This window comes from Hirundo rustica, chromosome 3, assembly GCF_015227805.2.
Source record: "Hirundo rustica isolate bHirRus1 chromosome 3, bHirRus1.pri.v3, whole genome shotgun sequence".
NCBI lineage: Eukaryota > Metazoa > Chordata > Aves > Passeriformes > Hirundinidae > Hirundo > Hirundo rustica.
Window position 1 is genome coordinate 82,445,819 of NC_053452.1, and position 72,089 is coordinate 82,517,907.

Genomic DNA, 72,089 nt, shown 5'->3' on the forward strand with positions numbered 1-72,089 from the left:
GGTCTGGGGGCACATATTGGAGAATGTGTACAGCTGGTACTTTTGTGCAGCCTCACTGAGGAAGAAGAGAAGGTCCACGAGTGTGCACTGCTCATTAAACTCTCTATCACATTCAGTGAAATATATTTTCGAATAGTTCAGCGTGCCCACCGTTTCTTTGGTAGATACCACATGCATTTCTGACCAAACATTTGTGCTGCTAATTAGCTGAAATTTGAATTAGTTAAATATACAAGGAGTTGATCCTGATGAACTAACTGTTCATGGGTTCAGATTGAGAAGATCACACACCTAGAGAGAAATACTTGTTCAAAGAAGCAACCATCAACACTTTCAAGGTAGAATAGATTTTAAACTTAGATTTCTCAGTAGTTTTCAGGTGTGTGTGCTTCTGATACCAGGAACGTTAAATTCAGCATACAGTCAGCTGCAGAATTTGGATAGGGATTCATAAAAATCCTCATTCACCTTTTTTGCCCCCTTCCTTCCTACTCATTCATTTTCTGCATATCCAAATATGAGAGATTGAATAAGGCATTACTTTACCGTGCTTTTTGACAATAGCCTGCAATATGGTAAAGGAAAAAATTTAGAACTCTCTGGCCATAATTTCAATATTCTCCCCAGTTGACTGAAACCTGAATCATAGTAATAAAGGCAGACTAATAAAACACTGTATGATTTATGTTACTTTTCTGCTGACAGCTCTTCTTCCTCTCACAGGCAAGGGTTGAAAGTGCTCATTTTAAGCTATCAAGTAGTTCAAATTTCTCCTGGGTGCTTTCATTAATATTGGTCGTCCTTTGAAATTTTTTTTCCTGAGTCCCTGCATGCTATAAGCCAAGTTTGATGCAAGAAGGAAGCAAGGAACTCAGAAGCAATAAAACTAAAAAACAATAAAAGAGGTAAAAAATTACAAAAGAAAGCTAAAGGAATTAAATACACAGTCATTTTTTGTGTCTGACTGCTTCAGCATTCCTAGCTGATGGCATTTACCTATTTTTGTGACTCTTGAACTGCAGTCTATTGACTCTTGCATGCATGAGTTCATCTAAGGGGTGAAACTATAGTGCTGGCCATCATCAGCAAAGGTAACTTTGTTTTTATGAAGAACTAGAGGTTTTATAAATTTTCTAATGTGTACTCAGTGTCACTCTAATTCTACAGAGTGGACACTGAACAGTCAAGAAGACATGGGGGAACCTGGTCTGCCTAGAAAAAAAAATCACAGAATCAGTGCACACCAATTAACTGTGCAGCCATGTTTAGCCTTCGAACCATTGGCAGTAAATGTGGGGAATGTATCATGTTTTTTCCTCATGTGTGAAGGCTTAGAATTAAGGACAGAGATGGATTTTCTCTCACATACCTTTCTGATTCTAGGGGAAAAAAAGACCAAAGTGACTCTGGTTTTCTCAGCAGGCTTGCACGGAAAAAAGGTTTTGATGTTGTTTGAAGGCAGGCCGTCTGCCCTGCTGATATACAGCCAGACACAGAGATTTTCTTAAACTGATGTCAGTTCAAGAAACACCTTATCGGTTTTGGTGAGCTGGGAAGTCATACCTTCCAGAAAAATAAAGTAAAGTTATCGATAATTAAAACAATAAAAAAAAGGTTTCACTACTAGAAATAGTTCATACCCATGCTTCAGATAAAGGGTCTATCTTTTCATATTTTCTTATATGCATTTTGCACTTCAGTGTGCATTGCACCTGAAACCAGTTTATATTACAAATTAAAGTTCTTTACAGTTGTTTATACTCAGAAACAATTGTAAGTTTATCACACATAGAGATGCAGTCATCACAATATGTCACTGATTAGGTTCAGCAATATTCTTCCTATAAGTTGCTGACCGAGTCCTCCCTATTCTCAGTTATTTTTCTTGATGTATGATCAGTCACCTGAATCATAGGGCATGGAATAATCAGCCCACTGATATGAGTGAAGTATATCTAGAAGTATTTTAGTAATGAAAGGCAAATATTTGGTGACAAGCAGAGATTTAGATTATCAGCTCTAGAAACCATTTGGGTAAGATGGCAGATAATATTCCAAGCTATGTCTAGTCCTATATGATCAAGCAGGACTAAAGTTTTCCTCCCTCCCAAGGAACAACAACAAAAGTCCCTAACAGGTACCTAACAGGTTTCCTATAGAGAACCATTTGCAGAAAGTTATAAAATATGAGTGCAAACTGCTTATGAGATTGTGATTTTTATTGGTATTTGAGGTTAAACATTCTCTGTGTTATGGCTTCCCAATGTTAAGAAAAAAATGATGCTGTAGGTGGCCTTCTGAGGGTTGATAGGAAAGACTGAGTACATTCAGGTGTCTCTTGAAAACTGTTTGGTATCTGCATTTTGCCATCAAAGGATATTTGTGCGTCATGCAGTAAAATTAATTTTGCTTGTCATTTTATTAGATTGACTGCAGTGGGAGTCTGAAGGGTCTAATTTCCATTTATCTGACTAATTTTTATGATTTTGTTACATTTTCATTATTCTTAGAAACAAGTACTAAGGCAAGTTAGAAGGGAAGGTCTTGATAGCATGAATTATTGTCAGGATTTGCACTGCAAAATGATTCTGCAGATGAGGTGGAAGCTGGGCTGTTTTCTGCCTGAAGAACATCTTTCTCAAATGGCAACATGCACTGTGATTTTTAACATCTATGGTATTTCAGCCTCATATTTCAAATTGCATTCAAAAGTACTTATTTGAAATGAAGTAATAACAATCATGGCTCTGAATAACATGATGTGTAATGAGAAAAAAAAACCCAAAAAACAACAAACAACCAAACTGTGGGGAGCAGATGAGTCAAGAACCTCCTTCAATTAAGATTGAATTATTTTGTGTGTACAGGGTTGGAGGAAATGCCACAAAAGTTTCACAGTCTCATTTGGTGTACATAAATTGTATTAGCATTTGAGGGTATTGAATTTAAAACTGAATTTAATTCTGTGGATCTATAGAGATCACGAGCAGTACTTTCATAGTGCTGCTAAATCAGCAGACTGAGCATTGTGTGTAGCAGTTGCATTTCAACAGAATGAACCAGGAAATACAGTCTTGTAACTTCTTTCTAATTGAAGAGATATCACTGCAATAGTTTCCAAGATTAATTGAATTTTTTCCAAACAAAATATTTGTACTAGAACATTGTGAAATATGAAGCTATAATTATATTGATAGACAAATGTTTCCTGTCTAATAAAATTGGCTTGTGAGGCATTGAATTCCTTCTATGAAATTTATATTGGTTTGCATTTGGTACAGGGCACGGTGAAGTCTGCAGTGAGAATCTGAAACAAAGCCTAAACTGAGACAAGGCAGCTAAAATGAAAAACAGTTCTTTTCAGCTCTAAGAGAAAAGAGAGGTCCTGAAAAATGATCTGTTGAAAAGTCTTCATGGGCCAGATGCTTCAGCATGAAGAGAGCAGGTTCACAGGAAATTTTCCATCCAACCATCTGAAAACTACAGCTTATTCTTGGGAGCAAATCCATCGGAAAAACTGGACTTGCAGAGAGTTAGGATGCCTGAGCTTTCCAGGAAAAATTCCTAAGACAATATGAGCAAATTCACGTGAACCAAGATACTCAAGGAAATTCTTCTAAGTGTGTTTTCTTGAGTGTAACCATTTATTCAGTTTCTCTCACCCAGGAATATTTTCAACATCACTGAGAATCTTCATATATTGCAGCCCCAAAGAGAAGTCCCAAGATGTAATGAAAGTTGAGGGTTTGGCTTTTGATAATCACCAGTACATCCATTGCAGCAAACGCTTTGCTCACAGAAACATTGCAGCAGTTGATTCAGAAATGTCTTGATGAGCTCAGTCAAAAAGAAGATGAGCTGTTTTTCAGAATGGCACAGTTGATGAGAAATGGCCTATAACCTGTACTGTGAATGAGTTCAGTTGCAGTGCTGTGCTTTTTTATCAAAATATGTCTTTCTTGCACTGTGAGGACACGTGTACAAAACATGTTTGAGCAGTGTATAATTTCACACATACATAAGAATTGATGATGTTTCACTTAGGTATGTTGTAGAAGTACAAAATGAAAATCTTAATTTGGAGCTTTTTAAAATCTATGTTTTTTGTTTGTTTGTTTGTTTGTTTGTTTGTTTGTTTGTTTGTTTTAATATAGTGCATTAGTGAGTGCTTTTCTACTGGGAGTGAATTTTTCCTCTATAGGTCCATGGGTTCCTGCATCGTCCTACACTTAAATGAGAGAGAGGAAAGATACAGTCCTCATCCACCAATATCAGAGACAGTTTCAGCACTGACTTTGAGAGGAAGCATGTTGAATTTGGAGGACAGAATGCAAAAGCCATGTATACTAGATGAATAAGCTGAGGTAAGGCCAGAGGGGACACTAAACATCTCACATACTATCTTATCCCTAGCTGAAAGTAGTTTCTATGCAAGGATATTTTGTTCTAATGGCAAATATGCTTCCTTTTTTTTCTTTTTCTTTTTCTTTTTCTTTTTCTTTTTCTTTTTCTTTTTCTTTTTCATTTTCTTTTTCTTTTTCTTTTTCTTTTTCTTTTTCTTTTTCTTTTTCTTTTTTTTCTTTTTTTCTTTTTCTTTTTTCTCTGAAGATTTTGAAATTTGAAAGATATGAAAAGATTTCTACTCTTTATTTTAGAGAGACCCAAGCAGCCAGTGGATGAGAAGGGTTTGTCAGCTGCCTCTCCACAGGGTGCTGCTCTGGGAAGCTGTGACCTGGGATCAGCCTCTTCCTTTCTAGCAGGACAGCCACATGATGACCTCAGAGGGACCATGGGGCTGACAGACCTCTGGAGTATGCTACATGCTGCCCAGGATCCTGAGCAGCTGCATGTGGCTTCTTATAATAGACAGTCATGTAAAACACTGTTACAAATAAACTCCTGTTAGTCTGACCTCTTTTACTGGCGGCAAAATTTTCTTTTATTCACTCTTCCATCAGGACCTGACTGAACACTGAAAGATGTGGATATACTTGAATTACGAAGACCATGTGTTTTCCATTTTAAGGAATGTCAGTCTAAGCATTTAATTAAGAAGTAGGTAGATCTGGTGCTTTAAGTAAATATAATGTAGTTGTTGTCAGCCTTTTCAAGCGAAAATTTTATTTTCTAAATAGCCACAAATTACAAGCAAAACCCATGCCCATAGTGTCTCATAGTTGTTTTAATTCTGAATCCAAACCCATAACCATTAGTTTGGGGTTTTTTTCTTCAGTCTATTTTTCCAAAAAGAAAGGAAGAAACAAGCAACAACACCAGAAGCATACTAAATTTTCTTGTGTTTTTCTTTCTGCAAGAAAGGATTTTGACTATTTGAGATCAAAAAAGCCCAGAGCACATCTGTAAATAATAGCTCAGCTGTCCTAAAGAAAATGTGTTCACTGGTCTTATTACCTCAACCCTGTGTACCTGCCTGTAGGCTAAATGACCAGATAGTTTGCCAAGGTAAAACATCAGCATCTGGAATGCACAGTTTTACTTGGGATGCTGTGGATTTTGCTCTCAAATTAAGATGGTCTGGTAACCAAGACTGATAGGGCATCTTCAAGGATAACCAGAATAAAAGTTAAACTGCATAGCCCCTGAAGCTAAACAGACAGACCAGGGGTTTGTCTCCTGACAATTGCTACTAAAAATAAAGTTAAAGTAAAATGAAAATAAAGATAAAATTAAAAAACTAACCAGTAATTTTTCATGGAACAGCTCTTTATGACAGTATTCTCCATCTCCTCCATTAAAATTAGAACAAAGTCTGTTAGCTAGAAGATATAATCTACTTCATTCCACCCAGAATCATCACAATTATTTTATATTAAATCCATAATATACATCTATTAACTGGAAGAGAATAGGTGAAAGAGTAACTCATGGCTTGGCTCAGAGTAGAAACTTTGACAAAGGTGCCTGACTCTCCACAACAGATAAACCAGTTCACAGTGTGGCAACTTCCCATCCTGTTTCGTAAAATATATATAGCATTTCATCTGAAATCTTGGTTAATAAAAAAATCACAAAATTTTACACAGATGATGGAGGTAATGTATAATTTGGAGAAAACAGGGTCCCTTTTATTTTTATAATGTGCAGATATATTTGGAAGAAAATGCAGCTTAGCTCAGCATATATCTTCTAATAATAGATAATCACCTGTAGCATTAAGATAAGGTGAAATGGAAAGCAAATACCCCTGAGACACACATTTAATTCCTGTGTCTCTGAAAAGAGTGTTCAGGAAGTTCCCTAGACAAGGGAAATCATTCTTCCTAAAACTGAAGTGACTATCTGACTTGAAACTATATACTCTATACGTTAATTCCTAAAATTAAACTAGCTACTGTTGTGTCCTGAGCTCTTGTACAGTTTTGTGCAGTTATCTTACATTACCAATCCATAGTTTTAAGATGCAAAAAAATCAAAAGAAGAGATGCCACCATAATCAAATGATAGTGAATAAAAATCCAGTCTGTAAAATGAAACAATCCTTAACAGCTTAACTGAAATGTGGCCAGTATGTTGGTTTAATGAACTCAGTAAACTCAGATAATGAAGTTATAATGGAGTTACTGCTATGAAAATTGCTGTGTCATGAATACCTCTCTGTCAATCCAGGCTGGCTTGATGAGACCTGCTTGGCAAGGTGGTAATTAAATCCTGACATGTAACAACTGACCAGGAATCACCTTGGGGCAGTGGGCTGGGTGAGGCCTCAGCAATCAGGGGGTTGCAGGACTGGAGGAGTGAGCTGAAGACTGACATGGAAGGTGAGTGTTAGGAGAAAAAGATCTAAACAGAGTGAAGACCCGCAGAGATGGTCAGCGAGGAATGCTAAGTGTCTTTATTGAAGGGGAAGAGCACAAGAGTCGAGTTTGGATTCAGGAGAAAGGTGCGTGGAGGGTGGTGTTTCAGGTGCATAAAGAAGCCACCTACTTAATCTATGAGAATCCCAGAAGGAAGCTGGTCTGATGGAGTGAGTCCCATGCTCTGGAAATGTTCTTTGCAATTCTAGGTACATTTTTCCCTCTGGAGAGAGAAAGTGTCACAAAGTGTGTCTGAGATACTGAATCCTGAGTGTCCTCATGTTGTGGATACACAGTCATGAGTCCATAACATGGACAATAAGTCTTCTCCAACCAATCTTCACACCTCAAAGACTGAAAAACTTGAGCTGTGAAGTGTGGGGTAAAGACGAAACATGACCAAATGCAAACATTGAGAATAGTCCATTGGCAAAAATCTGCTTAATCCTTCCAGAGCCCCAGAATGCTGTGAAGGAAGGTAAGGAGGGAGTCATTTAATGACAGAATCATAGAATGGTTTGGGTTGAAGGGGATTTTAAAAATCATCTTGTTCAAATCCTCTCCCATGAGCATGACACCTTCCACTAGTTCAGGTTGCTCAAAATGCCATCCAGCCTGGCCTTAAACACTTCCAGGGAAGGGGCATCCACAACTTCTCTGGACAACCTGTGCCAGTGTCCCACTACTCTCAGAGTAAAGAATTTTGTCCTAATTTTTAATCTAAACCTACTGTCAGTTTGAAGTTATTCCCCCTTGTCCTATCACTACATGCCATTGTAAAAAGTCCCTCTCTATCTTTCTTGTAGGCTCCCTCCAGGTACTGGAAGGCTTCTACTGGGTGTCACCACAGCCTTCACTTCTCTAGCCTGAACAACTGCAGCTCCTCATAGGAGAGCTGCTCCAGCCCTCTGATCATCTCTGTGGCTCTCCTCTGGGGATCTAGTGTGAAGTTCAGGCTACCCTGCCTGTGCTGCTGACCTATTTGGATTTGCTTTGTTTTTCTCGCCCACAGTACATAGCACAGCACTTACAGCTCTGTCAGCAGTCACTGGCCAGTCTTGCGTGCCAGCAGGAGAGACCCTCCCATGCATTTGTGACCTCTGGGTTTGATTATTATCTCTAGGAATGAGATGACTAAGCTAAAAATTTCTCAGCTGGTTCATAATTCAGCAGCTGAAGGAGACAGGCTGCTGAGAAGATGGGACCCATAACAGCCTGCTCTCTGGAGATGGGTCCCTATCGAAGACAGCTCTGGACCAAAACTCTCAGTACCATCAAAGCCCAAGTGACGCACACTTTTCTTCCACACTGGATAGTATTTCACCTGAAGAGTGTTAAGTCCTGCCATGATTTCCCTTGCTTTGTAGGGCAGGGATTCCTCCTCAGCTGGTCTGCATTTCTGGGTGTCCCTCTATAAACAGCCAAAGTTATTGTAGGCCTCATCGTTTTTATAGCAAAGCAGAGTATATACTCCTCTGTCGAGCTACTCTGATTGCAATATCAGACAAAATCTCAGAAGCATTTCAAAGCTGGAGAATGTGAAGAAAAAAAGAGTTTTTATTCTCTTAATGCTGCTCAAATGTGGTAAAAAATTTGGTCCTACTGAAGAGGAGGCTGAGTGCATGTGTACCCACATTAGCAATTAGCTATTTCCTGCTATGCGCTGGACTGAGCCAGCAATTTCCTTCTAAAAAGGAGACCTAGAAACAATCTGACATGATAATTTGTTCCAGGGTCTGTTCCTGGATTCAGCCCATGTCAGGATTGCCTCCTTCCATCTAGGACATTCCTCCCACATTATCCCTTGTGGTAATGCAGCACATATCCTTGGTGTCATGCTATGAAAAACACAGCTGTGCCAGACTGCACTCAGCACAACCCTCTCGTTATTCTAGGCATTGTGAACTGGAATATGATGATAAATAGTATATCCTTGACACAAAGGAATCCCCATAGGAGGGGATACTTTTACTTTATAGCTGGAGCCATTACATCCTGGGAAGAATGGTGAATTCAGTGCTGCTTCTCCTATGGTGTCAGTAAATGCCAGAATTTCTTAGCCATTAACATGGAAGATATGGTTGTGATATCACCTCATCAGGAGAGAAATATCTTCATCTCTTGGTAAGACCATTGGCTTGGTATAGAGAGAGAGAGGAGACCTATTCTCTTCAAGTTCACAGCTTGTGAAAAGTAACAAGAGAATAAAAAAGCATCAGTCAGAAATATCTAATGACACCTCTTTGTAGAAAAACCAGAGAAAAGTTGTTTCCCATAAAAGTTTCCCCATGGATTCTTTCACTAATTTGGTGGGAAAGAGGCATATGATAGTCTATTTTCAATAGCCCAGCTTCTTTTATAAATCAGCCTGAACATACTGCCTCCTCATCACTGTCCAGCTAAGAATAACAATTAACTGCTTTTAGGAAATGTAAAATAAGCCAAATGATCACTTTTTTTTTTTTTTTTTTTTTTTTTTTTTAACCCTGAAAACAATGTGCCACAGTTCCAAGGGGAGTTTTGGGAAAACTAGTTCGTGTTTATAGCAGTAAAATAACATCTTGCAATTAAATTTCAAAATCTCTTCCCCAAGAGATATAAACTCCCTATCTTTGTGTATATGTATGTATATATTTAGGGATTGCTTTACTCATCAGAGAAAGAGCCAGTGTTTGGAGGCTGGAAGATGGCAGCTGATGAGTAGCTGATGCTCTCACATTTAAAAAGAGGGCTGAAGAATAACACCTTCAAGAAGCATTAGAATTCTATGTCAGAAGAATTCTGTGTCAAGCATAGAAACTCACTTGCATCCTGTCACGGACTACTGGTGGCTCACCTGGCATACAGAATTGTAGCAAGCGGCTAAGAATTGATCATAGCAACATCATTTTCCATTTCTTTCTGTTGTGTTATCTCTCTTTCAAATATAGATGTGCCCTTTCTGGTTATGGGTGGGACAGCCAGTTTCACACACATTATTCTCTGAATTTCTGTGGATGTTCTTATAGTGGTTTTATATTAATTCCAATATAAAATATATTATTTGACCATAGAGTTTATTTTCTTGACAATATTCTTCCTGGTGATAAAATTTCATCCAGTACAGTTTACGGTGATTATTCTAATACTTTTCCAGCTGACATCAGCCAGGACTGTGCCTCTGCAACCACACTAAGGCTAGCCTATTTGTGTAATTATGCTCAGGGAATGCAAGTTCATCCACACTTCATTGAAAACATTGTAAATATTTTTTCCTTATTAAATGCCAGAGTTGTATGTTTTAGATTATATATTAAAACTTGCATAGTTACTAGACTCTTATGGCACAAAGTACAGGCCAGGCAGAGTTTGCAAATTTCATTAACGTGTTTTGTATTTAGTTTTTGGATGTTCTAGTGGTTTTTATTGTTTTAAAACATTGGCAAAAGTACAGAGAACAGTATCAAAGCCCTAAAGGTTAGAAAATGCAGCCAAATGCATAAAGGACTCTTACCCAACCAACAAGACACTTAGGGAATACATTGGCTTACAAAGAAGATGAGCAAAACTTTTTTATTTTCCCACAAGCTGAACTGATTTTCACTGCAGTCCTTGTGGTAATCACTTACTCTCAGACATAAAAACTGAGCTACACCGCTACATAAAGAAACATACACCGCTTTCAATAAAGAAATATTTTTAAATTAAAAGGTAAGGGCCAAACTTAAAAAAAAAAAAAAAAAAAAAAAAAAAAAGAGTAGAAGGGTGAGAAAAGAGGAGGGTTATAAAGGTACCAAATAACTACAAAGCAAGGTATATAAGCAACTTAATGCTAATGAATACAGTCTTAAAAAGTTGCATACTGTAATTTTTGTCTACAGCTCCAGTGAAATGAGAAGTAAGGAAACTTGGATATGCAGCTGCATTCGGGGCACTGAGGAAGGAAGCTGGGTAGATTTCTAGGAATGCTGGAACAGAGGACTTAACTAAATATGTTTCCTAAAGATAGACTTTATTTTGATTTTGGAAACTAAACCAAATTCCTCTTAAGCAGATTTTAAATTTTTTTGTTGTTGTTGTTTTTAAAGAGAAAGTTCTAATGTTAAGAACTTGAGGATAATATGAAAAATCATAATGTAGCAGGTGTATAATTTAATATATGGCTTATTAAATTTTCCTACATTTTATTTTCACATGGTGTGAGCACTGTGGTGTGTAGCCATTAGCTGAGTGTTCTCTTTGCTTCCTCTTCTTTTAGTATTCTGCAAGATTTATGACAAGTCACACTATGGGGATGACTGGCTAAGGCATCAAAAGCAATCTTGCCTGAAGCTCATTTCTATATTGCATAAGATTTGAATCATACCAAATGTTTACCCTTATAATGCAGCCCTTGTTCTTTTTAAACTGCCATTGAGTGGTGCTGTGAATGACCAATTTGGGACCATATTTGCCTTCACTTATGTCAAGAGCAAGCTTGGAATCAAAGAAAGCTGATTCAGATCCTCAGATAAAAGGTATTACGTTGCATATGCATGCATTGCCCTTGGTTTAAGGATAAACTTTATAAAAAGTGATTTTGGATGCAAAGGCTTTGGAAAGTAACATGAAAGTGAATAAAAATTTTTGGTTGCCACAGATCAGTGTAAAAGGGTGTTTCTGTGAAAAAAATCCTTATTACTATGATGCTGCTGGTACAAATGTGGCAGTTATACTGTCTGGGAGCTGTTTGAGGAAAAAGAAAAATGGTTTCATTTTTTACTTAAAAAGGACTTCAAAATGAGCAAGTAAAGGACTGGTTTGATTATCTTATTGCTGAAATTTTGCATCAGAGGACTTTGTATTAGTGGTTCTGTCAATAATGTCTTACTTTAAATGGCAAAATAAGGAATGTGTTTTTTTAAAAAGTTACCTTATGTTTAAATCCACTAGTTTTAGCCTTATAGATATTTTTTCTTGGCTTCAGGGGGAGAGGAGGTTATTAGCAAGTTAGTCACCTGATCTGGATACTTGCAGCACATTTGTTTCTTTCCTCATGATGAACTTTTGAGCTTTGTCTAGAAAAAGCATGGACTACAGCAAATATGCTTTATCAGAGGAGAGCTGTATTTATATGATACGAAGTCACAGGCTTTGATGCCTTTACTGCCTTTGAGTTGTGAAAAGTTTTCATGAAGAATATTTATTGCAAAGTTACGAGTTTCTGTGGTGGTGCTGTGAAAGGTAATTTCAAGTCTTTGTGAGATATTATCTCTGATTCTTTACATGCTGTTACAAGCGCTTTTTTTCTTTTACTCCTCTCTCTTTCTGAAAATTTGTGAATAAATATATTTTTCAAATTTATGGAACTGGTGAGTTTCTATAAATCTGCAGAACTCCCTTATATAAGTGAGAAGAGTAAAGGAAAAAAACAATGAAAATAGAGTCGGCAGAGCTATGTGGATGTTATGTAGTCTATATTCAGCTTCAAGAATTCAACTCTGCCTTTGCCACCTCGGCAAATGTTTGTCTAATTCCTCCTTAGAAGCCCACAGTGACAGAGATTTCACAATCACCCAAGGCAATCTGTTCCCACGCCTAGTGATTCTTGCAGATAAAGGGGTTTTTCTGATATCCAACCTGAATTTCTGTAGCTGTAATTCGAGTGTATTTCTTCTTGTCCTCTTTCCAAGGACATGAAGAAGAGATTTCTTTGCTCTTTGTGGCAGCTCTTTCTGTATTTATAGACTGTTATCAGGTCTTCTCTTCTGTAGACTAAACAAACCAAATTAGTTTTCAATTACAGTTTAATGTTACTTAGCTGTCTGTGAGACTTAATGTGGAAGAAAAATTTGCAAAATACAGTGTTAGGACAGTTAAAGTTTCAGAAAGCACACATGAAGTGTGCTTAGCTCTGTATTTCATGTGCCTCTGTCCAATTTATTTCTTAAATTTAAATTTAGAGCTTTGTCTCACACTTGTTTACAAGTCTTCAGACTCCACTCCAGAGCTGAGCTCAGGTTCCAACAACTCATATACCCAACAGAGTACTTTATTCAAGAGTTTTAACAGAGGTCAGCATTTTCCTGAGGTGAGTTAAAACTGACAATCAGAACTATCAGAAAGGAAAAGTGCCTTAACATTGGTCTATGGCCGTAAAGAACATTCCATAGTGCAACTTCATAGGAAATTGTTCTCAGAAAAAATAAGATAGCTCCTTCTATTGATACATTATTTATCAAGCTGGATTTTTTTTGTTTATTTGTTTGGGTTTCTTTGTGGGGTTTTTTTGTTTTTGTTTGTTTGTTGGTTTGGTTTTAGTTTCTTTTTTTGTTGGTTTTTTAAAATTTTTTTCTTGAAAGGAATGAGGGGGTTCATAATAAAACTGATAAATACATTCAATTTGAAAAGAATAAGTGAGTAATCTTGTTAACTATTTATAAATTTTTTCATATTTGTGAAGATCTCAGAATTTGTCATTTCTGACACTTCTCATAGAACCACAGAAACATGGAATATGCTGAGTTAAAAGAACCCGTCAGGATCATCAAGTCCACCTCCTGGGACTACACAGGGCACTTCAGGGATCACACTATGTGCCTGCGAGTGCTGTCCAAACTCTTGAACTCTGTCAGGCTTGGTGCCATGACCACTTCCCTGGGGAGTCCGTTCCAGTGTCCAACCACCTCCTGGGTGAAAAACCTTTTCCTAACCCTCCTCTGACTCAGTTTCAGGCCCTTCCCTTGGGTCCTGTCACCGGTCACCGCAGAGAAGAGATCAGTGCCTGCCCCTCCTCTTCCCCTCACAAGGAAGTTGTAACTGCAGTGATGTTTCCCCTCAGTCTCCTCTTCACCAGGCTGAACAGACCCAATGCCCTCAGTCCCTCCTTGCACAGCTTCCTCTCAAGGCCCTTCACCATCTTCACCGTCCCCTTTCAGGTATTCTCTGATAGCTCTCTATCTTTTTTACACTGTGGCACCCAAAACTGCCCCCAGCACTGGAGGTGAGGTTGCCCCAGTGCACAGCAGAGCAGGACAATCCCCTCCCTTGCCCAGCTGGTGATGATGTACCCAGGACACGGGTGGCCCTCCTGGCTGCCAGGGCACTGCTGGCTCACGGTCAACTTGCCATTGACTGGGACCCTCAGATCCCTTTCCAGAGTGCTTCTCTTAGCCTAAGGATTTAGTGATTCTTAGCATTTAAGGTTATCTGGGTTTTATATGAAAGAAAAGATTAGGTAATCCCTTCATCACTAATGTTCTTTCAACTGTTCTTTCAGTTGTTCTTTCAACTGTTTCTTGTTCTTTTTCAACAGCTACAATGAAGAGCTTATGCAGTTCTCTTTGTGAGAGGACAAAACATATTTATCATGATCTGTTCATTTTGTTATGGTTAGCATAAAAAGGACTGACAGGGATAAGTTTATATGGCTTCAGGTAAAATAATCTGGAAGATATATTAACCTTGACTTGCACAAAATATTATTTGAAAATGTTTTATCTTAGACCATGTTATCTAATCTATACAGACAAGTAAGGAACTGGTTTGACAGCCAGTAATAGATTCAGGGGTGAGGAAAGACAATTCATAAAGTGATATGACTTTTCCACCCTGATGGTACAAAAAACCAAACCAAACCAAAACAAACAAAAAAAACCACCCCAAAACAAACAACAACAACAAACAACAAAAAAACCAACAAAAAAACCCAAACAAAACAAAACCCACAAAAACCCACAAAACCCAAAAAAACACCTCCCCAGAAAAAGAGTGGAGTGTGGAGTGAGGAAATTCTCTTACTTTTGTGCTTTCCATCAGTGAGAAAGAGGCTGGAATTCTACCTTCAGATTTGGTAGTGGATTTGGAAGAAAAGTGTAAAAAATTGAAGCAAGACTGGAGAAAAATACAGCAGACAGTAAATTTTAGAGGTGACTTGACTGGTGAATTGGCATGTTCAGTGAGAATGCTTTCAAGTCAAAGGCAAATTCAAGGCAAATTCAATAGAAACAGGAGTCATGCGTCTTTTGAAATGTGGTAGAAATAACCGAGATCAGGTACAAGAGAAGTGATAGGCTTTCCAGCTCATCATGTCGAGAGATGAAGACAATCTGCTGTCCTGTGAGAGGCATTTCAGCAAAGCACCAGTAACTAGGCTTTGCGGGGAGACAGCAGGGGGACATGGATGCAGGCAGTGAGAGCAGATCACAGATCCCTGCGGCTTCTCTTTCTTAGTGGTAGCACTTGACACTGGGCTTTAAACTCTGAGTTATGAAGGATATGACTAGTAAGTTTTCTGTGCAAATACATCAGCTTCTAATTCTCTTCTGCAAAAGCAGCAAGTAGATCTTTATCTGTGTGCTGGTTGCTCAGTACCAATTGCTTGCCTTTCACCTTACTCACACAACCACAGTTTTGAATTCTTCCATTATTTTGTGAACAGCCTTGCTGAGTACTGGCAGAAAGATTTTGGACAGAGAAAATTCAGGGAGAGATGAGCTGTTTCTCCCATGTTCAGCTTCCAGGTTCACAGGAATTTGCTGGGCACTTGAAGCATGGTTGGTCACCCACCAAATTCCTCTTTGGACAGAGTTCCAGTGTAAGGAATAAAGAACCACTTCAAAGTAGCCACTGTTTTGTGTAAGGAGGTCTTTTTGCCACTGATGTGTCCAGTCCCCCAGGCCAAACTGTGTGCAGCTCCTCTTCTAGAAACAAAAGCTACTAGCCAAGTGACAGAGATCAAGAAAATTACTTCGTCATCACTCTGGGCAGATGCTTTAGAAAATTAACTTGGAATCCATCAAGGATGCAAATGTTTGTGACACTAAAACAGAAACTACAGGGAATACAAATCTGTCTTGCATTCTCTGTGTTATGTCCATTTGTATAATATCCTTTGCTAAGATTTTTCTTTTCTCTCCTAAGCTGTTTTTTATTTCTTAGTAAGATACCACAACTTGGGGCACTGCAGATGATTCTGTGTGCTGAACCCCCCTTATTTTAATCTCAGACTTTCCTTGATGCCTAAGACCTAAATGCCAGTTCACACCTCTGTTCCTGAGTAGCCTTGCTAGGGAAAGGAAACATAACACGATGCCCACTTCTCTTGCTGAAGTGGCTCTTCAGGACAGTATGCAGCAAAGGTTGGCTCATCTATGGTGATCACAGATATTTTTCCCGTGTGTTAGGTAAGTCTAGAAGATTTGTTTCAGAAAAGAAATAAGCACTTGCTGGAGTCTTCTTTTACCTTCACTGAAAGAACTGCTCTCTTCTGTCAGGTACCTCTGGCCAGGCAAAGGCACAAGTGTCCCTTGGGCTAACAAGGCGCCAATCCTCTAATGGGCTGCTCATTGTCAAGGCTGTGAGGATGCTTGTGATGTGTGTTCAGGCCACACAGATCACTGATGAGCTATTTCATTGCTCAGTGCTCTCACATTTCTATTCCATAACTCTGTATTGCACAGCACAGGTTCAGTTCAGGCCACCCTCGCCCTGGACACAGAGACCTAATGCACCTGAATCCTTCCTTCTGTGCAACGCTGAGCCCCACATCTGAGGGGGTGCTGTGGTGAAGGTGTGCAGCCAGCTCCACATGCTCTCCTGCCCTCTTCTTCTCTGGCCAGGGCAAATCAACCAGAGGAGACATCCTGAGTAGGGACAACAGCTCCTCACAAAAATGGCCCCTGTAGAGACCATTTCTTCAGGGGATGTAAAGCACCTGTTTTACCAGCTTTTATTAATCTTGTGAAGTCTGTTGATTGTTACCATTTCTCTTTCCCACTTCCACCTAAACTGTATTTCAGGTCTTTGTTGTAGTTTTTTCCTAAGTAATACTTAAAAATTATTAGTAATAGCCTCTCCAGTTTCTGTTTTGCCTCCCTCCCCCTTTCTCACCAGCTCTGTTTTCTGCTTTTAATTGTGTTTTGCTTTGCAGGAAAAATGAAAGACTGTTTACTGATCCTGTCCCCACCCTTTCCTTCCCTGTCACAGCTGGTCCTTGAAATGCGTTGGAATAATAGCTCCGCATGTTTTGTTCCTTGTCCCCTCCCCCCATCTCTTAGAAATGAGTTTTGGTACTGTTGAAAGGTTCCAGATGAAACTGCCAACTCAGAATATCTCAAACAGACCCTATTGAATCAAAACTAATTTAATAACTTATAAAAATATAGTTGCTGCTTAATTCTCTATTTTAATAGTGAACAAGGGTTGAAGGAAGATTTGGATCATCTTGGATGGACGCAGTACATGCTTTCTTCTGTTGAGCAGCCTGGTATTTTGATGGACTATGTTGAATAAATTCCACTTTTTATCCATCTGGAATATTGACGCAAACAGGAACAGACACCTAAGAGAGGAAGCCTTTTGTACTGGGGAGGAGAGATTCCATTATTTCTCTTTTACTCTGGACATTGAAGGTGGAAGCTGAAGAATAAGCCCCTGGGAGAGTGGGAGGAATGGAGCTATGTTAGCAGATAAAGATGCTTTATTTTCAAGTTAAACAGAAAGTTCAGGACATGGTGAGAGAGCAAGAAAACAGATGAGATGGGATTTTTACAATCGTCTTCAATGTTATAGTTTTTCCATGTGCAGTGTTTGCTGAGTGGAATTTTAAAAAATCATGCAAGCAGCTAAACAAACATATTTTTGGCAACATTTCATTAAAAAAAATGAAAGAAAAGAAAATTAAAAAAAAAAAAAAGAAAAAAAAAAGAAGGCTGAAGATTAATTAAACAAAATAAAAGGACAACCCCACCCATTTATATTGCATGGAATTCAAGTGGCAGGCTGGTTAACAGTTAACCTAGTCATGCCTATAAATGGTTTATAAATTGATCAAAGGCATACATGATCCCAGTTTTTATTGGAACAGTTGTCTGAGCAACAGTAAGTGTCTGTATCCTGGTCTTGCAGTGGGAGGTCCCCTCCCTTTTGGGAAGGCCATCCAAATTGTTACACGGTTACACAGCTTCAATATCTTGCCTGAAAAAATGGTGCAAACATTATGACTGTCCAGTAAAAGTGTGTCCAAAATCTGCCTTCTGTGTATATGAACTTAATCTGTTGTCATTTTGGGGAGGAAAATACAATGCAATAAGGGCATAATTATCAGCACAGCCTTGTCTCATGGATAAATACAAATTTTAAAAAAATCAAATAACAGGTTGTAGTGGTTTCATGTTCACTAAATTCTGGTCTTAGTACTTATTCTTTCTGTGGGAGAGAGACTAGGAGAAAAACAAAGCAGGTCAACTTTAAAAATTAACACATAGTTTTATTAACATACACTAAAAGAATAGAAAAAAGAAAGCTGGAAAAAAACTAAGACAGAATGAAACTTCAAAACCACTCTTCCCTCCCCGTACAAACTGTTCACTTTCTTACAACACAATATAAAGAGACAAAAATTGTAATTTTCAGTCAGTTTCACTGACAATAGTCTTTCATCAATTCTTTAGGGGAAGAGTATTTTCTAGAGTCATGGATCTCACTGACAACTTAGAACAGTTCTCTTGTGGGTTTTAAACTGTCACAAAAACAACTGCCCAGAGAAACCTGCCTTTGTGACCCTCCCAGGAGCAGGTTCCCAAGCTGCTTATGGGTCATGGGTCTTAGACTTTTGCATACTGGGTGTCACCTTTTAAAGATGAATAACTCCAAAGCAAAGGATTCTTCATCTCAAGGTACAGAGATATCTTCTCACTTCTTCACTGGCGCAGGGGGCTTCTTATCTTTATCTCTGTTCAAGCATCTTATAGGATTAATATTACTTAGTTCATCACAAACACCTTTGCTCAAATCCACACACGAATCAAAACAATCATCTCCCCAAATGCATATCTTTCCCATGATTTAAAGGAATGATCTAAATATAGAGTTCATTTCCATGGCTCAAGTAAGAATGGAACAATCAACTCTTCAACTCTCTGTCCCAATAGTCTTTTCACTCTTGCTCTACTGACTTCATGCTGTTCTTTCTGTTCACTCTGTCCTTTCTTATTCTCTCAGAGAAGGGCCGAGCTCTGGAAGCTTCATGTTGCCAGGAAAGGGTTAAATCTGCCCAGAGTCTTTGTCTCTCCCTCTGTAGCTCGTGGTGTTAGATGTTCAAGGCTGCGCTGGTGAGGGAGGAAGATCTCACACAGAAACATCAGAGATCAGAGCACTCAGGCAGTCTGGAATCACAAAAAAACCAGGCAGGATCATAAATGCCTTCTCAGCCCACCCCTCGGTGTAACGTGGGGTGGCCTCAGCCTAAATGGTGCCCATAGCTCTTATCAGGGGCCCAGCAGAGATCTCTCCCTGCTCCAGGGAAGTTTAGAGAAAGTAGTTGTTGTAAAGCAGCAACCTCTGCTTCCCCCCGCTTCACCCGGGAGCCGATGGAATCCGGCCAGGCCTCAGGCCAGCTCCCCACCAAAAGAGGGGAGCAGCAGCCCCAGTTTGATGTTACCTGTCTCTCTCTGGCCAAAGGAAAGAAGAAAAAAGAACCCACCTACAGGAAATCAAGGGGGTTTATATGGTACTTCCCAAAGTCGCAGCTAACAATTTTCAGTGGTCAGAAGAGATGCCAATTTTCTAACTAACCCTCTGATAGGTCCCTGTCTCTTCCAAAGCAATTCCCAGGTCCTGACCTGGAGAATTATTCTACATTCTTCTATGACTACTAACCCATGACACAGGTTTTATATGTTCTAATTGTAATTCAAAATATTTAAATATTTTTGGCACTGTGAATCCAAACATTGCTTCCAGTTGTACAATAACAGGTGAAAAGCTGAACCTGAGAACATTCACTACAGATCTCGGCAACACATTTGGGGTTTTTATTGTGTATAAGCACAAGATATTGTGATTTCAAACTCCTTTATCTACTAATAAATTCAAGAGTACTTCTTCATCAAATTCATGCAACACTGCAAGTTTTCATGTACAACCCAGAGAAAATAAAATGTTTTTATTTGGAAACCCACATAATTCTGTGACTTCCCAGAAACACTTTTCTGCAAGCTGAATTAACTCACAAGAAGTCCTGTGGGAAGCTCAAGGCAGCAGAAGATGGGAAAACTTGTCCACTTTACTGTTAACATACCGGTCCTCCTTAACCCATAGTGGACTAGTCTGCTTCACTTATGTCTGACTTTGGTATTCGCAGTCAGAGCTTTTCTTCCCCAGATATTTTATAGCGTTCCTTGGAATATTTTGGCAGAAACTACCTAGATTTTACCAGCCTCCATTGAGGAAATTGTGATGAAAGTGTGCTTGTGGTTTGACTATGGCATCATTTCATCTTTCAGGCACTGCTTATGTTTACAAATAAAGCATAACACGGTCTGGTGCAAATACATAGCAAGGTTTTGTCATTGCTAGGGTGATTTTCTTGTTGCAGGAATGATGGCAAAATGTAACAAAATCAGTGCTGTCAAAGCTCATTCATTAGCTAGTATTACTGAAATGAATAGAAAGCAGTCTAGCTGGGTAGAATCCATGTCATAAGTCAATGTGTTAGACTAATCTCAGAGTCTCCAGAGCTGGGTTTTGCTTTTCTTTTGTGAAGAAGTTATCTCTTACTACATCTATAGCAAAATAATTTTTGGAAGTTCAGATTAAGTTCAAATAGTGACTCAAGACAATGTTCCAAGACAAGTGAATGCTTAAGATACCAACCTTTCTGTGCTATATTATGTGCTTTATTCATAGCCTAAAACTTGACTGGATAAATAAGCTTTTAGTTTGACTTCACTGTTATTTGCTTTTTAACATGAGTTCCCACTGAATGTTTATTAAAGAGTTCAAGCATTTCATAGGAAAGCTGAGGGGCAATGCTAAAGTATTATCATGGAAAATAACATTAGGATTAATTTAGGCCAAGGGAAGCACGTGTGATTACTTCCCTTATGGGAGGAGCAACACTGAGTGATGTAGACTCTATCTAGTATCACCGTGTTTCTCCATTCTCTGTTAAACTGTTTCATTACTGTGGCACTGATCCAATACTCATCTTCACCTATCTGTTTGAAGTCCATGAATAAGAAAATAATGCCAGTAGAAATTCAACTTCAGACTACTGCTGTTGATGGCTTTGTGAGTACCTGAAACAGTAAGCTAGTTAATTTCCAAGATTTGTTGAAGTTTTTCTGTACCGAGATGCTTTGCTAGATGATTTAAACAAAAGAGAACCTCGTCTTCATGTGTGTGGACACTTGTGAATATCCCCATGGCTGTTTGGCACCAAAGAAACCAAGACTAATCTTGTTAACATATTAGAAGAGGGGAAAACCTGTCACATTGTATAGACTGAACTTTACTGAAGCTAGTGATTTATTATTATATTAAACTTGTTATGCTAACCAAATTTTTCTGAGGGTCCATGGTGTTTCAGAGATGTTCGCATACAGGCAACACAGATCCTAAGAAAGAGGGTTTAGGGGCTTATGTTAGCAGAAGCTCCTAGAGTTTTACCATGCTGGGATTATTGGATATTTATACTTCCCAATATGAATTTGATGGGCACAGGGCCTTAAGGCTAGAAAGAGATCAGAGCTTGGGTCATTGCCTCTGCCTGACACTTTTGGCCATCTAGAGAAACTAGAAGGTCTGCAGACAAAAGGGGAAGACGAAGATTTGGATTATTTCTCCACTTTTAGCAAGGTGGTAGTGGAAGGACACACGTACTTTTAGCAAGGTGCCATTGTGTTTGCCTTCAATAATAATTTTAATTTCTGGTTTCACAGTGAAAATTGTAGTGCTTTCTGCAACATACAGTTGCAATATTTAGCTGGAAAACCTTTCTGTTTGTTAACCAACCTGAGTTCTGAGACACCTTTGGCTTGATGATCACTGAAGCTGAAATTATGCTGATAAAAAAAATTAAAATTAGGTAATATATTTTAAACTCAGAAAAGTATTAAAAATTAAAAATCCTCTAGTTCACCCTCTTTAAAAGACTAGGCTCTTAATTTTTGCCAAATGCTAAATTCTCCTGGCTCCAGAGTAATCTACCCTGCCTTCTCCACTGTAGACACCCTTTCAATGACCACTGTTAGTAATGATATACGCAGCCCTATTTGTCGGACTGCGTAATGCCTTTAATTACAGCCAGTCTTCCCTGCTGCCCAGGTTTGTTCCAGAAGTAACAACACAAGTTGCCAGTTCAAGCACTTCATCTACTCAGACCTCAAAGTTTTTTTTTTCTGACTGATTGTTTCATAGCCAAGAAAAGTGTCTTTAGGTTTTGTTTACCTAATTCCAAAACCAGGCGTTCAGGGCATGGCATATATCTTGCAGATATGAGGCATTGAATCAAATTAAAACAAAAAAATTTCCTCAATGACAGTATCTCTATCTGTATCACAGTTTTGTACTATATGGACTGTGATATGATGAAGGCATTCATTGTTTAGTGTTTTTTGAAGGAAATAAAAAAGATACCTGGTCCAAAAAGCACTAGCTGGTAAATACTTCAGAAAGCCTCAGCATGAAAGTAAGTCACTAGTGTTTAAAAAGGGTTACTTGAAAGTTCTCAATAGTTTCACTCAGTTATTTCAGACTGTATTGCTGAGTGCTTTTCACCTCAGCCTTACAGACCAAATAAATAAAGATTTTGTCCAAATAAATATGTGCTCTCCTCTTAGAAAAAAAGCATAACAAATTCAAATCAAGTCTCCACTATTCAAAGAGAAAGTATTTTTCTTTTCTATTTCTTCAGAAATACCTTTGGCTTGGAAAGACCTTTTTACGTGACATTTATGGCAAAATCCAATATTCAATATTTGAAGCTAAAAGGTGTTCATGCTATCTAGGACACATGCTCTACAGCAGTGATACAAATATATCTCAGACAAGCTGCATGACACAGCAGGCAGAGGACAAGACATCTATTCAGGGGACAGAGCATCTGTTCCTGACCCTCACATAGCTCTGCCATGTGACTGGGGGGAAAATGATTCTTCTCAGCTCTGGTTTCTTTGTCTGTGAAAATGGAGATGGATATTCATATCTGCCTTCTGATATGCTGTAGAACATCAATAAAAAAGAAATTTTTGAGTTGTGCTTAAAAGTGTTGTGCTTACAATCACATCAACACTTTTACTTGGAGAAATTAGTAAAGCAAGAAATTATTCATCATACTCTTCTAGAAATATATACTTCCAAGTCATAGCCTTTGGCTGATACTACTTTTCACTGAAGAAGGTAGTTGTTTTCTTTTTCAGATTTGAACTTCTGCCCATTCAGATTGACAGTTAACTTGGGATTCTATTTACAGGTTAGGTTTTATATGTTTGTGTGAATTACTAAAATGCCATTTATGTGCAAAGAACAGACTCAGCAGGTCAGTAATGACAAGCAACCTTTAAAATGTCTTTATTTTTGTTTCTGAAGACCTTGCGTAAAAGAAAATATGGGGGATAAAGATCTGAAAAAAAGTTGTCATGTCTATTCAGATGTGCATTGATGCATCCTCCAATACCCAACAAAGTTTTTTTACTTAAAAGTTCAGTAAATGGGGGGGGGCTAGGTCTGTAAGCCAGTTGAGCTCAGAGCTTTATGAAGAAGAAGGGGTAGATGTAACTCCAATATACTGTGAAGAGCTTGTAAAGAGTATTTTATATGGATGCAGAAAATCAAATCAAAACAAAACAAAAAGGGGTAAGGGAAGTGTAGGAAACAGTGTTTTGAATACCATCCTGAATAGATACAAGAAAGGCAGAGAAAAAGAGATGCTTTGAGTAAGAGAACTACGATTGTCCTTTGTGATGCCAAAGGATGAAGCACAAACAAATGGGAGGATTCAAACCTTCCAAGGTTACCTGGGTGTTCTGTCCTTTAGTTGCCTATATCTAGACCAATGCTAATGTTCAATCTCATTAGAGTAATAAACATGTCTAAGTCATTTTTTATTCCAATATTTTGGTTATCACCAGTGAAAATTTAATATTTAATTGAAATATTGAAATGTATCAAATTATTCATAAGCAGATTTTGCATTATTACATATTTGTACAGTTCATTGACCTATTTTGTTTGCCAGCTTCTCCATTTCTTTAAGCATTTGACTTCTGAATATTCTGTCTGTCTGCTTTGGTAAAAGTCTATGTTTCATGCCTTTCTTGTGTTTCGATGAGACAAAATATTTGAGCTACAGCAGCCCCATGCTGTTGTATTTTTACACTGGTTATATACTTAACTGAAATAGAAATTAATCTCAGATCCTACTAGTGTGACTTTGAGATTAATTTAAAATATAAATATTAATTTAATATATAGCTCAGGGCAATGATAGTGAACTAAGAGATGGGCAGGAAGAGGCTGCTTAACTGACATATTTTAATTCACATCCACCAAGCACTGATGTGGGGCTTTTCCTTTTGAGCAGGAAAAGGCCTGGGAACCTGAAAGCACAAGGTTGTTTCTGTTTCTGCAAGGTCTTTTGTAAAACCGAGTAGCACGAAGCTAGGAGATGTGATCGATCTTTTTGAAGTCTCTCCTCTTCAGCCACTGTGTAAGGGGAGGCCACGTTAGTGGGCACACAGAGTAAAGTCACAGGTCAAGGCAGTTCTTCACAGACTGGCAGTCAGGCATGTGGGAACAACTGATACCATGTCTCAGGATGGTGAAGTGCTTCTGCTGCGATAAGGATAGTTTTGCCTTTGGAGTAATTGGTGGAGATGGCTGTTGGGGAAACCTCTGTTTGTGTGTGAAGATTATTTATTTGGGGAGCCATGGGGACACCCAGGGACTAGGGACAACCAGCCCATAAACACATACTAGAGGGAATGTGCTGTACAGCAACAACCCTAATTCAATGACCGTGAATGTTTGTGAGAGCAGGTGGGGAATGGATCGCAGATAGCAGTGAAGCGTGAGTGCCTTTTCTGTAAGGCATCTCCTATGCTCATTTTTGGGTTATCCAGTGTTCCACTGGTACACAACAGGTAGAGCTGCAGGCAGGTTGTATTTAAGTCAGCTGGGACTGTATGTGGCTCTTGTTTGCCTGGGAATCTGAAAAGTAATCAGAATGACCTGCTCTACCTTTTTTGTTTATCATTCCAAAGCAGGTAGGAGAAAGAGAGCAGTAAAGGACATAAAAGTCACCTAGGACAGAGTTTTCTAGACTAAAGAGGCTATCTAATAATTCATATCATTCTTTGTTTAAATAAAAACTTTACTGATGCTTTTTTCAGCTGATGGCACATAAAGAGTGGCATGAACCTTTTTACTGTCTGTTTCCAGTGTGCAGCTGTAACTATAAAATAAGGATATGGGAAGTGTTGCCTTACAGCACAGGAAAAGCAAAACACCTTAAAAAAGATTTTGCTCTCATGATTCAATTAAACAACACAAGGCTGTCTAGAAGTAATTTTAAGCTCTGGATGTCAAATACCATTTTCATATCATATTATCCCATATTTTTGTCCTGTGACAGTGACAGAGAGCCTGAACTGTTTTGTCTACTCTCAAAACAAAAAGTATTCAGATTCTATAAATGGTATCAGTCATAGATCAACCAAGGAAAGAAGCAGTCTAACTCACGTGATTATCGTGATATATAAGTTTTGGTTTTCTTTCTAAGTTTTTAGTTTTCTAAGTTTTCAGTCACTATGGAACCGTCATCACCTGCCAAAAAGGTGCTGAGGATATCACTAAGGATAGTAATTTTATCTCACAAGTGTCAAATGCTTCATAGCACAGAGAACTGGACAACCCCAATTCTATTCCCTCAAGTTTAAGAGAATTTATCCTTTGTAGATTTGACCTGACATTAAATAATGCAGACATCCAGTCAGTTTAGTTTTCTCTCCTGTCAAAAGAAGCATACTATTTTACAATATAGTGCAATGTGCTGGCGATATCTGCATTTTTGTGACAGATTATTGAATCAGTTACCTGCATCAGAAGTTGAATGAAACTTCAATCAAAGGGTGAACCCATCCTTTTGTTGGGGGGTAAGCAAATGTGCAGTAGATATTAGGTCTGTCAGGTGCATCGTGTCATAAAGAGTTAACACAGACAGCATGTACCCAGGTTGCACTTCCATCTGTGATTATTTTGCACTCACAGCAGTCCAAGCAATGAGAGTGTTACCTTCAGATGTCATGTTCCTGGTGATGTTCCTGAATTTGTAATTTCCTGTGTAAATCATGTATTGATAAGATCAGGATAAAAATTACGTGCCTTTGCAGACAGGTGCACTTAGGTCAGGCAGAGATAGAGCTGTAGTGGTCAGTGGTACCTAGGTGTTACAGACAGCATGGAAGGAAAAAAATCCAGAAAAGACAAAGATTTAAGTTTCCACTGAGGAATTGTAAGGTACAAAAGCACTATTTACTTCATTTCACTTAGTTCTACACCTCCATGCAAAGTGGGCGCTGCCACGTGGTCCAAGGATTTGTTTTTTCTGCTCTCTCACATCACAGTTGGTGAAGAAACAGTTGGCGGTGCGATTCATGCCCTTGAGATGTGTTAAGGTATTGTGCTATCCTGGTTTTCACGGCAGAAATATTTCATAGTAGGGAAAAACCAAATACACTGGTGGTGACAAAGCTTTGCACCTTTGAAACTGTGTATAATCTGCTCTTTGTAAAAATACTACATCTCCCTAAACAGGCTCTTTCCTCCTAGGTAGGTTTAGCAAAGACTGTGTATATATATGCACATGCCAGCTTGTTTCTACGTATTTCTTCACGTAGTAGCAAATCGATGAAATTATATAGCAGCCAAAGCCCTAGAACTTGATTTTGTAAAATCTCTGATTTCACTGGGTTTATTCCAAATATCATGTACAGTTTATCTCTCAACATGCCTGAAATGCTTGCTATTTTTTAACATTCATATTTCACCAGAGCATGTTACAAAGAGGAAAATGTTGCTTTCCAGTGGATTGTGGAAACAGATTACTGGGAAATGTTGGGAAATGTTAGGAAATGCTAAACCAGGCAAGATATGGAAAGGTGGGGTAGATTTCTGAAGGGAAAAAGAAACAGAAAATAGAAAGAGCAATAAAGTTAGTGCTACGAAATTTCTCTTGTGGAAGTGTTGTGGGTTTGATTAACAGGGCTGATTTATGTAACTGAAATTACTGTAGCCATCAAATTTTAAGACTTTTGAAAAGTTTTTTCTATCCTGGCAAAAGTCAAGAATATCTTTTATTTCAGCAAAATTGAAAAGGATGACAAGCATGGAACTATGAAAACAGATAGTATCTGTGCCTTAACCGTGGTGTAGGTAAGTTTTAGAAGCATTCTCAGTATTCACTCTTGGTCCTGGAGCCCAGGGACCTACTGGACTAGGTACTGTACTGTAGATTCTGTTAGTACTGTTAGTATTGTAGACTCGGATCCTGTAACAGTATTTCCTTCCAAATAAAAACAGAGGGATTCTACATGTGCACACCATGGTCAACCACGGAGGCAGAATAAAACCAGGTTTATAAAGGAGACCAGGACCAAATCTGTATCTGCCATGTGGTCTAGGCTCAACTAGATTGACTTTATGGGTTGTGTGTCTACATTCCATGTTTTGGTTTGCCCACCTATTATTAAAGAGGAAGAATGGAAAATGTTTGGAGAGAATATTAAAGAAAATGCACTAATCATGAGCTAGATAAAAGTCATAAGTCCTTTAAGGTGATCTTAGTAATATTGTGCCAGTTTAATTTAGTTGCCATTTATTTTGCTTTCTACAAAGGACCCTGATGCCTTTAGGACTGTCGATTCAGCTGAATGGCATGTGTCAACTGCCTCTTCCCTTAGGAAAATTAGTACATATATTTGTATGGTTATGGAACAACTTTGCATTGTATATTTATTTGGTGTAGGAAAAATCCTTTTCATCTGAAGTGTTTTATTTTTTATTTTTTATTTTTTTTGTACATGATCCCATCTCAATAGGGAAAATGCTATAAATCTTTCGGCAGTCTGGGAAACAGTCTCAGAAGAAATATTAGTAATAAGCAATATTTGGTTAATATCTATTGCTGGCAACAGAATTGCCAAAGGAAATTTCCCTCCTACGACACAACCTGCACTACTGTTTGCTCTGTAACAAACTGAGGACATTTTGGGTGACATAGTCAAAAAAACTTCTGTCAATATTGACATCTTCCAGAATTTATTGCTACAGGATATAAAATGCGCATTGTTTGAAGCTGGGGAGATTGCTTCCTCAAGAAGGCTTAGCGGTTTAAAAGATTGTAATAATTTCACTTGACATTTAGGAAGGTCTCTACTGCCCTGCTGGAATCAGTTTACAGAGGTGGTTGCCTATTTGAGCCCTTTAGCTGTTGCTCACAAACATTGTCAATAAACTGATTCAAGCAGATTTTCTTAGAGATGTGCTTCCATTTATTGCTACAAAATGTAAAAATATGCATTAAACTTGATTTTGGTGAATTTCTGTCTAGAACCGTGCTGCTGGTGTTGACTTCACTGATAAAGCAACCATTTACAAATTGCCCTTTTGTTCTTATTTTCATAGAAGCCAAGCTGACTCACCAAGACATCACTATGATAACTTTTAGAAAGATAAGGAAAAAAAAAAAAGACTATTTGTCTTAGCCTACCATTTTCTTTAGACATTTTTTCTTCAGAAAATGTAGGTCATCAACAGGCAAACACTTATTTTCATGCGCAGCTGAATTATAGGGTGCTTGGCTAGTAGAAAACAGCAGTATTTTAGACTTGTCCCTGCAGAGCACTAGATTTAAACACAGATGTGTAGAAATAATAAATGAATTCAAGCATTACTTCATTTTCTTTAAAGCACAATCTCTAAGTTTTGGTTAAGTACCATTGCACTTTATTTTAAGGTATCACCTGTTCATTAGACTCTTCCCCACAAGGGTCCTTTAGGTGTGCAGGTTTTATGCTGTGAAGGCTTTCCAATTCACATCTTGGGAAAACTGTCTCTGAAATGTGAATATTTTGCAGCATTTTTTCACAAGCTGAATGGCTGGACCTGCCATAAAACTCAGGCTTTTACAGAGCCCCGTATGTACTGCCTGAATAATGGCCATGAGACAGTGGCATCTAGTGTTCTTAGACTCTGCTTTTCCCTCTGGAAATTATGCAAACAGGAAGAAATAAATATGGATGCCTGTGACATTTTCTCCTCATACCTCAAAAAGGCCATGAGATTACTTGGTTCCTACTGAAGCTTACTGTAGTGTTGCAGTGTCCCTCACGCCTAGCAGGCGTTGACCACAGGCTGGCTCAGTTCTGCACTGCGGCAGCATGGATCGGTCGGGGTCACAGGCAGGGCACATAACCTCCTCCCAGAGGGTTTTTGGTTCCCCACACCGGCGGGTGGACCTGTTGGCATCATGACTGCGGCGACGGAAAAAGGGTCGACTCTCTTTGAGCAGGGTAAAAGGTAGTTTATTAAGGGGAGTCTGGCAAGGAGCTGCCAGAGACCACTGCTGCCCAGAGACAGCCCAGATCAAAGCCCTGTGGCCACTTATAAATGGGGGAGGACCCAGGGGTGGCGACAATGGGTCAGCCAATCAGGGAACACGGGGGTGTAACAGGGGGTGTCAACTTCTGAACCATTAACAAATCACAGGAGGGTAGGAGGGGATTCCCCGGGCACCAGCCTATCACTCGACGCCTCTCCTGGATCTTTCCAGAATCCAGGGAAGGGTCCCAAAGTGACAGACAGGGTGACTAAAAGGCGAGAGAGGGGATTGACAGGGTCAGGTGCAGGAGAGGGTGATTGACATAAAACATCTGGTTATATAACTAACTCATAGGGGGAAAACCATTACAGAAAACGAGGGGGGTGGGCACAGTGGAATGAACCATTACAAAAAACTTATAAAACTTACAAAAATAACTTAATAACTTAATAAAACAATTCTTGCACCACCACACTGTAGTGAGAAGGGAATACTTGCCTGGGAATAGTGAAGAGATCAAGTCATTACCTAGCAAGCAACATGACACTCATTGTTGTCTGACATGCAAATTGACTGTGACTAACAAATCCCTGTCCCTGACATCCCACCAGGTTTTATACAATAAACATAAAAAAAGCAAGAAAATATGCTAGGCTAAAGAAAAATGGAAACAGAGTTTGTTGGTGAACTTCTTGGGATTTTAAATCTGCTTCCCAATGTCAACCAGTTTTGGTTTTCCAGATGAAGTGCCACAAAAGTTTTCAAACGGTCCATTACCCTTGTGTTGATATGAACACACATTCGTGATCCAATTAACTTTTTCCTTTCTATTAGAAGTGTGGGCTGAGATGGATTTCCCAGGCAGGTTTTTTGCATGCTGGAAAAGTATTTCAGGCCAACCTGGGCTGCACAGTCTTTGGGCTAAAAAGAAGGCCTGCTTTACTGCTGTAGACATCTAAGTACCCTTCTAGCAATGGAGAAATAAACTATATTATGTGACTGGTTACTCAAAAAGTGAAAACCTATGACATGTTTACTCCTTGCTAAATCAATACATCCACTGGCTTTTGAAATTTTGTAGGGCATATAGAGCTGTTCAGGAACTAGGAAATTGTGCAGAAATGGGCAGATCATACTAAAATATCTGTTTTATTTGAATTTAATTTTATTTAAAAACACCTTGCTGCATATAATAAAAGAAGTCACAAGAGGTATTGTAAGAGATTTCTGCATTTGTCAAGCAAACTCAGTAGTATTATCTATAGATAAACCTGCTTGATATTTCCCATCATCAAATTCCTTTTAACCTTACTTTTAAAGTTGCTTTTAATTTTTCCAAGTTAGGAATAAAATTTTCCACGCCATAGCTTTGCCTCAGGTTGTGTTTTATATTTTGCATTTTAAAATTAGGCTTGTCTGAAGGTAAGATAATAATTCTGGTATTTCTTTCCATTCGGGAATTTTACTGTTCTATGCTTTAACGAGGCTTGAAATTTGTCTTATATGTATACCTCATGATTATCTGCCCCAACTCACCTTTGAGATGTTTAAATTTACACACAGCTTGGGGACTTTGCAGTGCTCAGCTGTCTGTTCTTCCTGATCAGCAGTTCCTTCCTTGTTCCTAAGAAGAGATGGAGTTAGCACATGCGTTTTCCAAAGCATGTTTGGGCACATGCGCTTCTACTGGTCTACTAAATTCATGCTTGTCTTGAAAATGATACCTCATGTGTTATCTGGATATGAGTACTTTGTTTAAGTTTGGATACTGGGAAAGAAAATAAAACTAGTGTCTTCTCACAACCACCTTGCCCCCATGGTGGAGGCAGAATCCAGTGGGATAAAAACAGGGAGGAAATCTGAACTGAGGAGGAAAAAGATGAGAAATACCAATAAAACAATCCCCCATGGAAATTCTTCCTAAGGAGTTAAACCCAGGTTGTGCATAATGCACAGCAGTGAGCATAACACAGCACCCAAGAGACAATGGGAGTTGAACAGAATATGATTGTGTGCATTTACATGATGAAAGCCTGTATTGCCTGATTAAGTTTGTCCAGGCTGTTTTCATTCTGGCTTTCCTCTACCTCTGAATGCTTGGCTTTGAACCAAAGAGTTCTTCAAGTTCTTCTAACATATAAAGTGTCATATATAAATGGTGCCTTTGTTTTGAAGTTTGTCACTTCACTGCTTCCTTCTCTTCACTGAAGAAAAACAGAACTCATTAAAGACGATCATGAACAAAGGAAAATATACTGGTAAAAATTAATTTGAGCAAAAGTTGAAGCTTGATATTGGAATCCTGAGGCTGTTTTGTTGAAGCTGAAAAGAAAATTATTCTTTTGACATGAGGAACACGATAGGTGGACTCTTCATCAAATCCTTTCGCTTTGATATGCAGAAGTACTTGCATGTTAATTTCACAACAGATTTGACAAGAAGCTGCTGGCTTAATCCAAGCTTTCTCTGAAACACTTGAAATGATCATTCAGACATGTTTATTTGGGAAGAGATGAAAAGGCCCAAATCCAGACAATTCGCTTTTACAAGCCAACTATTAAGGACAATGAAAAAGAAATAACATCTGGCTGAATGGGGGCTGTGACAGCTGAAAAACGAACAGAGTTTTTTGGTCAGTAATTGTGACCTCACTTCAATGCTATATTCATTTGCATTTGTGCTGCTCCTTATTTTGACCAGTGAAAATGTGATCTGATCCACCTGCCCTTTCTCATGGAAGGAAACTACAATGTTCATATTTACTTACAATTCAAAGTATATTTCAAGTTCAACAGCAAATACAAGACAAATTATTCTGATCTGTGTAGTCAGAAATAGCTTTTAGGAGAAAGTAAACTTGTACTTGTTGGTTTTCCTTTTTTCTTCTTTTCTGTTTCAGTACACTTTGTTCAGAGAGAAGAAACAAGAACAAACAAAACCCATCCATACAAAAACCAAAGCAAAAACTCATCAATATCTGCTTCTTGCATTGGAGGGATTCTTGATCAAATGGAAAATGGGCTTGTTTGGCATACCTGTGTATTGAGGGACCCCTACAAGAAAGAGACAACAGGTCTGAAAGCAAGACAAGAATCATCAGTGTGGACACACAAACACAGTAGGGACACAACAGAACAGAATGGAGAGAAACATTATTTCCTGTTTAGTGTCTGAATTTTGTTTTTCTTAATTTCATTTTCCCTGAACAGAACATTTGGGAAGAAGAATGGAGACCATGCTTCGTGTCAAACCTGAATAGACCTGGATATGTCACTCCCTTTCCATTTCCTCTTCCCCTCACCCTCTTAACCCTTCAATTTCTATGAAGATTCTTCTTGGGTGAAGTGCCCAGTTGTTGGTTCCATGTGTTGACCTGCCTGTGCACACTTTTTATCTTACAGCCCCTGCCTTGACTCGCCTTTCCTCTGATTCCTCCTGTTTCATGCTGCAGAGCTGCACAGCTACAGCTGATTCAGATTAGACCTCCTTAGTGCCTGTGTGAGCTTACTCTTCCAGAAAAACCTTTGATCTACCCTCAGAGTTCTTTGTTTATACTTTCTTAATCCCAGTATTAGCTTGGTTTTGGTAGCTCTTAGTTTGTCTGTAGCAACCTGTGAAACTGCTTCTTAAGTGTCATGTCTTCAGGAAGGCTTGTATTTGAAGGATTCCTAACTTGAAAAGAGGCCACACCTCAGACAGATGTCCCCACTAGGGCTAGAAAAACCCTACGGCCTTTATCTCATCAGTTCCCAAAGCAAAAAATAAAAAAGGGCAAGTAATAATTTTTGCACCTGAAAAGTGTACGGGGGCAGTATCTAAAGTGAGATCTTGGACATATCCATCGGACACAGAACTGTAAAATGCCTTTTCAGCCTTCAGGACTTCTAGATCTGTACAGACCAAGCAGAGAGAGAAGTTCTCATTGAAGAAGGTAGAAATCCAAGGAAAGCTTGTGTCAAAGGGGAATGATCCACCTATGTCTGTCAAAGGTCAACATTTAGTGTTATATTAGCAAGAGCAGGCAACTGTAGTCAAGGGAGTGATCAAAGAGATATTCTTTGTAAGTGCTGACCTTCTTAGTCACCTCTACATATCTTTTAAAGGGACCTAAACCCCACAGTTTTAGCTTTTTTTTTCAATCTTTAGACAAATAAACTTCCAACAGAGGACTAGAAACTGTTATTCCCTTCTAGAAGATAGAACAGGAAATGTTGCATATTTTTGTTGTTATTGGCAGTCTTGCTTCCATTTTTTCTTACAAAGCAGACAGTGGCAAAACAAATAGAACAAGTGCATTTTTTTTTTTCTCTAATACTAACAAAGATATCTGTTGGAGGTGGAGAGTGTGGTCTCTACTGCTTTAGGTAAATGTGGAACGGTGACTGTGATAGAAACAGGGGTGTTCTCCTCCAGGAAACTTCTTGTGAAGGTAAATCCTCTGGAATTTATACATTCAATGGGAGCAGAGATGTAGAAAGAGATCTACACAGATACAGATTTGTGTAAGGTTAGTGGAAATCTGCTCTAGCAAAACTACAGTGTTTCTATTGAATCCGAAAGTTTGTGTTGGAAAGTTTGGCAAAATTAATGATTAATATATTTTTTATACCATGGAAACATGCAAAGTAAGCTGGAAGGCAGCCTTATTGGTCATCTAGTCAAACTACTCATAGTTAGAACAACTTATGGTGTTTCCATGAGATATTTGCTTGACTTGATGTCTTGGAAGACTTCACACTTTTTCTGGGCAATTTAATACAGTCTTTTGTTAAATTTCACGGTAAAGGATTGGGGAAGGTTTTAAGTATGCTACTTATCTATTTCAAAAATATAGAGAAAGGGCATTCTTACTGAAGTATCTTGTGCTTGACTTATCCTAAATGAAATCCTGCATGTGCACTAGAAAGGTAGTTACCACAAAGGGTTAAAATCCGTCACAGAAGTGTTTCTTACTTGCCTTCAGATATTTACATGTTAAGTATAGGCTTGTTACCCTTGGCTCCCTTTATAGAAACAGGCACCTTTGAAGGATAATTAATCTTTCCTTTTCAGCCACTCAACCTTTGGGAGGTGGAAACTCGTGATTTCCTACAGCTATTGCTTTGAATAAAGCCACTCCACTTTCATCTGTTTACTGCTTGCTTTGCAGGAGTATACAGGTAACAGAGTTTGGGGTTTGTTGTTTTTGTTTGGGTTTTTTTTGTTTGTTTGTTTGTTTGTTTGTTGGTTTGGTTTTGGTGGTTTTTTTTTTAGAAACAGTGAATTTTAAGCACTCAAAATATTATTTAATAGAAGTTTAAGGAAAGCAAGTTTCAGAGTCAAGAGGATTTGTTATTCAGAACCGGTGCCATCAGCTGGCAGAGAGCCAAAATGTTATAATGTAATCCTAATGTTCTATCATGATTTAGTTTAATGTCAGATATAAAATATGTTCCATGAGTTTTGTCTGAATAATGCTAAAACCAATACACTTTTCTGGTAAATTATCTCAGACAAGGGATTTGTTTGAGAACACTGCAAGCTCTCATGAAAGGAGACTGCATTATCACTTTGGAGCTGCTTCCTTTGTCTGCAGCATAATTTCCAAGACTCCCAAGTGGACATTTAATGCCTAATTGAAAGAGAAAGAAAACAAATTGAAATATTTATCTTTGAACTCTCAGTACGTATAGCCCAATACATATTGTGATTTAGATCCTGATTATCATTGTCATTTTCCTTTTTTTACAGCTGAGTATACATATTTTTCCTCTTTTTTAAACAAGACTGGAGTCTATAATTATACATGGTTGTGCAGATTCACCCATGTCATGCATTGTTTCTCACATGGGAGGTTTTTTCTCTCATGCTTATACTTCTCCTATTACAGTGTGAAATGTCCAAGAGGAGACAGTGCCAAACACTCTAACAGGTCTACAGTGATTTCATCAGTGTCTTAAAATCCTGTCTAGAGGATTTTCTTGGAGTTTCTTCAGTGCAGATTTTAGTTCACCAGAAGATTTTTATTGCACATGAGTAAACTTACTCTCAAATGCTACCAGCTGTACAAATCTAGAAGTCAAACCCATAAGCTATTTCACTCTCCAGACACTTGTTTAACTTAATTTACTGGTGCTAGAATTTAATAATTTGATTATAACTCCAGTAGTTTTATTTCTAATGGAGCTCAAAACTTTATGTGCAGTCAGTCAATAATATAAAATCATAGGAGTTTCAAATTTTACATTTTGATTACTCTTTTTCCACCAGCTTTTCCTATTACTTTCAATATTTCGTCCTTCTCAAATTTAGTACTATGATTTCTTTTCTCACAACATTAAATGATTAAAACTAAAATAACTTTTAAACTGAAATTCATTCAAGATTTTTGATAATGTTTTCATATATATCTCAAGCTTGTTGTGCATACACCAATTTTTCCTTACCCAAGAAGTTGTTTCACTTGTGGCGCTGGTATATTTTTTCTAACAGGGAGAAAATAGAATTAAATGCCGCTGAGAAACCTGTTGCATAAATAAAGAAGAAACGTAGAGCAATTCACTAGGATTTTTTCTCTGGATTTTCCATTACATTTGCTTTATTTTATAATTTCAGGTATCATGATATTATGTCAAGGCTGCTCTCTGCAAGCTCTTGCAGCATGAGATGCTTTGAAAAAGTGAAGGTTGTTAATATTTTTAATGGGAAATTTCAGGATGAAGCAGATTAGCCCACTCCTGTCAGAATGGGCTGAACACATCCCCAGGAGAGGGGGGGAGAGAACAGTGCTTCTGACCAGTTTTACTGTATTAGTCAATAACATTTAGAGAATAATAATTAAATATTTGTAATGGCTCCATAGATCTAAAAATATTTAAAGACAAAAAATGTCGCTGAAAATGTTTGTCAGATAATGTCCAGGAAATTACCTTTGCTGGTAGTTTTTCCAGCTAGGAGAAGAAAACAGCTGAATTCTTGGAAAATGGTCCATTGTGAATATACTGAATTTTGGAGGGGGAAAAAAAAATGTGCAAGGTTTAAATGTAGTGTCTGTTAGTAAGACCGAATTTGTCCTAATTTTAGGTGCCACATTTACCTTATCTCATCCTGTTTTGACTATGTGCATTGTTCATTCATTGGTCTTTATATTTACATGTCATGTTTTATCTCTGGTAATTTGGAATGAATATATTCCTTGAGAATTCCTCAACAAGAACATATTTTCTGTAATGAAACAACTGGTATGAAAAGTATTTAGTCTTAGCTGCTGCCACACACCATCAAAGTACCAGGAATAGACTGGAATTGAGCTCCTTTGCAGTCCATGTGTGTTAGCACTGTTTACTTGCTAAGCTGCAGCCACACCAGCGTGGGTTGCCTTTTTCTTAAAGGACCAGCCCCAACACTCCCTCTGGCTGCAGTATTCCTCAAACTAATGAGCACAGTGGTGAGGGAGAGGATTTCAATGTGACATCTCCTAAGAGACACCAAAGAGAGGAGGATGCTTGCGGGTTCGCAAGGCTCTTTCACACACATTAAGGAATAATGATACTACAATGAATAACGTACTGGAATTATATACTCTAATGTATTGATATAATTTACATATAAAAAAATTTCATTTGTTATATTTCCACCTCCTTTACTCTTTTTTGTGTTTTAAGCAAATGTGATTGATGGTGCTAATTATTTTGGAAGATAGGGCAGGTGTTATCTGTGACAGAATAGCTGAAGAACTGCAGAATACAGGTAACAGATTACAAGTACCTGGATAAAGTGGTGTTCTTTGGAGCTTCTTGAGTCTCTTATTTACATTACTTGCTGCAGTGCTGCTTTACAGGAGGCTGCCAGTATGCCCCATGTAGCTTTGCTATAATTTGAATGTAATCGTATTAACTTCCTATCAAATAAGGATTGTAACTGGAATCCTGGCTAGCATCTTACTCTCTCCTATAATTGTAGTCTCTCTATTAATATAAAGAATTAGTTAGTTCGTGTAAATAGAACAATAGAAAAAACTTGTAGCCAAAAGTCTGGAGTGGCAATCTGAGTGGTTTTGATGTGCTCAGCAAGGACAATTTATGCATAACTGCCTGCTATGCAGATTACTGTTTTATCTCATTCTAGCACCAAACTAATTCAGAGGGCAGTTCTGAGTTAACCTGCCACCCCAGGAGACCTAGTTTGGTGGAGCTTTGAAGTCTAGTTTTGAAGGCTATTAATTTATTCCTTACTGGCAGAAACATCTTTGTTGTTGTTGTTGTTTTGTTTTGTTTTGTTTTTTTACCCAACAACTATAAGGCCAATCACTATGAGCTGATGGTCATGCTTTGAAGTCAGAGCTGTCTCATCTGTCTTTCTGACCCTTGTGGTGACACCCCAGGATGCATTTCCTCATTCAGACGAGGCTGCTGCCTGTTGCCTCACCTCAGGACAGCAGGCAGGGCTGCAGCAGGGTTACCACTCTCTCCATAGGCAAATTTTACGTTGTGCCAGGTCTGTCTTTACACAGGAAGAATACTTGCATTGCAAGAGTATGTCTCAACATTTTAAGACACTGCTGTTTATGATGTGAAATACTAGCTAAACATATTTTAAACCTAAGACTGTAATGAAATATTTTCTGCTCGCTCTCACATGGTTCTGATTTTCAGGGCCAGCTATGCATTTGACCATGGGTGAAAAAACTGTGTGACATTTTGGTAGACAATATTTTTACTTTCTTAATACGTGGAGTTTATTTACTGCTTGCAGTAAATAATGGGTAGAGTAGGGCCAGGGAGACTCTAATGCATAGTGTGTGAAGATTAGGAGTAAGATGTGCCTGTTGATTTGAACAAAATATGTTTAGTGCAGCCCACAGAGCCCTGACCCTAGCATCGTGGCATCCAGCCCAGAGAGTGAAATGTATTCCAACAATAAATCACCAGATTTTGCTGTATTTGACTGTGTTAAAGCAGCCGTCTGCAAATGCTAGGACCACCAGCTATGTTGTTCCTGTTGTATATCGGCTCTAACCAAATCACTGCTGCTTTTTATAAGTAAATATTACTGATATGAGTGAGAACGTGATTTAGTAAGCACAGGTCTGTGCTGTTCATCACCCAACAATCTGTGCTTGATTTGCAGTGCACCTTATCTAGCTTCCTTGGGGAATGTCTTGACGTATTAAAACTAAATTTTGCTGTTTTCACATCTTCACAGTCCTTCAGCTCTTGCTATGAAAATTCTAACCATCATTTCCAGTTATCGAAAAAAAGATGAACCTTGGGAAAAAGCATTATTTCAGCTTGCCCTAAACAAAAAAATTACAATTGAAATAACACTACATTATACTGCAAAAATTTTCCATTGTTGGAGCCTATGTTTTCCTGGACCAGACTGTGCTCTGCTTTGAGGCATCTTAAGAAGTATCTTTCTTTTACAGCTTGTAATACTCCAAACTCTTTTTAATTTGTTTTCTTAGTGTGAAAAAGAGGGCAAGATGTCAACCTTCAAAAATTCAATTGAATTTCCTAAGAGTGCTAAGCATACAACCAGATTTTTCAGGTGAGGTGAGAAGAACAATACTTTGCATAGAAAATATACAATATTGAAGTATTCCTCTCTCTCTCAAAACAAACAAACAAACAAACAAACAAACAAACAAACAAACAAACAAACAAAAAAAAACCAACCAACCAACCAACCAACCAACCAAACAAACCTCCACAAAACCCAACAAAACAACAAAACATACAGTAATTGATTCTTATTTTAAAAGACACTTCAAGCACTCATGCAAGCACAGTCATCACTAATGTTCTTGTCCTGCTCCACTTTTTGCAGGTTAGGATGAAGATTCACTTATGAAAATAGATATACATATATATATGCATATGCCTATACATATCTGTATACTTGTGTACATGTGTGTATTAGTGCTATGATAGAAGTTCAAAAATAATGAAATTTCAAGAAATAAGTGTAATAGTGTAATGCAGATGTGTTGGCTCTTTCTGAAACATTCACCAAGAGACCAGTGTCTCACTGGGGTATTGGTGACTTGAGAGTGGAGGTGTTGGCCACATTCTTAGGGCACATCATCAGGCGTGGTAATAAAAGGTGACTTGTCAAATTGTTTGCCACCAAGTCTCTCAGGTTCAGGATACTATGCCAGATTTGGTCAGGAATCTGAACAATATGGGCTGTCCTGCACTCTGCCTTCTCGGAAGCCAGTTGGATATCCCTTTTACTGTCTTCCCTTGTTCCTCTTCAGTCTGGCACTCTCCTGGATGGACAAAGTTCTCCAGGAGCTGGTGTGTTTTCTCTTAAAATGGTCCAGATTTTTGAGTTGATAGGAATGCCACGGGTCAGTGGTAAGGCTTTGAATTTTTACAACAGGTTTTGCACAGCTTTAGCTGACAGTAGCAGAGAATTTTGCAAAACTGTTGTACTTGGTTGGATTCTGCAGGGATTTGCTACTTCCCTGGCAGTAGCAAAAACTGAAGAGCCGGAGAAACATTGAAGAGCTGGAGTTAGTTGGGAAAGACTGTGGGAAGAAGATGGCAACTGAAGATGTGAAGGTTTGACAGTTTGGGGGAGCTGGAACTTTAATAAGCTCATCCTGCTAGCTTTTAATGTCACTGGAAAATGAAGGACTGTTGCCTCTGTTTCTGTGTAGAAGCTTGGTGTACCATACCTCTGAAATGTCTCTTCCTTACAAAATAAAACCAGAATATATTAAATATTTTTGATGTTGTGAACCATGGGTTTCAATGTCTTCAATGTTACTGGAGGGCACCAGTGTCATTTTTGCTCCTGGAACAACTATGCTTTCATTCCCTTAACAGGGAGCTTTTAAAGGATTTTTTTCACATGTTTCCCACTTATTTTTCTCAATGATCTTCCAGATAAATTATTCAAAGGGGTTTTGGCTGTAGGCTACTGTTGGCTTTTCTTGGTATGGTGTTGCTAAAACACATTATGCAGTCCCTCAGGACATTTTCATGTGCCCACTATATGCAAAGACCTTTATTTAGCCTTTAAAAAGCCCCTTGCACAATTCTGCAAACAAGGTTTGAATACATATGTCTCAATACCTTTTATTTGAACAAAGCAAGTGTTTATGTAGAGCAGGTTTTGTACAAAAATAGGTCAATAGATAATATTTGTAGATGTCTCTCACCCTGGAAAAAGTTATCACTAGAAATCAACACCCACTTTCTTATGAGATCCATTTATGCATCAGAGCTGCTAGTAAAATGTCCCAAAAATATCTGTTTGGTTGTTCAGCTGACTTAGAAACTCATTTGAGCTGGTTAGCAGGAAAATTTTAGCTAAGACCAAGTGTGATGCAACATGAATGCTTTTAAGGTTCTAATCTCTGTGCTTGTTTGCTTAGTGAAAAAGTTTCTACCCATTGGAATGATTGCTCTTTCAGTGCCTTAAATCAAACATACCCAGAGGCCTCAAGATGAGAAAAATAAATATTTGAAATAAACCTTGTCTGTTTGCAAGGTTCTCCATAGCCTGGCTCCTCTCTGACACTTTCATTTTCCCCTTCAGGAACTTGAAAGGACTATGCAGAGACGCCTCAAACCAATACTAAAGAGGCTAAGAGGCAGGGCTTATGAGTTGTGGGAGGAGATTATAAGCAAGAACAGGGTAGCCTTTCAAGGGTGTTTTAACCTTTATACATGCTTGACTGCTTTGAGCTCATCCGGTTTGGTAGAAAGCACAAAAATTAAACTAAACCAGAAGGGAAAAAATCTTTGTTATATTGAATAAAAAGGTTTAACAAATATTGTCTGCTTATTCTTTGCTTGGAGAAAAAGGCTGCTCTTTCATAAAATACCTTAAATTCTATTTTCACTGAAACCAAGAATTGTAAAACTCAACAATACTTGTCTCGGAATGTTTAGTTATTTGTAAGGAAAAAGTTTTATGTGCAGTAAAAAAAGACCGAGATATCTTCAACCTTGCTTTTTTTGCTGCTATTGTTAATTTTACAGCATTTTTATTGGAACTTAGATGCAGAAGGGATCTGTCTGGATCACTGAGTTCAGACCCATGCTTTGCAGCCAATGTCACTATATGTGCACAATACCCTCCATAAAATCTGATGAAAGTCTATGAGTAGATAGGAGTAGTCAGACAGACTAAAAACATATCTCAAGTTTTTTTCAGTATTTCAATGCCCTAATGGCTACAGACCTTTATTTAATTTCCAAGCTATGATTTTTTAATCTTTTCTTACTAGATAGTCATTCATTAATATATACTGTGAAAGAACTAAATTAACAGAGGGATATTGTAACCATTTGTGAATGCAGTTAAATTCTCCAGAGCAGAGAATACTGTGCCAATAGAAATATTTGCATAGTACTAAAAATTAATGTATGTGGAAGAATATAAATCAAGTAATTCAATGTGAGCTTTTAAAGCTTTCACATGATTTTCACATCTTGCGTGAACAATGTAAAAGATATGCCAGTAGTAATGTCTGAAAGTGCAACCAGGCACAACATTCATAGGCTATAGGTTATATTTTAAAACATATAGTGATAGAAATGACTGTTTATTATCTTCATTCATGCAAAGCCAGTATAAAACTATTACTTTTATAGAGGCTTGGAAATGTAAATAGTTTTGAAGGACTGGAAGCATATAAATATGCAGATATGAGTCTATTGACCCTTTGATGTGGCAATGGCGAAGTCCCGCACAGACTGTGCTCCTTTCACAAGCCATGCAGACAGAGTAGGGCAGGGAGTTTCTCATCTGTGAGGGTAGGCACTTCTGCAGGCTTGTGGGGAAGAGATACATCTTGATTTCTGAAAGATATATGATAGACCCGAAATACAGGGCTAAGCTTTCTCTAAAGTGTTCCTTACCTTTTTCTTCCCTGCTTCAGGGAAGTGAGTCATGAGATTTGCTGCTGTTTATCCATCATTCTCCAGCTCTCATGTTGCTCAGGGGCAATTGGTACACCCTGTGCACTGAGGTATCTACCAAGGTGACAAAAATATGCCCTTTTAGGGGTATTGCAGCAGATTGGTCCTTCTCCTGGAGTCTTCTTGCAGATGACTGACTGGCAGAAACAAAGATGTGGGATAGATTTGAACTGATTTCTTCCACACTCGGGAATCAGGCTATGGAGTATGCTACAAATTTGGGTGCAACAACAGACGTGGTACATATGCTAAAACTGGGGAGACTGCTCAAATAATTGCACCGTCTGGCCATTGGAACTGTCATGCATTTTAATCACTTTCCTATTTTGTGACAGCTCATGTATATTTTTATGTTTGCTTACATATTTAGAGAGTGCCTTCTTTTCTGCAAGTAACCGTATTTGTAAAACAACAAAGTGCAGAGGAGCCCAGCCAGAGATTGCCCTTGTGCTACTACGCAGGATGAATTCCTGAGGAAGAAGAATCTCAGAGACTGATCATGAGTATTGTTCACACTAAGGTAATCTGCCTTGTTCTACTCTTCAAAGTACTATGGAAGTACTCCTGTGAGATTCCTTGTTTGTTCATTCTAGTTATTTCCAAGTTGGAATTAATGATGTACAGCAGTTTAAAACTATGGCCATTCTTCGCCTCTGCAGGTCTTGATCCCACAAAATATGTTATAAATTCCAGGCAGGCTCCTCTCCAACCATTTTGTTTTGATTGTCGCTGAAGTTTATGGTACAATTTCCAATCCACACTTGTTTGATATCCCCAACCTCTACCAAATAGCAGAGATTTAACTTTTTGTCTCCAAAGGCACTATGGCGTGTGCTTCTGAAAGGGTATTTTGGAATCTGGACTAAGAAATGGAATCTTCCTGTACCTGTAAAACATACAGATTCAAAGGAAGGCTGGGTAGATGAAGCTGAGAGGTTTTCTGAAACACTGAGTCCTATTGCAGTGATTATACCACATCCACACCTCCTTCTGCTCATCTCTAAAATATTCAGTTGAGCAGAGTTTTGTTCATGCAGATATCAACAGAGATTAAGTTTCTTAAAAAGAGGAGTTCTGCATCTAAAAATATCACAGTACCTTGCACGCTTTTGTACCTATTTTTCTGCAGTATAAAAGTCTGCATTATCTGAATGGGATGAAGGGTCACACAATAGAAACAATTAGTTAGAAAGAACGATAGTAAACGAAGAAGTGAATTTTGCCTCATATTCTATAGATTGCATATGCTTGGTAGAGTTATTGTTTGCTTGGTATAACTATTCAGTCAGCATCTTGACAAATTTCCATAGGTCTGTGCACTACTCCAAAATATAGGAGTTTTATTATAAAATGTATTTCCAATTAATAACTTGATGATCCCTTTCAAAGACACAGTCTGACCACAAAGGTTCTTTTTAAAATGGACAGAATGTATTATTTTCCATAGCAGGATTAAATAGATAAAAGAGTGGTATTCATAGCAGTGTTTGGGTGGTATGGCTGTCAGTGATCTTGTTTTAGTGATGTGATAATAGGAAGTTCTACAGAGGAAAATTGAGCAAAGAGGAGGCTTTTGATGCTGACATAGAAAACAGGCTAGACTGAGTAATGATCTAAGGAGATGCTTGTCAGTACATAAATGGGAAGGGGGAGGGAGCAGGCTGCTATCTATCAGCCTAGAGAATCTTGCACACAATTTTACTTCAGCTGCCCAAAATGTTTTCAAAATAGTTCAAAGTATTTTAAAATAATAGTTCAAAAATACCACCTATGACCCATATGTATCCTTTGCCTAATGATTTCCTGCCACCTCCTGTTCTTGACCAGGACAGCTCAGAAGGAACAATGAGTACCATTTCCTTGAAAAGATAAATCCTTAAATGAAGAATTTGCAGTCCTTGAGGAGTCCAGTAGGGTCCTATTTCTCCTCTGGTGTGCCTGCTTTTAAGATGCATTAAGAGGACAAAAATGTAGGTCACGGATATGGTAGCACAGATTATTTCCTTGACATTATATGTGAGGATTTATAGAAAATTATGCAGATTTACATAGACTAACCATGTCTAGGGGGAAAAAAAGGTCAAGTTTCCGACTCTAGGTTCTTGATTATTAAGTTTTCTTGGACAAGATTGGACTAATTATTGAAGTAATTTTCTAGTATTGGCAGTTCAATCCTGGATGGATTTGAGTTGATGGAGTTCCATTTTTTCCAGTAGACTCTTTCTTTTGTAGCCCTTTCTTCCTTCTTCACTTGTGTGCAAGTGTAGAGGACACTAATCAAAGCCAGGACTATTGATCTTTTTGTAAGGAGTCCCTGGAGTTTTTTGCCTCTGACCAAAGGATTCTCAGCTGATTGAGTTGTGGCTAAATTTGCAAACCTAATGGGGTTTGGTCTAGGGCTTTGAACAGTGATATAATTTCCATAAAGCAGGTGAGTGAATGGTGCAATCTTTGTGTGTGGAATATGTGAAATTCTTTGTAAGCACTAAGAAGGGCATAGGGATTGAATAATCTGATTTAAATGCTTGGGTGTTTATGGATGACCTAAAATTATTTAATGCAGAGAAGTGCCATTTGAGACAAAAATAATTCCAAGTGCTTGAAACACCATATCCAGCTTTGCTGCAATATCTAGATGCTCCTGTGAACTACTGTGATATTGAAAAGCTCAGGACTAAAAAATTTGACTACTCATATTTATACTGACAGTAGCCTTCAGAGAAGAGTAGTTTTCAGGGTAAATTATCTGAGAGCTTCATTGTGGTAAAGGAAAAATAGATAAAAAACTAAATAAGAAAAACCAGCAGGAGAGGAAATACATGCTTCTTTCATTTGTATAGGTGTTAAAATGCTGTGTAAGAACCTTTTCATACTTCACAGTTACACTTGCAGACCACTGGAAATATTTATAACCAAAGAAAGCTACAGCATGTGCAGGGAATTCCTTTCCTATTTTTAAGTGTAAGTGTCTAGAATATTTGAACATGATTTTATGTCGCTCCCGTTGTTCTCTGATGAATAAAATGGGAGTGCTCAGCTGTAAGTCCTGGCCCTATACTGTTGAGTCTGCAATAAAAACCTTTTTGAATCAGGATAAGAAGAGCTACATTCTGCTGGAGTTATCACAAGTTTTGAATCACCTTGACAAACAGAAACAGAAGTTCTTCACTTTTGACATACAAGAATGTCCTTGTTACAAAGTCTTGTACACCATATTGCCAAGCCCTGATATTATTTGTAGATTTCCATATGACAATTTAGTAGAGATATTATTGAAGGATAACATTTGAAGGACTTCTGTGTACATGCATTTTGCTGCTCTCTCAGGCAGTCTGTCTGTAAATATTTAAATTTTTTAGAATCCATATTTAATCCTCTCAAAACTAGAAAGAGATAATATTTAGTTTAAGAAAAAGCAAGTTATACATCTTCTGGAATATTTACCTTTCTGAAAATGCTTCTTGACCTTTAACCTATGTCATCTTAGCTCTGCTTTCAGTGTGATCTTTAAGGTTTGAGAAACTATTACATATTTATGGTATGGTAGTGTCTGAAATCCTCAGTCACTCTCCTGTATATGAGGACACCACATACCTGCACTGGGAAAACTTCTGAAGAACATTTTGAAGACCTTGGGTTCTGAAAGACCAGGTAACCAGGTGGGGAAAAAAAAAAAAAAATAAAAAATCTTTCAATGTTTATTGTGGAACCAGAGGACAGACTGATGAAGTGAATTGCTCAAGATTGAATGAGAAGGTTGTGGGAGAATTTGGAATTTGTGAGTCCCTGTCTACCATCTTAACCACAGACCTGTTTTTTTTTCTGATTACAGGCACTTCACAGACATGTCCAACCTGCAAATCTTGGACTTTTGGGGCTGGATCCAGTTGCAAGTTCCATGCTGAGGCTGTACCACATTGCTGGCAGTGGAACTCTGTTGATTCTGGTCTTATGAATACCCTGAAACCTCAGCGGTGGGATGGTGTCATCAAAGGAACAACTAGGCTGCTAGGCTGGCATTGCTTGGACCCCTCCAAGGAAGCCATTCCCTCAGCCCAGTGCTGTCCTGCTCTAGAGAAGTGGGACTTTTTGCAGAGACATTCTCATTTCCTGCTTCTGGACAAACCAGTCCTCACTTGTCCAGTTCAGAGGCCCTCAGCCCTTTGTGGAGATGGCATGCAGGTCATAGGGCTAGAAGTATGTAGATACCTGAACTAGGCTGGATTACATACCTGACATTACCCATAAAAGCAAAAACAACTTCTACATAATTTCATATATTCTCTGGGGGTTGTACTTTGAACATTCCAGAGAAATGCTGTATGTCCACCTAAGTTTCTTATAGCTTTGTAGGTCCACACACTGGACATTTCCCAGTAATTTTCTTTCACCATGCAAGACACTTGGCTTCTTCCTTGGTTATTGTTCTGTACCTTCCTTTGACATCTGTGAGAAGACTCTCTCCCTCTCCCTTCTTAGTACAATCTTTTACTGGTAGCTTTTTACAGATGCCACGATCATTTAACTGCTGTACCAAGGTGGTGAACAAGAAAGCAATATTTAGGCATGAAGTCCTACAGTGTGCAGCTACCAGTGCTCTCTTCATCGGCCAACCACAACTTCCCTTCCTATTGCCCACCTGGGAGGGAGCCACAGAACAGCCGGGGAGGAGAGTCCTGCCTGCAGTGATGGGGATAGGCGGGGCTGCAGCACGTCTTGCCCTGAGCACCCACCACTGAAAGTGAATCCATTGCACGTGGGTGTAAGTTGGTAAATCCTGATGGGAAATAGATTGAAAAGATCCTTGGTTTTTTTTCATTTGCTTTCTTTCCAACCAGTTTCCGCTCTTCTAGTTGCACTGCTGAAATACTTCAATGTCTTTTGATGACGAGAAAGTAAGAGGTTGCATGAAACAGCTATTCTGCTCTGGGTTCCCTGCCCCTGAATGGACTCTTCTGGGGGAACCTATATCACAGAAGAGGAGAGTTATAAGATCTCATCTGTATAGCTGAGGCTGAGTCCTGATTTAGAATTGGCTCTTAGCACAACTCAAGTCCTAAAAATAGATGACGTATATTTATTCATACTTTAACTGAAATTAGCACGCCAAAACCAACTTTGTTGTAAAAGCATAAAAAAATGTATTTCATTTGCTGTGTGCCTTTGTCCTATCTATGTGCAATTGATTTCTGGTTTACAAAAGCAAAACTAAACAAAAAAACCCTAATTTGAGCCAGTATCAACACAATTGTCCTGATACAATATGTTCACATCAAGGAATCAATTTAAAAGTGGTGTCGAAGACAGAATATGCTGAAAACTTTTCTTTTTTGTGACTTTAGCAGTAATTTAGGTTTCAGTAAAAATAGATTTTGCATGTTTCACTTACATTAAAGCATCTTCTGGGGAAAATTTTTCCTTTTTTTTTTAACCCTACATTTTTCTCAGTTTGAGTAATTAAGATTTCTGGACTTTCAAAGTCTTCAGTCAGAAAAATATTCTGGTCCTTTGAAGTACTTGATAAATCTCAACAATTCACCACTGTAGATTCTGTAGACTTAGCAGTGGCAACTTGATTCCTATCTCACTTGAGGGAGCACATGTGAAGTAAGACGGCAGGATAAATTAAGAGAAAGGCAGCTTTTGTGCCCTGTGGTTTATTGGCTTCAGAATTTTTCAGATGATATGTTAAGAAAAAAGATCATCTTTGGTTTCAAGGTGCTTTGATTGTTTATTTCTTAAACAGGGGAAGTTACAATAGTTCTGAAAGCTGTCCAAAAATGCTGAAGAAAAGAGGGAGGGAAGAAGACTGTGGTTTATCTCAGACACACTTCAGGTCCATCTCTTAGCATATACCCCAATCTATAAGGCAAAACTGAGCCTTTAGCATTAGTGTTTGAGCACCTTGCTGCTTCTGAACTGTGGTATCCTGAATATTGTAATCAACTGAGTGAAGCTCAACTTCACACTCCTTTTTGAGCTCATAAAATCAGCTCTCATGAAATACTAGAAAGCAGACTACTCTTGAACAGTGAGGTCAAGAACTACTGTGGAAGGATTTGAAGACATTTAAAATTCGCATCAGGTTTTATAAAATATGTAAAACATACCAAAAACCCCAACTCTACTATTAAACCTGTTCTGTTTCTTCTAAGCAATGCATTTGTTTATAATATAGATTAAAATATTGAGTAGTCTCACAGGTATGGCTTCCATCTGGGTTAATTTATTCTGTTACAATATGAAGGTATGGATGATAAATTATGCATTTGTTTCCAGACATGAGAATTTCACTGCTTCAGAATGCACAAAAACAAAAGAGGATTCTGCTGCTCCCCAGGGCCACTGTGTGTTCTGTAGTCTGTGCACTGCAGTGGCAGAGAGCTGTGACACCCCACACTCACATGTGTTTGTCACTGCGACCTCATCTGACCCTGTTTTTAGGATGTTTAAAAACCATGCTTCTTTCTGTAAATGCAGCCCAGTCCATGTAGAGAAAAATTTGGCCAGCCATGGCAGTGCCACAGATGTAAATAGTTCTCATGTTTTCCCGTGACAAATTTGTTCACTGCATTTTTGGACTGCGTTCCACTCATGGAGAGCCTTGTTGGCTTTTTTAAAGCTGTTGGACACAAAGTAACACACATTATCTTTTTTTTTCTTTTTCTTTTTTTTTTCTTTTCTTTTTTTCCCCTGATTGTCTGTGCCACTTTCCTCTAATGGTATTTCTGTTAGCAGTTCTGGCTGTAGAGGTTTTGTGGCACCTATCTCACAATCTAATTCATGTCAATTAGTTGTCAGTCCAGACAAAAAGCACTCTTATTCACTTTGTGTAACTGGTTCCCAATAAATTTTTCTTGTACATCAGCACTTATGGTAGCATTTTTCTGGGGTTTTTTTTCAGTCCTCATTTTGTAGCTTTTATCAACAGCTCTTCTCAAGAGATCAAAACCTCTTTCCCACTCTGGCTTTATTTTGTATGTTCTTACCCATGAGAGTAGTGCAATAAAAAGGAAATTAGTGAGGTTGAGTAATTACACGCCTCTCTCTCTTAACTAACATTTAAGGGAGATTTTACATGTACGAACATATACCACTTAAGTCTTTATTCAGGAAATTAGATCAAAGTGAAGTTGAAATGTTTCTCCATGGGATTAAGATACTGAAGAAGTTTCTAGGGATCCAAAAACCAAAGAAACAATGAATTGAAATTCAATTTCTTAGAGTTGAATTTGCCTCATTAAGTAATGGTGTTTGGCTTGCCTGGGGACTGTCTCATGAGTGAGTCTAAAGGTTTACTGTTTGGGAACACAGGGTGCCCAAATTTTCTACTTTAGTTGTTGGCATTTACCATTACTGTGATTAATGTGGGGGCAGGATGACCTAAGTGAAAAGAGGTTTAAAATACGTGTGAAAAAGTAAAGTTCAGCAAACAAGCTGGTGTTATGGGAGAGTTCATGCAAGAAAACTTAAGAGTTTGAATGAGTTAGGGAAGGTAGAACCACAAAACAAACCAAAGGTAGTATTGCAACCTCACTGTCAGTTTTGTCTTTTTTGTTGCATATGTGGGTTCTGTTCTCAGATGGCAGCTTTGAACCTGGATAGTTTTGGTCAAGTTCTGGCACCTGTTTCAAAGATATGTGTCTCCAGTCGTGAAAACCAGAAAGCAGCTAACATGAAGGATGCTCCTTCCTGAACTCAAGAAGCAAGTGGGAAACAGCAGGGAAAACAGCCTGGAACCCAATGAGTTTTATTGCATTCAAGCCTCTAAAAATAATGAAGAAAAACTATACTGGATGTCAGAGAGAATCTAGAGTGTCAGTATGGAGGCAGGCAGAGCCTTTCCAGCTGGTAGCGCATACTGCCACAAATTCTTGCTGCATGGAGAGTCGAATCTTAAGGCAGAAGTCTCAGGATTGCATTCTTGAAAGGCTGGGGGTTTAATGGCCAATGCATGTCAGAGAGGAACCAAGGGAATGGGAAATAGTTGCCTGCTCCTCCTGAGAGGAAAGAATAATCTGCCAACCAACCTCAGAATTTCACACAAAGTGTGGTCATGCCAGAGCCACACATGCAACACTGAAGAAAAAGTTGCCAAAGGTCAACAGCTCCTCTGGTTTCGCTTTGCATTGGTGATTCCTGTGAACTGTAACAAATCTGAGAGAGGATCTGGGGATGATCTGAAAGAGGTGATTCCTGTCTTTCCATCTGAATACAAAAATCAGGTATGAAACAATACATCCTGAAGGTGAAGACTTACTTAAATATTATTAAGACATTGCTGCAGTGCTGTTTTTGAGATGCCCTCAGTGTGGAATGGTGTTTAATATGGATGTTGAATGCAGATAAAATCAAGTTAACAAATACTTTGTGAACAGCTAACTCATGAGAAAGCTTTAGATTCAGACTGACACGTTTACGTAGCAGGAAAGACAGAAGTGTTGGCAGGGTTAACACTATCTAAAAGGTGCTGTAGCAAAGAAAGTAAACTGTCCTGTATGCCCTCTAAGAGCAGGGCAACTACTAATAGTTACTTATTTAGCTAAATTTTCAAGCTGAATCAACTGTATAACGTCATAGTCTGAAGACAGCAAACATTTCTTCTTATGCTTAAAACTTCCCATTGATTTACAGAACAGATCTCTAATAGAAATAATCACATCAAACTCAATCTAGATATCATGGTATAACAGCTAAATCCACAGAAATTTTAAGTAATGCTTTATTCTAGTCCATTTCCATTCTGAGTAGCCTTGAAGATTCAATTAATTTTCTCAATTCTGCCATGTACAAAATAATTATATTTATCTACTTCATAATTAAAGTTGGGAGAAATTGGCATTTATTCAGACTCCTCAATAAAACATACTCTGTGCAGAGGTTAGCTGGCATAATTACAGTTTTCCTGCAGTTGGAATAAATGGACAACTTGTGTCTATTGATGAGAAATTTGTATAACTGTTGATAGTAGTTTTGGTAACAAATTGAAAAACAGAGGGGTGCTTCTAGGCAGTTTGTATAAACAATGTTAAATGCCTCATGTTTTCTGCCTGCTGTGGAATCATGTAGAACAGTGGATTTACAGAAATCACCTCTGTCATACCCAGCTTGCCACCTCCCACTGTTCAGATGTACCTGTTTTAGTTATGCTGGCTGCACATCAAGGAGATTTCAGACACTTAGTATTCAATGCTGTACAGGGAGAATCTTCAGCAAAATTTATAATTCCTGTGGAGAAATTGTGTCCATGACATCTCTGGAGACTTTAGGAAAGTTTAGGGGGCACAGAGATCACAATCTGGAAACAGTTGCTGTTTGAGCACTCTTCAGAATGATGCCAGCTGGACAAATATGAGGGAAAAGGGTGGGCTGAATACTGATAGGGCAGGAATTAGGTAGAGGCCACACCTTCTTTATCAATTCTCAGCCAAAGAACATAGATTTAAGTACAGAACCTTTAGTTTGTTTTGAACTTGACTCTTTGCAGTGACATTGGAGGAGACAATCTGCTGTGCTGGTTTTAGATCTTGAACAAGGATTCTTGATTTCCAAAGGCTGAATGTCTTACATACTTTTAGACTTATATTACATGGAAGTTTTTTTCTCCAAACCTTTTCACATTTCACTGGTGTCCTTACAAACCATGCAGGCATCAGATTATATAACATATACAGTTATTGAATCAGAGAGGCAGTGTATCTGTCTTTTATAAAATGGACCATACATCGAAAAAAGTATTTAAGGCAGTTTGCAGAAGTGGATCGTATTTGTGGAACCTAAATTGAAACCAAAACCAAAAACCTGCCAGTATCCTAGCACGCAGACCATAAGCTGGTTCCAGCAACACAACTGTAATTTTTTGTCTTCTGCATGCAGAACACAGCTTTCACAGAATATTTTCTGTTCAAAGAGACCCACAAGGATCATCAAGCCAACCTTGCACATGAATGGCCCATATAGAGACTGAACTCATGACCTTGTTTTTGTTAAAGCCATGCTCTAACCAACTCAGCTAAGCACAGGGGAAGTTCATAAGGAAACAGCTGCTGTTTGAAATAATAACCTTGGTAGTGTTAATTAGGTTTCTTCACTTTGGCCTGAGAGTCAGTAAATTTGGCTATGCTAGTTTTTGGTATTTTTTCTCTCCAGTTCTCTTCAACTCATTCTGTTTTGAATGAATCCCCTGATTATTTCATTAAAAGGAGTAATGAGGTGTTGCTTGTGTCATTTAAAAACACCATTTCTGCCTTTGATCATGTAATCTGCACTTAGCACCACTAAGTCAACTGGAAGAGATAAAGTATGACAGTGCAAATAAGTAAATGATAAAGTAGCAGTGCAAATAAGATCAAAGTTGCATTTTATGAAATTTGTTTTACAAGAATACAGAAGGCTGAAAATTTTGAAAGACATATTATTGCTCTCTGCAGATTACTTCACTAGAGATCCTCAAAGATCTCTCAGGTAAAAAGTAAAAATAATAAAAATAAGTCAATGGTTACTTCCTTAAAACTTCTGTGACCAGAACTACTGAGGAGTCACTGATGTATAAATTCAACTTGTGAAAATCAGTGTGATTTTACTGAATTTGTATTTGTAAGAGTAAAAGGATTGTTTAACATCCTCTTTGAAGAAGAGCTTTTATTCTGGATCATGCACATCTTATCTCATCCCATACTGCTTTAATACCAAGCTCATTGAGATGCACCAATCACAAAGTACCTTCCAAATTTGTAGCTGAACAACACAGTGATTCCACTCTATTGCACTCTGATTGTATTCTTCATGTGGTGCTCTAACTGATCTGAAATGCATAAGACTGGATTTGAGATACATCCCTTAATGCTGATTGTCTCAGTCTCAGAAGAAAAGGAAGATGACCTTTGCATACAAGTACCTCTTCGCCTTTAGCTATAAAACCAGTCTTCTGTGGCAGAACAAGTGGGGAAAGTGGAAACCAGTGAAGACTATTTTTAAAAATATTTTTGTTTTCTGTCTATCCCTGAAAAAAACAATACCTATCCTTCAACATTTTTCACCACTTTCAACTAGTATTTTAATTTAAAAAGCCCCAAATGAATAAACAAACAAAACAAACAAAAACCCCGACTCAAAACAATTTTAATTTTCCCCATGTATGTTAGAATACTTACCTCTGAAGACAAAATCTGAATGGTACTAACTGCAGACTAACTATAAGACATTTACAGAAAATCTAAATTTTGAATTAAAGAGATTAACACTTGAAATGGTTAATGTGGAAGGAGTAAGCTGTCTAGCTCCAAACCACATGTTTTTATTCTGGTACTTCTCATTGGCCATCTGTTCTTTGTTGTCTGTCCCAATTCCACCATCTGTCCCAAAAATTATACTCAGCATGATGACTTCACCTACAAAACTGCAAGAAGGCAATAGCTCTGTCAGTCAAAGCTTGTAAACAACCATTGCTTCCTTTGCACTTCTCTTTGTCTTCAGTGCTGGAAATAAAGAATGCAGATTAATGCCCCAGATTTTGGTTCCAATTGTGTCTTTTTTTAAACTCATCTAACATTTTCACATGGTGATAGGAAGAGGGAAAAAAAAGGAAGAGAGGGACAAAATCAGCTGATGAAATTGATACAATGTGCAGCTTTGGTTTACAGAGAACTGCAACTTCCAGAAGGTGGGGGGGTGGGCGGAATTGATCAGTCAAGGGAAAAACTTCTAATTTCCTTTGTTTTTCTGTTGCTTTTTTGAGTTGAGTTCAGAACAATATGCAGATGCTTTATTACATAAATTTTAGACAGCTCATATGAGATGAATCCTGCTTCTAGAATCTATAATAAAAGTCTGAGTCTTCCTCCTTTAGGCTGTGGATTTGCACATGGCAAAACACTATATAGATGCTCCACACCTGAACTTCTCTATCCTTCCTACATGTAGAACTAGTTCATCTTCTTTCTTGTTTGACTGGGTCAATTGAACACTCACCTGGCACCTGTGTGCAGGCCAAGGGACACCTCGATGATGTCAGGGATACAAGCAGGTGATGGGGTCCTGACCCCACGTGAAGATAACTGCAAGGGATGTGAGGATCTATCGGACAAGACATTGCTGGAATTTCTGGATGTGACTGGTAACAATGCATGGATCTGACCAAAGTTAGAGACAGCACTGTAGACTTCATGGGTATTTAAGGGAGAGTGGCTTAAGAAACATCTGCATAAGTGGAGGGGAAAATGGGTGACCTTTTGGGCATGATTTTTGCAAAAGCTAGCACTGTCTGGTAACCATATCAGAAATGGCATAAAAAACCAGGAATGTCTAGATAGTGGTATCAAACCCACCAAATCTGGGTACAGGTGTAGCAAAACTGGGACTAAGGCAGGAGAAATAATTGTGGTTATTTAGTTGTGAAAGGTCAGAGATGACAGAAGGAGGGCAAGAGCAGAGGGATCAAGACACAGGAAAAGATATGCAAAGGTATGTTAGTGGTATAGTTGGGGCTGCCCAGGGCTACCTCTTGATCACCACATCTTTGAGCAGGATGACAAACCAAACCTGTTTCTGACCACATCTCATGTTGAACCTGCTTCTTTTGTCAGGACTGGGTACACAAGTAGTAGCACCAGTACATGCCCCAGGAATGACAGCATCAATGTCCTTCCAAAGTCCAGAAGACTGCACAAGTCCTCTCGCCCATGCTATTTAAAGTATTTGAGGGTGAAGAACATAAATATCAATAAGGAATACCTAAAGGTTAATTTTAGTGTCCTGATGAGGTCTTAAGATTGCAGACATCTCCTGTTTGATTTCTGGAAACTAAGACATCTCATGCTTTGCCTGTCAGAGAGATGTTAAGATAGTAAAGAGGTACTTCCTGGTTTCTGACTTCAGTGAGAGGAGGAGCCTGGTGCCTCAGAGGGTTAACCAGAGAGGGCTGTTCGTGTCGGAATGCACCTAGGGCTGGCCATCAGAAACAGCTGAAACATCACACCTCGCAGGGCGTAGGTGTTTGAGGTCAGCAGCTCATTAGACATTTCTGTACACTTGGAAACCAGATGCCGCAGTCCCTCGTTTGAGGGTAAATGCCTTACTGAGCAGGCCTCTCCTATTACATGAGGAAAATAGCACCACCCATAGTTAGGCAGTCATTCTTAAAGGGAAGAATATGAGTCCCCCGACCTCTTCAGGCTGAAACATTCATATCCCACCTCCTGGAGTGAACGGAAAAGTCCTGGCTTTGCAGATGAAACATGAAGGCCCTCAGGAAGATGACAGAGCCCTCAGTTCAGCTGAAGTGTTTCACAAAAGATAACTCTCAGAGAGAAAACTGCAAGGTCCATACGTGAGCTCTCAGCAGCTGCTTGGCTGGAAGAATAGCACTTTATATGTGATTCAGGGCTCTTTGAGTGAATGACGCATTCTCCCAGGAGGTCTAAAGGATTATGGTACTTTGGGGATCTGGCAGATCAGCCTGATCACCCTCTGGCTGAGGCTGAGCCCATCTGCTCTTGCACAGATGTTGATGGGTGACTCATGCCCAGCGGCAGAAGTCAGGAAGCCAGCTGGGTTTTGTTAAGTTGCCTTTCTGCTTTAGTCCAGGTGGCTTGTAAGCATCCTTATTTGGTAAGATTAGGGTGATTCCCTTTGGTGGATGAATCAGAATTGATTTTGTGTTGGTGTTGCCTCATTCACAAGCTTAGTTGTGTGGCATGCTTAGCATGACTATTTTTTAATAGGACTGTCACTTTGTCTTATTACAACTATAGAAAGTTCGTTCTCGCACAAGTATACTGTGTCAAGGAGAAAAAGAAAAAAAAAAAACAAAAAACCCCAACAACAACAACAAACCCAAACAAACAAAAAAACCCTGTGCTATAGAGGCTGTATTGCAAAAGGTAAATATACCACATATAACTTCATGTTTCCAAGACCGTCACTCTAAAGTTACTTAAAGAGACATAAAAGCTCCCACAAGGAAACCTCAGAGATTTATTCTTAAGGTACATTTTCTGAAAATTATGCAAAAGGCAACAGTTGCACCCAGCAAAACAAGATACTGTTTTGCATTTTGCTTCCCAGGGGGAATGGGGCAGGTACCTTCTTTTTCCTTGTTCATGTGCAATTTTTACTGTTATTGATTTTGTGCCCCATCCCTATCTTGCATGGTAGAATAAAAAATTGCACAGTAAATCTTCTCTTTCAGAGATACTTAGGATGACTTATGATACTTCTGATCACAGATACTTATTATCATTGTTCACTTTTTATTGTCTAGGACTTGCTATCAAATTACAAACTTTGGGTTAGCACTTTGGAAATAGGCATAATTATTTACATTTGTTCTCATTTCTGAATTCTCTTTCTCACTACTTCTGTAATGCATATCAATTTAGGAGCTCAAACTTACCATTTTTAACCTGTCTTAAGAAGCACTGAAATATTGAGATGTGAAATATTGTTGTAGCAGCTGACCAGCAAGTCTATGAACAGTGTGTGCCTGTTTAGGTCAAGTTTCCTCCCTTTATATGATACTCCTTCTACCATTGTGAACCATGTCAGCTAGTAGAAAATTACATTTCAAGCTCTTAAATTTCTATTAATATTGAGACTTTCTTAAATGCTATTTCTCTGAAAATATATTTATCTTTAAAATATAGCACTACAGTAGGACCAAAAAAAAAAAAAGTGTACTTATAAGTTAACGTCTTCTCCCTTCCCACACATATACTAAATAACCTCTGTTTTCTACTAGCAGTTGATGTGTATTTGCTCCTTTTTATCTGCACAAAGAATATATATATAATATATACTTATTCATCTTTATGGTAATTAGAGATGTAACATAATAAGTGCTCAAAATAACTAAATAATGTTTGAAAAATTTTGAATTTTTTTTTTTTTGTTTGCATAAGTGATGTTGGAACCCCACCAAAATATCATACATTTTTCCCATCAGAAAGTTCAGCACCATTTTTTTTATTTCCAAGAAATTTTGCTCATACTTTTATTCTTAACTAAAAAGAATTTGATTTTCTTAACCAAACTTACAGTCCAGCCAGAATTTTACACGCAAATATGACCTTAAAATTTCATTTTGTGTGTGTGTGTTTACACACACACACAAATGTTAAATTAGCTGAGAAGTATGTCAAGCAGCTGAAAGACAATGAACTTGGCTTTAGAGAGTACATTAGAAATTCCATAACATTTGGAATGAAATTAATAAAACTCAGTTAATGCATTTCCATTCTTTCTGTTTGTTACACAGCACAGAAGAGAGGGGAAACAAGTGAATCTGCCAAGTTCGTGATAGGAAATGTCACTGCACAACTCAGAACTGAAACTTTTCCCTTTGTGTGCCCTGGTGATTATTAAAGTACTTACAGGTCTGCTGGTTAAAAGTGCTAAATACAGGGTAAGATATAATTTTTAAGTATTCAAAACCCTTCTGGTATAGTTGTATGAGACAATCACAAAAAAAAAAGTCTTTCTAGAACTTTGTACAGACCTACCAAAATTTCTTTTAAATGGAAAAGGTGCATTTGATCTTCACACGTGAATTAGAAGGGCCCTAAATGTTGTATATGGCTTTAAGCAACTGTTCTGTAACTAAGAGTATCTGTGTCAGATGTGTAAAAGAATGCTGGATACCTAAATTAGGCTTACTGGGGCCATGTCTCACCGGGTACATCTATGGTCTCTTTAAACCTACATTGCCATATATGTGTGTGCCAGATGAATAGATCACGTTTCTGTTTGCGCTGGCTTTGGTAGGATGACACTGTAGTCTCCCGAGTTGCTGGCCAGCCTCAGGATGCGTGGAGAAGCTGCAAGGGATCTGACAGACTGGATGGACGCAGAACAGTACAGACGTGCCAGATGTGTAAAAAGGAAAGCAACAGAAGGAAAAATTTTCTAGAGCTTATTATCTCCTTTGCAGTTTGAGTCCAGGCAGCTCATTGGGAAGTGTGGGAGAGATACCTTTAGCCTTAGCCTTAGCCTTCGCCTTTGCCCAGAGGCTGGAAATGCTCTGAACGTGCTGGTCATTCTCTTTTTCTCCTTGAGCTGGGATACTACATTTTGCATTAGTGAGAAGGAAAATGAGTGCCTGAATTTTACATCCGAGTTGAAAAATTAAAAAATGTTAAATTCAAAGATGAAAGAAATTCCTTATTGGGAAAGTGAAATGTCTGTGTTGGTGATGCATAGAAATGGGATGGATTTTGCTGCTGTTAGTAGTCTCAGATGTAGGTGTCTATGATCATTCCATGGTCAACCAACTGTGATGTCTCTCCAGAAGCCAATGAATTTTATTTTAGACTTGTAATTTCAAAGGGGTTCAATTGTATTTGAGGTATGTATCCCTTTGTGATGATTATTCCCGTGGCTGAGCTCTATCTCCGCACCGGGCTGACGCTGGCCTCTGGCTGGCTCAGATCTGCACAGCGACCAGGATGTTCCCAGTTCGGATGGGCATGCAGGTTATCTTTACCTGCTGGCTCGGCTTCTCAGCAGCAGCTGGACTAAATAGTGTCGTGACAGCAGCGGCAGCAGAAAAGGCTGGCTCTCAGCTTAGCAGGTTAAAAGATGTTTATTCAGGCCTAACTGCGATAGCACCACAGCTAGCCCAAAACCGCAGGCCAGAGAGAGTTTGAATCTCCCTCCTCCACCTTATAAGCGGGGGAGGGATCAGGGGGGGTTACAACAAGGCAACGAATCAGGGGATTCAGGGGGCAAAAAGGGGGTGTCCCCCTCCAACTCCAACTCCTCCTCTGACCAACCATCTCCAGAGGAAAGAAATTCCCTCCGGGTGACCTATCACCTGAAGCCCTCTCCGTATGATTTCTCAATCTTTGGAGGGGTCCCAAAGTGATAGGCAGGTTGTCCCAGAGCCAGGGGGGAGAGGGGATGGACACGGATAGGTGGGGGGTGGGATGATTGACATACAACACCTAGTTATACAGAAAACTTAAAAAGGGATAGACTGTTACAAAACTGGGAATACAGTGAACTGAACCATAACGTAAAACTTCTTATAAAAACCAAATAAAACAATTCTCACACCACCACAGATTATGGAAGGAATCCAGAGCAGTAACTTGTCCAAATACTTTCCTTTTGGATAGCAAACATTCATCGAGGTAAATCTGGCCCTTGATGAGAAAATGAGGCAAGCCAATCTTGCCATGACAAATCTTTCAGAGGTTGTATCAATTTTCACTTAATTTTGAAGCAAGCATTACCTCTCATGGGTGCAAAGTTGTTTTATAAAGGAAGTCTGCTTCCTTTGCTGCCCAAATATAGAAACTGGGTCACATTTTAGGTCTATAGAGCAGGGAGAATCTGACTTTCAATGCCAAAAAAGAAAAACAAAACCAAATCCACAAAAAAATTCTCAAGAAGATAAAAATACTTCTATTTTCCATATCTGCTAATCAAAACTGAGATATAAAATTAATAAAAAGATAGTATAAGGAGGGAGCAGAATGAAAACAATGGCAAATTATGCAATTTTATGGCTGCTACATGGATTTTACTTGAGATGGAGTTCTGTCTTTTGTCATTTGGGAGAAAACAAACCACTTCACCATATGTATTTGTAAATGGCATATTATATATTTATTTAATACATCTAACAATTTGAGTTTCCTACCAGAGGGGTATAAAATTGACTTTGGCTAAAGCTCTAAAAAAATTCCTAAAGATTTGAAGGAGAGTTAACACTAAAATAATATAGCAAATGACTGTCTTTTAATTCAGTTTTAACAGTTATGATGTTTGAAAAAATAAAAAAAGTAAATTTTCAAGCCATATATACTCAGCAAATAAGTACTGGATTGATAAATGGCATGGCTTCATGACTTGAAGGAAGAATAATTTTTGGTAAATTAGGATACAGTAAATTAAGAGCTTCTTAGTACTCGCAGTGTGTGTGAGCTGGGCAGAGCAACCTATTGATCTTGTGGAAAGAGATTGTTTCTCCCATTTTTAATCAATTTTCAAGAGCAAGCAGCATCTTAAGTATATTGTCTGAAGCAAGGCTGGAATAGAAAATGGTTTTGAATTACATTTTCTTTTCTGCTATTTTTAGAGACATTGTTCATTTTTTCCCCCTTTACAGATTGAGAGAAGAGAAATGCAGTAGATAATTAGTGTACTTCAAAAGTGTAATGAATTTGATTGATAGCAGACATGACATGAAGGATTAATAAAGAGACAGTTTGTTGGCATGTGTGAGAACAGAGTAAATGGTTGTTAACCGTTTGAATGCCAAGAGTTAGAAGGAAAGGGGAAATTACTGGTGTGTAATTTTTGCTGCAGGTCTGCTAGAGCAGTCCTTAATGGGTATTGCAAGACAGCAAAACTTGGGGGAGCCCATAGGTATGTTTGAGTTGTGCTCTGTTAGAGGCCTCTTAAATTTCTGGAGACAGTGCTACCCAGGCTTCTCCTGCTGTCCTCACATTGCTGTGCATCACAAATTTGATTTTTGGACCTTAGAATCATAGACACATAGAATGGTTTGAGTTGGGAGTGACCTTAAAGACCACTTAGTTCCAACCTCACTGCCCCCAAACCATTGCTAGGGATGGGGCATCCACATCTTCTCTGGTCAACCTTTGCCAATGTACCACTACTTTCACAATAAATAACTTTTTCCATATATGTAACCTAAATTTCCCCTCTTTGGATTTGCACCCGTTAGTCCTTGTCTTATCACTACAATTCCTGACAGAGGGTCCCTCTCTGGATTCCTTGGAGGTCACCTTCAGATACTGGGAGGTTGCTATGAGGCTTCCACACAACCTTCTCTTGTCCAGGATGAGAAGCCCCAACTTTCTCAGCCTGCCTTTGTGGGAGAGTTCCTTTAGTCCCGTTATCAACTTCATAGCCCTTCTCTGGTCTTGCTCCAAATCCTCTGGAGTTATTCATACAAAGGCTTGGAGGGATGCTGAATGGCTTTCTACAAAACAACTTGGGGAAAGAGAAAGCTGCAATGTAAAGATGTACAGTATCGTGGCATGGACCCTGTAAGCCTATCTTCCACCAGAATTTTTGATTCATATAACAGTACTGTTGAGTAGTACACTTTTCTCATTTTTAATATGCTGTGAACACTTTTCCCCAGCCTTTTCATTGTGCAGCCCTGACTTTCACATGAGAGGGATCTCTGTTAACCAATAAGGAGGATGGGAATAAATCTCACTGACTTGGTTATGTCAGTGATGGAAGGGGGTGTCATGGCTGGGACAAACATCTCTAGCAACAGACACAATCTATTCAGTAATGCATGCAAGTACAATGCTCAGTCTTCACTGGACAGGGAAAATTAAAGAGTAGTAATTCAGTGAATAAATACAGGCATTGACCTGTAATCTTGTTGACTGCGGGAAAGATATGAGTGACAGACAAAAATGGCATGAGACTTGGAGGATTTCATTCAAATTTAATCTTCTTTTGTCCATTCTTAGTTAATTTGATACACCAGTTTATTGTCTGAGTAATCAGATTTATTTTGGAAATTGTATTGTTCCTTTCTTATCAGAGTATGCAATGCTTTTGTGAAAAGCCACAGCTTGCCAAGTGACTTGATTTTAATTGTTTCTTTCTTTGGTTTTAGGCAAGAAAATTGAACGAAAATCTCTCAAGACACTTACATTTCAGGGAGATTAAATACTCCCATCTAATAAATTATCAGCTGTAATTTGGCTGTGGCTGTTTAAATAATAAATCACTTCTTTATGGCTACAACTTACATATTGAAAATTAATTTTCTTCCTGATTAACATAACAATATAATAAATCATACCGAAGATCCTTCAGAAATCCTTTTCAATATAATTGTTTTATTTAAATGATCTTCCATATAATTAATAATAATCATTATCGGGGTCTTGTGTCTTAAAACGCTGATGACATACTAGTGCTGAGCTCAGTAGGCTCCCACAGGGTAATTTCTTGACATTGTCTGGCTTCCCTTTGTGTCATCTGAGCTGTACAAGTGAGTCTGCTGCCCCAAAAATTTCTCTCATGCGTGATCCATTTGGATCGCTGCAGGGCTGTGGCAGGAACCAAACTGAAGCAGGGAGCCAGAAGTGGATTTTTGAAGACAGCTCTTCGTTTTTCTGCCTCTCCTTTCACAAGATATGCTTGTGGCATATATTCCAATGCTTGATCGGCTGTTAGGCCATATTTTGCTTCTCTTTTCATATTAGGCAGAATGCATGGTCCCAGAGATGTAAAACCAGGCTGGACTTCAGTCTTTTGGTTTCTTTTAGAAAATGCAAGGAATTTTGACAATGTTTGGAGAAAATTGAATGTTTAAATAGCATCTCCAGCTTTAAGATTACCTAAAAAGGCAGTAGCAGGTTACATATAAAGCTCTTGAAAGTGTTTTTTATTAATTGCAGAAACAACATGTAAAAGATGAGCCTTTCTTTGGGAAATTCTGCCTTTTAATCTCCCAGGAGTCTTTGCAGAATTCTAATGTTTACTTAATTAGTGTTCCTTTTCTAGACTTTTTCTCTGCTACTTATGTGCATATACACTGGTATGTACATATCTAAAACCAGGTACTACTGATGTTTTGTGTCTGTTTAAAAAACACGGCTGATAGGCATTCCTGATGCAGAAGCAAAGGTTTTGCCCCAAGTTTTCTACAGGCTGGTAAACGTTTTTCATGTCTATGGAAGCGCTGAATGTGGTAGTGGGGAATAAAGCGGTCCTTCAGTTTTCCCCCATAACTCAACCACAGCAGTTGAGAAAGCACAGCAAGACATCCATTGCAATGACGCCTCAGTTAGCTGAAACATTTTATTCAGCTCCCACATTTTGTGTTTCTGAGTAGCATAGCAGAAAACTACAGCCTGAAAAGGCTGGGAAATTTGTTTAGTGACTTCTTCATTGCCCTCCCCCACAATATTTATTTAATTAATGAAGAGTTTTAAAGCAATTAGTAGAAATCCTGAGAAGTAAACCCAGGCCCTCAGTGCCTTGAAAAACAGAAAATTTTGTTAAGTTTGTTCAAACCCATGACAGTTACAATGCAGCACCGACATGCAGAACAGATCCAGCTTTCTATTGACATTTTGATTGCATTCTGGAGAATTTATGTTTAGGAAAAGCCTCAGCTAGTGTTTTGGCATATCTTATCTGTAGGGCACTGCAGCAATAAATCCCATGAAATGCAATCAAATGTTAATAGAAAATCCTTTGTGGGAGACATCTCCAACAGCGAGTTTTTCTTTCCACCTCCTTTCCACTCCAAAAAGCTGTTTATCTACCCAGACAGATCTATACCTGCCACTTGTAGCTGTGCTGCACTCTGTTTTGTGGAGACAAAGAGTGACTTTCAGAGAAGGGATCTGTGAAGACTTCTCCTAGGGTCATGCCAGTCTCAGCTACGAATCTCTTTAAACTTTTGGGCAAGGTGGAGGCTGGGTCTCAAAGCATCCTCCCAGGATGTATCCCAGGAGAAAACCCCTCCACCAGGGCAGAAGTGATACAGAAAATAGACTGCAATTTGATGGAAAGGCTTTGGATAGGATGAGTCACTGACCAGACTGCTTTCCTCACCAGCCCCAAAGTACGTAGGTATTGACAAACACAGAGCATGTTTTGGCCACAGTTGGGTATATCCTTGATCCTGTTTGCTTTTCTCATAGCCTGTAGTTAAAGTAACTTGGTTTCCTATGTGTTGCTGTGTGTTAAGTGGCACTGAAAGCTGGGCCTGCTCCAGGTGCCTTGGGAACAGGGCCCAAATGGAAATTAAAGAGAGCCTGACAGCATCTAAGCCTTGTGCTTGTCACCTGCTTCAGCTCTAAAAACCTTCAGGAGCCTTCAGTCCATGTTCATCTGCCTAGAGCTACAGCAAGGTGTCCCAGGCACAGGGAATGGGAGCAGGAAGGTTCCCATGACATGCACTACCTGTGGCCATAAGTAAGTGAGAGGTAGATGTTGTAATGCATTAATTGGGTTTATTTTGTATTTCATCGGATTTGTAATGTTCCCCTTTAACTGTATCATGTGGTTTGTCCCGGCTTGGCTGCACCCATCCCCCACACTGGAATGTAACCCAACTCTGTTCCACTCCCACTTTATCCCGGATTGGGGAGTGGCTTGTCCCTGCCTCTGGGCCCATCCCCCTGGGAAAAAGCCCAGGGACGGGCAGGGCCTGAGAGAGCTGGGTCTGGCGTGGACGGGAAAGGAGCTAAAACTAGCTCCTGGGCAAATGAAGCAATATTTTCCCTCCTGGACAAAGAGCAGGCTCTTTCCTTTTGCCATCGGCGGTCACCTGGTCTCATAAAGAAACTCAACAGGTGGACACCTGCGTGTGCCAGGGGCTTTGCCTGTTGGAGACAAGACCCACCAATCTGTGCTCTGGTGCCAAAACAGCCACTGCCTACAGGACAGTCTGGCAAAGAGATCACAGTATGCCGCAGGGTGCCTTGGTTTTCTACCGCGGCTCAGGTTCCAAGTGTTTTCCCCCAGCTCCAGAGACAGCTTCCAGGTCTAGTTTGACTGCATACACGTGGAAGAGAAGAAGTCCTTCAGCCCCAAGCTTTTGTTCAAACTGAAGTGCTAAGTGCAGCTCAGACTTGTGGATCAGGGGTCTTTGCAGGTAAAGGAAGAGGTGTTCATGAAGAGGCTGCATTCATCTCTCAGGGGAGGGTGATAGGCCAGGACAAAGAGTCAGAAGGCTAGTTTGGCAAGGAGCTGCCAGTTAGATCCTGGTGATAACGGAAGAGATGTTCATATCAGATAGTAGAAATAGACCCTTCTAGTTATCAATGGTTAATTTCTTTTTTCCTTTATTTCCCTGTAGCAAAACAAGCATAGGACATGGACTGAGTTGCTATTTTAGCTCTGTCCTGCAATTTCCGAAGTGTAGCACTAGGAGGATGACATGCAAGTGTCCTGTTTGAAACTATAGTAACTCAGATCTGCATTCCAACAGCACATCTACCACCATTACACTCTTGTTTCAATGTTATTTTCTCTCTTTGATAATCTCTCCATGAAAAATATTTTCTTACATTAAAATATGCAGAAAGAAGGCCATGGTGATAGACAGACTTAAACAAAACTGATAGGGCACAGTCTGGAAATTCCTGGCAACCTCAAATCCCCATTACAAAATAAAAAATTGGTTTATGAGTGCAAACAAGAAAATTTTAACTTGTAATAATTTTGTCAATATTTTTCTTAAGTTTATAGCAATTTACTTCATCCAGGAAACACTGTAAAGTGCTGGTAACAAGCAAAGAGACAGTCAATAAACATTACAGCTATTCAAAGCAGAATATGAAAAATTAGGTGGTTTATTCTCTATTGTTCAGGGTTTATTCACTCTTTATTCTTCTGGTGGAACAATTTGGGCCATTTTTGCCCCATAGCTCTTATTTAATCTCATTTAGACTAACTCTCTGCTCAGCTCACTCAGCGTGTGAGCACTGCGTAGTTTTCCCATGGCAGCATGACACTGAAATATTATTACCTAATTAGGCTGTTTTTCCCTGGTAGCAAGCAGTTCCCATTTGTTTTAAAGACATATGCTTTTGTTGCGCTGTTGGGGAGGTTAGCAGTGTGTGTGCAGATATCTGAGAAAAACACAAAGGGAAATGAACTTAAAATTTACATCTCAGTACACATTTTTATTCTTTACGTAATTTGGACTGAGCTGAGAATGTCTGCTCACAAAAGGCCTGGTACTGGGAATAGCAGGACAGTTATTATAGGCAGAATTCAAACACATTGGCAGAATCTGTGGGAAAGTTTGTCCATTTTAGTCCTGGTTTTACTGGATGGTGAAACATTCCTTGAATAGTCAGCATGCTGGCCCAAGGCCTGAAATGTCACTAAACCCTTCTTTTTTCTTTATCTTTTATAGTGAAAGCTGACAAGTAGATGAACAAGATGGGCTACTTACAGCAGGCATTTGCCCCATCAGTTACAAACTGATCGAGGTTATCAGCCTGTTTCCAAGCGAGAAACACAGGAAAGTGTATGGTCAATCTAAAGGGGGCATAACACCCTACATAACATCTTTCTTGCAGGTTGTAATCCTCTGCAACATTTTTCTCCTCTTTAGAAAAAAACATCTGTTGCATTTGCAGTAACTGGAGTTTACCTCCCATTTTGTAAGATATCATCTCCAGGATTATGACATGTAAACAGAATGGTTACTATCATCTTTCAAGAATGTGCAACTTTGTCTCTTTTTTTTCCTTGCATGATGAGCGGTGCATCATCAACTCTGCCTTAAAGATTACTTTCTCTTAAAATGCTTGACCTCATTTCTGGAGATTGAAAGCAAAATAAGTCAGAGAGAAATTAAACTTTCATCTTCAAACCACCCTTACACTCTTTTCTTTTTTAGTTCAAAAATTTCAAGGTGTAACTACCTTGGTACCTATTTCGGTGACCAAAAGACTGAAAAATATATGATGGCTTTTCTCCAGCTTCTCAAGGCTTATCAAGTTTTGGATAGGGGAAAACACTAAAATTTAGCTTTTTTAGAGAGGTCATTGGGTTAGGAATGGCTTACCCTTTTAAAAATATTTGCTTTTATACATATACAAATACACACTATTTTAAAATAAAAAGTAGGGAAACAGACAATACTTCTATTAACAAAAACTTAAAATTCTGCAACCTGTCATCAGAAATGTGTTCTTTTATTAATTTGCAATATTTTTGTCTTCCTTTATAAACTTTTACTCTTCACTTCATAATCTTTCACAACTGAGCCTACCTCAAAAACAGATGGGAATAGTGACACTAGGGATTCAGAGTTCAGAGCTCTTTTTACAGCTATTTCTGAACTAACTAGAGTGAAACAAAATTAACCTTCAGTCAGTATCTGTCTGTCTCTCTAAAATGCAGAATTCTTCTAGTCCACCACTGTTTTCCTCAAATTTGAGGTTTTTTCATGTGTGTGAGAGAAACAACATTGATAAACCATCATCTTTTCATTCAACTTTCCTTTATTTCTGTCAATAAAAAGGATCATCTCCAGTAATTTTTGGCATAGAGAAGGATTTTATTGTGAGACACACTATTTGAAATGCAATATTATAAAATAAAGTTGCAGAATCTTGAGCAGTTTACAAAAAAGGATTCTTTTTCACTGAGAAATTATGTTATTTTCTCATTTATTTAATCATGAGTTAAAGCAAACCAAATGTCTTAAAGTCTTGGAGGAATGAAGACTTGGAAAACATTAAAATGTTTTGACAGCAGTTTGTGATTATGTTGACATATCATAATATAAAATTATCCGCTATAGAAAATACTAATTTTACTATGCTATGTCAAAATTAATGTCATAAAACCAGCTGAGGAAATGAAAAAAAACGTTGCTGGCTATAATAAAATATTTTTATGTTGTCAAAATGTAAAGGAAAAAAAATTGCAAATATTGTGACACTTGCAGATAAATGCCTTAAAAATCAACACATTCCCTTGAGACTTTTCAGTTTGATGAAAATTGAGATTTCTGTTCTAAAACTCATCTGTCAAAATATTTTCACCTTGTCTGAGTGATACCATATTTGTAGCCAAATTTCTGTCTCAGGCTGAGCCTCTATACCGAATAGCTCTATACCTCACTGTCTCACCTACCAGGGCAGATTTGACCCAGAGCCAGTCCAAGCCAAGGGTCACATTTTTGTCAAATTAGCTTGTGCGCATGAGACAGCTTTTCCATTATAGTTAGGCTGTTGGAGGGGAGAGAATATTTTATCTTGTTTAAAGCCTGTCGTTACTGCTACAGGATGTTGCAGGATGTTTTCTGACACCACTCCACCCTGTGAGTTTGCACTTCACATCTTGAAGTGCTTGTTTTTCTGATCTGGTAGCCACAAAGAGGGATCTTTTGGAGAAATGACTAATGGCCGATGCAAGTTGATATTCATGGGTAGAAGATATGGAGCCATGGCTAACACTGAAATGCCTCTTGGAAAAAAAACAACGCTTAAACAGATTTTAAATGGATGATAAATTTTCAGCTGTGGTTTAACTCTTTTTTTCCAAGAATCATTTATATTTGTTGTCTGAGATTTGAAGGACCAGAAAGAAAGAGGTTAACTTTGTTCCCTATAATAATGTCTAGTTCTCTACACAAGTGGTCAGAAGGGAGTGGAGCAGTGCATGACTTTCCCCAAACCCTCCCACAGCTCTCAGTATCCCTATCTTTGGGGTATTCTAAGATCTCCTAAAGCTGTTTTCTAGACTTAAAGCCCATTCCATTTGCTTTTATCCCTCTGGTCAGTGAGGAGCAGCACTGTAATTCATACTAGACAATCATCTGACACAAGTCCTGACCTGCAAAACAGGATATTCAGGAAGGTGGGTGAACAACCAGCAACAAACAGGAAGAACCATTCTCTTTTTTATTTTATGTTTACTGTGCAAAATTGCATTTGAGTTAGCTCATCTTGACAAGGCTTTAGCTGAACTCTACTCCCAAGTCTTCACAGCAAATCATAAATGTGTTTTTTTTTTTCTATCACTGCATGCTTCAAGAGAATTTCAGCCATTCATTAAGAAAATGGGTGTTGCAAATGAAGGTGATTCAGCACTAAGTACTTTTAACTCTTTTAGTAATAATTCAGTTATAATTCCTCTATAGAGCAAAGAAGAAGAGAGTGGAGAAAGAGTCTTAAGCCAAACATCTGTTGCAGGCATCTATGCTATTTTAGCTCTGTAGACCTTTTCTTAGAAGTACTGGTAGGAAAGCAACCTGTTAAACACATGGGCCCTGTTTAGTCAGCATGGGACACAGCCAGATGGTTAAAAAGGACATGGAGAGGCCAAGCTCATGAAGTGTGTCCCCTTCACTTTTGCAACATACTTTTTTCTTTGTTGAGTAGACAGGCTCTCAGCAACTGTCTGTCACCCTAAGAACTGAAATTATATGAACAGGAAAGAACCAGTACACACACACACACACACACACACACACACACACACAACACACACACAAACACACACATACACATACAACACACACACAAACACACACACACTTACCTGTGTTACAGCCAGCTTGGAACACTCTGGCTTTGATCTTCTTTTGTATGGATTTTTTTTTTTTTTTTCAACTTTTCTGAAGTAATTCCTGATTTATGTTCCTATAAGTATTTTGCCCAGAAGGCATGGCACATGTTCTTATACTCTCATATTTTATGGTTAACAAAAGCTTTTGGCAAAATTTCATTTAAAAACTTGCCAGTTTTACTCTAGATAAACAGATATGGTTTGCTCACATAAAATACCCAAAGAATACAGCAACTGCTGGAGTCATGTTCTCTTTTTATTTTTTATAGTTACTTGATATATTTTATGGGCATTTTGATGAATTTTTCCCACTTGAAAATACATAAATAAACCTTTTTTTCTGATTTGGTTAAATCTTCTTAAGTGAATTCTGGATTTCATTCTAATTTTATGGCTGTATGAGTGTCTCAATATTTCTTATTTCCCCATCTCAGAGCCTTTAATTCAATTTTCTTCTCCTAATGATTATACATTTATATACAAATTCTGCATTGCCTGGAAAGATTTCAGTAGTGCACTGTGCATCATGCACAGTGATGTTTGGAAGGTCTTGGGATAATACAAAGTTTTTCAGGGATGGAAAAGGACTTTGCAGTATGCCCTTCTTGTGCACTCTTTATCTATCTTTATCTTTATCATCTTTATCTTTATCTTTATCTTTATCTTTATCTTTATCTTTATCTTTATCTTTATCTTTATCTTTATCTTTATCTTATCTTTATACAGGAAAAATATTTAGGTGCATTTTCTAATTGTCTTTCATTAACTTTGATATACTTTGTTCTTTGGGTCTAGTATGAAGCAGACTGGGCAATTCCAGTTCAACAGTTCCTGCAGCCAGGGTCAGGTGAGGGAATGAGACTCCTTATAGGCAAAGCATTTGTCTGGGACAAACGTGGTTTTGGCTTTGTCTGTGACTGAGGAATCCCCTCCACTCTGTTTGCATAGTGGGTTCTGCCATGGTTTTCAGTTCAGTCATGGGCATGTGCCTGGTGACTTGGGGCATTACTTGGCAAAAGGGCTGTGGCCTCACAAACTTGGAAAGGAAAGCAGGGAGCTTTCTCACTGTTCTCTGGACCTGTGTACTTGTGTGAGTACTCACATTCAGTGGGAAGATTGCCTCCTCCAGGACAAGTGTTTCAGAGCTGACAGGTAATGGATGAGGAATAGGCTGCCTGTCGGTGCTGAGAAGGGTTCTGCAGTTTCCGTTCACTATCTCTGAAGTTGCCTTCGGCTCCCTGGCAACAGAAACCCTGTTCTGACCATTGACAAGAAACAACTATGAGCTGGTCCATCAGACTGTGCAAATTTTCTGGTGTACTTTGGCAGAAGTAGCTCTTGTTGTCATCATAGATGGCAGGTCTGACATCACTCCAAAGGGCCATAGAGAGTCACAGTCATTACCAAGGTAGCAAAAAGGTATAAAACTCTTGGCATCACCTTTTGAAAAGTACTGAGGTATTCTAAACATGGTAAACACCACACATTTGACCACTGATATTACAGAATTTCATGCATTTCTCTTCATAGCTTCTACATAATCTGGACTTAATATATTAAGTAAAAAAGGTAACTTTCTTCTCTTAAAATTAACTCTTACCTAAGATTTTGAAAGTGAGCCTTTGGCCCTTCTGGTCCACACCTCAGCATTAGTAACTGGAAAAAGCACAACTTTTCAAAAGTGTATGTGTAGAGTCCTGTTTACACTCCCAGAGCTTATTGCCTCCAATGTCAACACCGTTAAACAATAGCAAAATCATCAACTAAAGCAAGCCTCTTATATCTTCAATATAAACAGAAAACGTAGTTACTTAGCTGACCATAATGTTGTTTCTAAAAACCCCAGAGCAGTTCTCAAGGCAATAACACAAGTTAACATATGCACAGAACACATGCATTGCTGTGCCTTCCACGTTGGGTTATGTATGAACATACGTTGGTGAAAATATTGCTATGGATACTCTGCCAGGCTTCCTAACACCAGGATAGAGGATGGTTTTCCCAAACACAAACTTCTTCAATATATGTAAAACTCCTCCCACAGACACAGAAGTAGGTATGTTTGTGGCTTATTGCTGTCATTGAGATTACCAGATTGTTATTTTCAGAAATCAAATGGGAAAATGATGGAAAATGGAGGTTAAAGTGCTGAAAGGAGAGTCTACAGAAAGTGGATAACAGTATTTCCAGTTAGCTGACAGTCTGGGCAGGTTGGATTTTATATTGCTTCTAAATTTTCTATTCACACCTGCTGAAGGGGAATTAATTTTTCTTCAGACTGAACCAAACTGTAAAAGTGGAGTTTTTACCTCTTTCTCTGTACATAATCCAAAAGTTAAAGCTGAGTTAATAAGGATTTCCAGCATGTGACTTTCTATGCTCTGTTTCAAGAAATAGCTGCAGTTTTTTGTAGTGGCCACTGAAATTGCCTATAATTAAAATCATTAGGAGACTCTCTTTAGGCAAGAGAACATTTAGCATTTCTCAAATCACATCTGCATGTGTCAAAGCTGTGTGGGGGATATACGGGACAGCATGGATCTTATTTTAATTTAGTGAAAAGGGTAGCAAAACTCAGATTTGATGTTAGTGGGAAGGTGTCATCTCTACTGCCAGGGGCACATGAACAAACCACATTATTACAATAGAAGTATCATTGGAACCAGTGAAAACAGAGATGATAACCAGACATAATGAAAAGCAATTGCTTACAGGTGTGTTTGTTTTTGTGTGCTTATACAAATGAGAGCAAATGATTTGTCATACATTTTCTGCCTTTGCCAGCTGGTTTTCCCTTGGTTGATTCAATCTGGTCTTTTCCTTTAGACTAGGTTTTCACAAGAGAGTCCTAAAAATATATGTGTTAATAACCATTATCACATAGTGTTACAACTCCTGCAGTTATAAAATGTAATAAATGTTCAGTGAGTCTCATACATACATGATGGACACTGTGGTGACATCTATGGTGTTGAGCTG

The 72,089-nt window shown here is 38.5% G+C and overlaps 1 long non-coding RNA gene across 1 annotated transcript; it reads left to right on the forward strand.

Moving 5' to 3' along the window:
* The first annotated feature begins 34,211 nt into the window (after positions 1-34,211).
* On the forward strand, positions 34,212-47,408 carry LOC120750825 (uncharacterized). Its single transcript, XR_005700164.2, has 3 exons — positions 34,212-34,313; positions 42,439-42,588; positions 45,901-47,408. It is a non-coding gene; the product is annotated as an uncharacterized LOC120750825 (long non-coding RNA).
* The last annotated feature ends 24,681 nt before the right edge of the window (positions 47,409-72,089 follow it).